This window comes from Rousettus aegyptiacus, unplaced genomic scaffold (genome assembly GCF_014176215.1).
Source record: "Rousettus aegyptiacus isolate mRouAeg1 unplaced genomic scaffold, mRouAeg1.p scaffold_m13_p_15, whole genome shotgun sequence".
In the NCBI taxonomy this organism is placed as follows: domain Eukaryota; kingdom Metazoa; phylum Chordata; class Mammalia; order Chiroptera; family Pteropodidae; genus Rousettus; species Rousettus aegyptiacus.
The window spans coordinates 47,810,293-47,882,381 of NW_023416290.1; the positions used below are offsets into that span (position 1 = coordinate 47,810,293).

A 72,089-nucleotide genomic window follows, 5' to 3' on the forward strand; every position below is an offset into this window, starting at 1 on the left:
GTGGTGAGAGGAGTAAGATTCAGAACTGAGGAAGCACAGGAAATGTGTCACAGCTAGTAGAGGTGCCCACGTGACTGTGGAGTGGCCACCGTGCATCCCACACATATAGATGAGGCACTGAGTTTATGTAGATGTCAGGGAAATTACACCTGTGGGTTATACTTGATCGGCTAGGTCATACTGTCTTGATATCAGCCCTGTCAGCCTACAAGGCATGCATTAGTAAAAGAGACCTCTAGGAAGTTATTGACATCATGCCCTTCCAATAGCTTCTGTTTCATGGTTGTAATTAAAAAATGGTTGTAATTAAAAAATGGTAGTAAGAGTCCTTTCCCACAGACCCACCATTCCTGTTGATATCATTCTATCTGCCTTTTACCTCAAAGAACCATAAGGAAATTAAGAGAATCTCCTTAGATGAAAAACTGGAAACCATGATCCATATCTGAAGTTCAGTCAAATGTTGGGCTATCTACCATCAATAGTACTACCATTACATGAGTTATAGCCCCTTTGCAAAGACCCATCCAAATCACTCCTGCCAGATGGCCTTACAGCACTCCTTCTCCTATAGGCCTCTAAGTACTGTAAGGATTTCTGGCCACCAAGCTTACCCTTATTATAACAATAATAATAGATTTGAAAGAAGCAGGAAAATCTAGTTTGCTCTCCCAATGATTATAAGAATCCTTTCTCCAATAACCCCAATGGGATTGTTATCCATTCTCTTAAACACACCTAATAACAGACATTTCAAAAGGAAATTATTTCTGTTTTTGTATAACATAGACCATTAGAAAACATTTTCTCACATCAAGCCTAAGCGATACTTCTGGTCCTAGCTTAGATCAGGCATCTGGAATAGCATAGGTGGTCTTCTTCCTCCATCTGTTTGTTCTTCAATTATTTGATGACAACTCTCATGTCACTACTTAAGTCATACTAAATGTACTCATTTTTAAGTATAATTTCCAGATGTTTTTCCACATAAGTAACCACTTCCGGGCACATTCCGTTTGCCACTATTCCTCACAGATGTGTGGTGCGCAGAAGGGAACCCCATGCTCCATATGTGTTCTTAACTGAACAAATTTCAGTAGTACTTTTATGTACTTCTTCCACACATGGGCTCTTTAACAAAGCAAACAAGATTACTAGCTTTTCAGGACATTATATCAAACTCAAATGCTGAGGTTGCCATTCCTTGTTATTCAAACTGATTTTTTTTTTCTGATATCTTGTTGACTATATACATTTTTTACTTATCTGAAAAGTTTAACATGATTCACTGGATATTATGTCTCATTTGATAATGTTATGGGCACCAGACCTATGTCCTAATATGCAGAAGAGTCAAATATTATGTAGTTAGTAGAATTTTGCGAATTTTATGCAGTATTATTTTTAGACTCATGGCTTTAACCATTTTATGAAGGTCACAGGGCTCAAGCTCAACTCAGAGAAATTTTAACACAGATTTTATTTGTCTTGTTAGTATAATATATTGCTGATTCTATGTTCAATTTCCCCCTCTTGTTGAACATGATTATTCACTTTTTTAAAAAGGGGCAGAAAAATAGGAACCTAGCACTATCTTATCCAGGAATTTGTTCTTTCCTTAGAGATTGTTAGTCTAATACTCTGAGTATGATAGTATATTTGGAAGAGCCCAAGTTTACTAAATTTTCTGTATGAGGAGAGTTATTTATCAGAGAGTCATTAGGAAGAAAAAGCTATAGTATCATTAAGAAAATAATTAGGAAAAATAGAAACCACTCTTATCCAAAATGTTGAAACATGGACTAGGAAATAGTATTAGACAGTGGGAGAAGAGAGAAAAATGAGCTTCTCTGAGTTTTCTTCTAATGCTGCTTTCATTGTAAACCTCTTTATAAACACTGATACCAGAACCCTGAGTCACTAGGCTTCTTTCCATACCATTATGCTTCTTATAATATCTCAAACAAGCCCCACCTCTCTGTTGTAGACGTCAGGATAACTTCTACAGTATCTCTTCCAAGTAATCATCGAAATTCTGCTGAAATAACCCCATGGTAGGAAACACAGATTTGAAGTCAGCACAGCCCGTTACTGAAAAGCTCATACCTCGCACTCTTAGAAAGCTATTGGTTTATTGTTGAATTTAGAAAGTAAAATATAGATTTGTGGCTGGTCCTTGTAACACTAAGAGCAGTGGAAACATATGGGAAATGATTTTCAAGAATTCTGTTTAGAATCAATGATGTTGATTATGGAGAAGGAAAAAAATGGTATCCTTTATATTAAACCAAAACTCTATCTCACTGCATTTCCAGCGCCTAAAACTCTACTTAGCACATAATACTCAGTAAATATTTTGTGGAGCGAATGAATGTAAGATCTTCCTATAAATATCATATCAGACCACTGAGATTTCACTCAACATGTGTATTTCCTCTTCCATGACATGATACTATCCTCTGATGGCATTCCTTGTCTAGGATAAGCTTTTCTAATTTCTTCAATAGTTTCTGAAATAATATATTTTATCGACCTCCTCAACCCCGTATTGATTGCCTCCCCCAGTATGTGACACTCAGAAAACAGTATTTCAGGTGAGGGCTGGCCAAGGTAGGTATTAGGGAGTCAGGGGTAGAAGGGAGGGAAATCGCCCAGAAGAGAAGCCAACTTTTCTACCATTTGTCTGACTTGCTTTCTCAGAATTTTCTGATAGTCTTTTATAATACCTTTCTTCTAGATGCATCTCCAAAATGAATTTAGCAAATCAGTCCTTTGGGAAGTCCACCCCTTTAGAATGAAATACAGTTTAAAGCTTGAGTATGTAGCTAAGAATATGGTTTAGAAAGACAAAAACTAAAAGAAAAACACTTTCAGCTAAATTTCAAACTGCAAAAGCATGGTACCCTCAGTATCTGTGGGTAAATTCTTTAATGATGGCTTTAATTAATTTGGAATTTCACCAAGACATAAATTTACTCATACCTATTTTTAAAGACAAGAATATTGATTTTGGACCAGCAATAAATTCCTGTAATATCTGTCCTCAGTAAAAAAAGCCAAGACAATTCTAGTCCATTTCTTTTTGTCTTGAAAACATTATGCCAAAACCATCATTTTGTTGGCTGCATACATTCTGATTTATATTCAATGAGAGTTGTAAAAGGCTTTTATAGGAGAGACACCCGAGTGACATTTTCTTATAAATCATGACCATTTTTACGGCCACAAAGTTCTAGGGCTGAACTTCAAATGTAACCGTGCTGTAAACTCTGTGGATGAAACCGCATTCTTGCTGAATGAGAAACATGTTTCCCCTTTTACCGTGAGCAACTGCACATTCCTATCAGTCTCTGGCAGATGAGAGCATCCCGGGAGCCCAGGGAACCACGCTCAGCTCTGATGTAGCAGCCCATGACACACAGGTCACCCAGGACACCTTTGAGCAGAGCAATACTTTCAGCTTCATGAATCACTCGGATTGGTACAGATACTGGGTATTGAGCTGAAACAAACTAGGCATTAAAGATAAGAGTGAGACAAGAGTGAGGGGTAGTGAATTTCAGCACACACCGGTGTCGTGATCAGAAATACGACCCTATAGAAAGGAATCATATTCCATTCAGTGTGAATCCTCATGAGAACTTTTGGTTATGGAAATGTCATCTCTGTGTGGAACTTTTCTAAACCCTCCAGGGATCACTCCTGTTAAAGTTCGAGGTAACTCACTTTTGTAACGAAGCAGTAGAGAGCAGAGGAAAGAAAAGGGTACCAGGGATTAGAATCTCCAAATTTTCTTTCAACCTGTCTTAGTCATAAGAACTCGGGTCGAGAAGGCAGAAAGATGGCTTGATTTTGAAAAAGATATTAAGCCGTTTCATGCCTAGATTTCTTATCTATATGCAACATATATCCTAGTTAAAATTCAGGTCAAAGAAATGTCACTATATTTTTCCCTCAAGTCAAATTAAATTTGATTCAAGTATCCACTGCCTAAGATAAACTTCAGTATCATTTTTGGAAGTTTTCTACCCCAGAACCCAAACTTGCATAGTCCGGGAAAAAAATGAGACAGGAAGGAAGCCTCTGGTCTTCAGTCCAAAGTGGTAACCCCTGTGGCTGCTTCTTCCCTAAGACGGTCATCCATTCAAACACACGTGGCTTTGCCAGTGTGTCACGTTCTTCGTACCACCTGCGGATGCAGAAGTCTTTACATAGGCTCCCAAAGGCCCGCAGCTTTGTGCCTAGCCTGTCCTGGCACCAGTGTATCCCTCCGCCAAGATCTTTCTATCTTTATAGCATTATTAGGAGCAGGAACCCCCCAGACCTTTGCCCTTCGTCCACATTTGTAGTCTGGCAAAACTACCAGCCTGGATCAGACCAGGCTCTGTTTCAATTCAGGAGAACCATAGACTGCATTTTATCTGACAACACAGCCTCATCATATTGAGAGCATTTTGCATGCACAAACCCAGGCTTGCATGCGTGCTTGTGTGAGTACACGTGCATGCATGCACACGCGCACACACACACACACACATACACACACGGAATTCACTGGCCCTCAGGATAAGGAGAGCTCAGACCTGCTGACTTTTCCTGGAAGAAATGAGGATAGAGACAGGGATGTTTTCATTTTATTTTCTGGTGAGTCCCAAGCAAGGTTGTGTTTGTTAGGGACAAAGGAGGGGCAATGACAACATTTCTTTCATCATGTGAAGAACGGGGAAAACCTCAACCACTCATTTGGTATCCGTCACCAATTAAATGCCCACTGATTCTAAAGCTGGGCCTCCAGTGTCTTTCTCTCCCATGAGCTCCGGATTTGTATGTTAAACCCTTTCCCAAGCTCCTCTTAGCAGCATATCACGAGCCAAGTCCATTATCTCTGTTCCACTCCACCCACCTGCCCTTTCTTCTGTGTCACATACACCTGTGAATGGCACCGCCATCATCCAGCCAGAAACACAGGTGTCATCTTGGAGCCTTTCCCCTTTCTCAGTCCACATGTAACCAACCACAGGTCCTATTGATTGTACAATCTTAAAGTAGCTTAATTCTGTTCATTTCTCTTTCTACCATTCCAAGGCGGTCTGTCATTTATTTTCTGAGTTACCACTACAGCTTTTTAATTGATTCTCCTTCTCTGGATGTTACTCTAGGCTCACTCCTATCCAAACCACATTATAGCCAGAATGCCCTCTGTACAACGTAAATTGTTGCAGTGTGTCTCTCCTAATTCTATAATAAGGCTTTCTTTCGGATTTTAATATGGCTATTCTGTGTTTTCCTGCTATGACTTTTTCCATTTATACTTTTTAGAATTAGCTAAGATACTATAGTGAATATTAAATGGACCGAAATACAATAATTCAGTACAATACACGCTCTTCATTCCCTTCCTTCTGTAACAGTCCCGAGTTGGTATCAGTTCTCTGGAGATGATTCTGCTCTGAACTGTTATTCAGGGACCCAGTCGCATCCACCTGTGGCTCTGCCATTTCTTAGGGTCTACTCCAGATCTGCATCCAGCCAGGTAGAGGAAAAGGCATGGTGGAGGGCATGGTGGGATTAGTGGGCCAAGTCTGGAAATGACATACGGCTTCCACTCATATTATACATGGCCGTGCCCAGCTGTGAATGAGGCAAGCTAAGTGGACTTTTGCAGTTGGCCAGATAAATTCTTTAAGTTAACAAAGAAAGAAAAGAATTCTTCATCACTTTTACTATTTGTTAGAAAAGATTGCCTAAGAGCAATCTTGGGTATCTGAGTGGCAGAAGGGTGATAGTATAATTAAGAACATGGGATTCTAAGACATACAAGTTTAAATCTTGGCTCCAGTACTTCCTAGTTGGGTGATTTGAAATAAGTGAATTGACATCTGTGAGATTCAGTTTGCTCATCTATAAAATGGGAATAATAATAAGACGAGGACTTTTGTAAGGATTAGAAAGATATTAGAATCAAATGAATTCTACTCTGTGACATTTGGCAAATTATGTAATATACTCTAGACCTTTCTTTTCTCATTAATAAAATGATTATAACTCCTTATACCTCACAGAATAATGTAGGAATTAAAGCACATAAAATATTTTACATCATGTTGTGCATGTAATAATCCCTTATACATGACAATTATGATTAAAGAAGTAAACTTAGTATATTAGGAAGAAGTTATTTACATGGTAAAAATATTTTTCCCCTTCCAGAGGGAATAACTGATTATTTCAAACTTTCCTCTCTTTCTTTCAACAACTATTAAGATTTAAAATTTTTTCAGACCACAAAACTCAAAAATGCAAAAAATGTAAGTATTTTTCCTAGTTTCTGTCCAAAACTCCTATGGCACCTAAAGCAGAAATTGGATTTTGTGATTTCAAGGTAAATTCGGTCATTGAAGGGTTTTCTCAGTCGATTGAATGAAAACTCAACATATGATTCAACACCAGCCCCACTTTGCGGTGGTCTCCAAGAATCAAGACGCCCTCCGAGGCAGTTAAGACCCAGAATGAGACGCCTGGTTCTCAGGCATTGGCTGCCCATGCTGGCCTCCACTGAGGTGTACGAAGCCCCATTTGACCCAAGGTTTTCCTTAAACTTTCTTGGTTGTCCTTTGTCCTCGCTGCTGTCATTTATGTCTGGTCCTTGTCTTCCATCCACTGCTTCAATCCACTTCTGTGCTTCCATCCACTGCTACTGTTATGATGGCTGCAACAGCCTCATGGCACAGCGGGATTTTCTATCACAATACGTCATAGCTACAGAAAACTCAGGGGAACTGCCTCCCCTCGCTCTTCCCTGCTCTCCACGCAGTCATCTCTCTCTCCTCTACTGTTGCTATGTCATAATCACTCAGTAAAACATCTGCAAGTCTGTGGGCTCCCAGGGCTCAAAGGGGAAATCGAGGTATTGTTCTCTTTATTTGAAGATGCCCCAAGTCACGTGGGAAGTCTATCTTCCTCCTCTTGACTAATCCCAAGAGAAGGCAAAGGGCAGAGCCCCTCTGAGAACCATCAGCATCAAACAAATTTGCTTCCTCTCAAAGTGTCTCTTTTCTTCTCCAGCTCATAATACCATTTCAAGTTTAAAGATAAGAGTACATAATTTACTTGAAACTTGAAAGTCATGAATTTTATACCTTGATTTCTGTTTCATTGTGATATTTCTTTCATGAAGAAAAGAGAGCTTAGGTCAAACTTCCAGGGTCACCTCCTTGTCACTGAGAAAACGGAGGTATCGAAAAAAAAAAAACCCTCTCTTATAAAGGTCACCAATCATCTCTTTGTTTCCAAATCTAATGATACTTTTTTGGCTGTATTTAATGACTTCTCAGCAGTTTCACACAGCTAACTACTCCCTCCTTGAAAGATTCTCTTCTTGCTTAGTGACATTTAGTTCATCTACTTCATTGGTCGTTCCTTCTCAGCCTTTGCAGCTGACTCCTCCACTTATGCCACAATTCTACCTTATTTTCATTCTGTCCCCAAGGATCCTCATAGCCTTAGCTATAATCTGTACTCTGACAATTCCAAAAATGTGTGCCTCTTCTGCCCAGACTATTCCTCTGATCTCCAGATTCACGTAACCAATTATCTACTTGGTATGTTTGTCCCCACACATGACTAATGGGCAGCTCAAAGTTGACAAAGATACTGATTTCTGTCTCCACCTGAATCCCATTTTTCCTCCACCCTTCCCCAGTAAATGGCACCAATATCTACTTAGATACTCAAATCATCTTTGACCTTGATTTTTCTTTTCCCCTCACCTACCACATGTTAATAATCGATAATTCCTGTCAATTCAACCTCTAAAATATTTCTTAAATCTACTCTTTTCATTTCCACTGTGTAACTCTCATCCAAACCACCACTTCGCTTAACTGCATTACAGAATTTACCTCTTCCCAGTCTCACTTCTGCTCCCCTGCCCTTCTACATTCTCTTTACACAGAATTGAAATATTTTTTGATACATAAATTAAATCATGTCACACATGTGCTTTAAAGCCTCCTATGGCTTCCCATCGCCCACGAGCTAAAACCCAAACTGCCTCCCACCATCTGCAAAATCTTGCAGGACCTTTTCTGTTCTCATTTCAGGCTCCCTTTCTCCTTGATCGCTATCCCCAGCCATAGTCACCTCTGGCCGGTCCTCAATTATAGAAAGCTCTTTCTGACCTCAGGGCCTTGATGTGTGGCCTTCTCTGTTAGGGGCATTCTTCTTATGGCTATTTAAAAGTTTGTCTTCAGGCTAGAGGCCTTCCATGGACCCAACCCTAAGGAGCCTTCCACCCCTGACATTTGCTCACTAACCTAGCTTAGATCCTATTACTCGTATATTAGATCCTATTACTCATCTGCTGGTTATAGATAAAACTTAGTTATCTGCTTATTTTTTCGTTTGCTTCTTCTCCCTTTGGGTTCCATGAGGTCAGGGATCATATCTGTCTTGTTCCCCATGGTATGCACGACACCTTACACAATATCCAATAACACAATGCGCAGTCAGTAAATGAACATGTGTGCTTATTTTTTTTAAAAAAAAAACAAGGCAAGTCTTAGAATGCTACGTTCAACAAAGACTGTTAGACTTAATCTAATCCCCTCATTTTACAGAGATAAATAAACTAAACCCGGAGTGCCGCTGGTTAATTGAATAAAGTCATCGCTTCAACGGTATTAGAATCCAGCTCTTTCATTTCCAGCCCAGGGTGTTGGCTCTGCCTCGCAGTGGGCAAGGCCAGGAGATCATGGGAGTAACCTTTGTTCTATGTTTCACTTATTTTCCTTTATTATGGGTAATGTTTCAACCTTTAAATAAATTCCTAGAGGATGGGGACAGCCCTTTTAATTTGCCTAATGCAGCAAAAAGGAAGATAACTGCAAAATTTTTCCAGACATTTTGTTTATAGCCCTAACGTTTATGTCCAATAAAACTTAAATTGAATTTAACCTACTTTTAATATTTTAAACCTTAGTTGGTTCATGTTTTCCATATAAAATCTGCAGTTCCATCTTGGCATGTTGCATTTCCATCCTCTTTTTCCACCACCGAGTGGTCTGGCTCTCCCCTGAGTGTGGCAGCCAGATGACAAATGCTCTTCCAAATAACCCCAGGAGTGGCTTCTCCTTCTGCACCGGTTTGGCAGCCAGCTCAGAGAGTGGAAAGAGCAGGGGTTAGAAACCGGGCACCCCACTTTACAACCCTGGCTCTGCCACTCACTCCCTGTGTCACTCTGGACAATTTGCTTAAACACCCTGGCCACAGTCTCCTGATTTGTAAAGAATTCAGAATCCAATCTTTCCAAAGTTTCCAGCTGGCTCTAACTCTCCATGGTTCTAATTTCTACACATAAAATAAAATGTTGCTCCATAAGATTAATTCCTCTCATCTTCCCCTTTTTCTTTCCCATTTCATATCTTGTTTTCTTCCTTTATGATGTGACCTCCCTAAGGAATCTTAAGATTTTTAAAAATCTTAGGAACCCTTAGAATCTTAGCATCCTTAAAATGCTAAGATTCTAATCTTAAAGAATCTCTTCTCAAAATCCAAATCATTCCTAAAAATATTCCATTCCTTTTCACTGATTTTGCTCCAGCCTCTTCAAGGTAATGCCTTAAACAAAACAAAAATGCTTGCTAGCCTGAGAATCGATGACCCAATCGGCAGACTCAGCACATGCTCTGAGTACCGCTGAGGTCAGGAATTGCAATTTCTGAATATTTCTGGAAAATGCCTAAGAAACTTTCTGGAGCCCTGAAGTCTGTTCTTCTGCTGCCAGAGGTAGTCAGATATACAGTCAAATATCCAAGAAGAATGGATGCTTTTTCCTAAAGTATGCCCCTCCCTGCTTAAATTGAAGGCACTAAAATTATGTAATAATTTTATTGACGGGCTGTCACAAAGTGAAGTCATTCATACTTTTGTTCATTTACATATTTAACAAATGTTTTTTCAGAAGTCAGTATGTGTCAGGCATTGTGTTATATGCTGGAGATCTAGAATGAATAAAGCACTAATCAATGCCTTCAGAAAACTTGGTCTCCTCGCACTGCTAGATTAAGTAAACACATAACTAAGTTTAAAGTAATAACTGCTACAATTTCCTTTTGCAGATTTCATGGCTATTTTGAATGATGTATTGGGGGTCAGTGAGTCTGGATAGCATCACGGTATTTTCAGTACTCAGAGCCTATACGAGACTTAACCCGGCCATGTGCTTTGTGAAAATTGCAAGAAGAGTCCAAGGTGGGAAGGCGGGAGAGTGGTGATTCCCCTTTTATGGTACTAGGGAGTCTGAAGAAGCTAGCTACATTTGGATGGAGTCAAAAACCCCATGATCTCTTTTTAAAGTCCCAGGCAAATGATGCAAATTCTGTACAGGTTTTGTAAGGGCTGTACACGAGAGCTATGCTGAAAAGCTCATGCCTGCTCTTCTCATCCCAACTCTTGATGTGGAAATAAATTCCCTACAAATCCAGAGGAGTTGCTTGGCGTGGGGGTCCAGCTCCCAGCAGGAGCAGAGAGACAGGAAGCCACGCCAGGGTTTCCTTCCCACCAGCTTGACACAGTGCCACATGCCACCATCGAGCGCTTGTGTGAAATTATTATCTCTGTAGGTAATTTAGAAAAGAAGGTTGTTTTTGCCTTGGTAGTGTAGGATTTGTATTCAGTTTATAACGCTTTGTAGTTGCCTTCATTCTTTAACTATGGTACAAAGCCAGAGGAATGCTAAACCTTAGAATAACAATAATTGTAACTTAACTGAGCCTTTACCAGGTGTAAAATATGGTTTTTCAATCTTTAAGCGCCTCTTCTCCTTGAATTCTCCCAACACCCTCAGGAGGTAAGTACTAATATAATCATCCTCACTTTACAAATAAGGAAACTGAAGTGTAAAAAGATGTTAAATAATTTTTCCTATGCTACACAAATAATAAGAGATCAGTTAAACTGGAAGTTCATCTGGTCATACCCTGTGTGTTTACCTGCTAAGCTAGATTGCCTCAAATTCTAAAGATATATTTAAAATATATGTGTATACACACACACACACACACACACACATATTTCTATAGTATGAATTACTGTGGAGGTTAAGTAATTTGAAACATTATGGTTAACTTAAAAATAGATTCTTTTTTAAATGAATAGAGCCAAAAGTTCAGATAAAGAAAAAGTTCTAATGATAAAATAAGAGATTTCAAATGTGTTGTAGTTTTTCCAATTTCAACCTCTACAGCCCACTCCTCTGGGTATAAATCGACTCTTCCTTGCTGTTAGGAGAAAAAGTTTAGATGAGACAGAGTAAATGAATCAAGTTTAAGAGTCTCGTTCAGTTATTTCGCCTCGGATTTCATCTCTTGCTCTGTTCCGATGAGCCGGCTACTCTTTCAGGCAGTTCTGGGGAACTCACGATCTCAGCTCCAGGTCGGTCCTCGCACCTCCCAGCCACCTAGAGTACCCTCCGCAGAGTGCATGACTATGTGAATTATGACTGGCAGTTCCCTTAGTGGCCACAACGTCTTCTCTAAACCAGTAATGTGAGGGTGGCTTAATTTGCATGTGATACATCTAGACAGCTAGAAGGGTGGAGTTATCAGCAACAACACGTACACTAATCCTATCAACACATTAGGTTTAGCGAGCTGGCATGAAACCTTTTAGGGGAGCAGTGAATAGCAACAACCCTAGGACAACCAATCACAGAAACGGAGTTTCCAGTGATAAAAATAAGAACTCGAAGCTCTCACGATCAGTGGCACCAGCTGCCACTACAATTGGTCCATGCTCTTCTTACCCTCTCCTAACGCTTGAAGGTTTAACCTCTGGCTAAAAGCTCTGACCCACGAAGCAACTATGTCTCTTATTCTTGGTTCTATCCAGAATGTCAGTCTAGCCAGTCTTTGAAGAGAGAAGCAGAGTGTATCACACCACAGGACTATTAATGAACCATCACAGTTATCCATCTCGAGCTTTAGACATTGAAGCCTTTGACTCCTACCCAAAATGAATGTGTATGTGCGTGTTTAATATGTTTATTATTAGAAAAGTTTGGCTTAGATAGACTGAAGTAATTTTATATTGAGTACTTCTGTCCATACGAATATAAAGATTATGTAAATAACTTGAAAGGCTCCCTGTGGTTGGTCTCTACTTATTGTATCGAAGACGGCAGAGTCAATACAAACTAATTCACTGAAGGTCTTAGACTCCATCCTTCCATTTTCTTTCTGCCAATTTATTTCTACTACTTTTTCCAAGCCCATTCTTCGGCATTTATGTTTACAGTTTGTTCCATTTCCAAGGTTTTATGCACTGTCTAAATTTTATAATTATGATGTATAGGAATTTCTAGTCTGTCCTTTTTGGAGCACAAAACAGACATTTCACTGACAATTTATTGGAGGAATCGATACTTGCTAGATATTCAGTGAGTTGACTGAGAGATAAATCAAATGCTGAGGATGAAGAGAATATGACTACAAAGCTTTGACATGTGTATGTAAAACTGAACTTCCAACCCCCGGCACGCACAAAACAAAGACGTGAATGTAACCCCATGTTCTAAAGCCCCATCACCCTGCACATTCTAAATTTTAAAAATAAACAGTAAAATAAGGGGAAATAGAGCTCCCTGCAATTTGTAGATGGGAAACATGAGGCAGGATTCAGTAGTGATTCGACTGAGCTCTTTCCACTTAATTTTATTGCCTCTTAAAAATGACTGAGACATCCACGGAACAACTTTATGCTGATTCACTGAAAAACTCAGAGTCAAGCCATTGTGATTTCTCATTTCTGTTTTGCGGCAAAGTATTTTTTTGTGTCTGCAAGTGAAGAAGAAGTGTAAAATCGATTAAGAAGGATGGAGACTGCTGTGAGTCTGGATCGGAGAGAATTTTTCACCCTGACTGCAAGGCAAACTCATTACTCCTTAATGAAGTGTTTTCCTTTGTTTCAACCTTCAAATTTAATACTTACAAAAAAGAGATGATGGTTTTGGATATAAAATCATATTCAACACACCATAAAGCTGAGAGATGAGAGAAGAGGAGGCAAGAAAAATTAATATTTATGGTTACTTAAAAGATGTTTTTAAAAATTCAGAATCAATATTTTGAAAGACTGACTTCTGTTTAAGTTACAGAAAATAAATGGAAAATCTTGGGGTAGGGTGGCCATGCCCAAGCTACTCAAATGCTAGGCAAACTGACATAGCAACTTGCTGTCTAGTATGCTTTTTGACTGCTCTGGAGACTGGTGTTCTCAGCCAGAGCAGAGGAGTATGAGAAATCTATATAATAGCCCATGATTTTTAACCTATTATGGTACACTTAGTAATAGCCCCCAGAAGGTGTCTACACTGTAATCCCCAGAACCTGTGATCATTTTACTTTATATGACAACAGGGACTTTGAAGGTGTTTTTAAGTTAAGGATCTTGAGATGGGGAGATTATTTTGGATTATTCCACAGGCCCAATATAGTCAAAATGGTCCTTATAAGAAGGAGGCAGAAGGATTAAAGGTAGACAGTGATATGATAATAGAAACAGAGATTGCAGTGATGTGACCATGAGTCAAGGAACACTGGCCGCCCCGGAAGCTGGAAGAGGAAAGGAATGGATTCTCTCTTAAAGTCCTCAAAGCGAAGCAACCCAGCTGACACCTTAATTTAACAATCTTAGACTCCTTTCACATTCCTGGCCTCTAGAACTGTGAGAGAATAAATATGTATTGTTTTAAACCACTGAGTTTGTGGTGACTTGTTACAGCAGCAATAGGAAACTAGTACCCATAATAGGTAAAGAAAGCTTTACTGAAAGTCAAAACACATATCTTCTAGTTCTAACTTTGTCACCAATTAGTTATGCAACCTTAGATAAACCATCTAATCTCTCTGTGTTTGGGTTTTCTCAGAAATATAATGGGTGGGGGTATGGGACGGAGAGATTAAAGCAGGTGGTCTACCATTTGAATTTAGCTGGTTAGGTGTGTTTTATTGCAAAGCGTTTAAAAGTATGGACTCCTCAAATTATTTCTTTAATCAAGATATTTCATATTTTAAAAAAAACAACAGCGTCATTTGGAAATGCGAAGGAGCTGGCAAAAACGAGCCTTATCTTCTCATGGCAATGATGCTAGTGCTAAATCCTGACGCTGCCGCTCAGATGGGGTGTGTTCTTTCCAGTTTTCTGTAGTCCCCACCTTCCCAGCCTGTTCTGACCCTACGACTCCAGACAGCAGGATTCTGTGTTTACCACCTCCACACAGGATGATTAGTATCAACGGTAAGAGATCGCAAAGCCATGTAGCTCATGTGAGATGCTACATTGTAGTGGGCAGAATTCCAAAAGGGCCCCTAGGATTTCCCACCGCAGTCCCAAGCTCGTGAAGGTGATGAGGTAGTAGGCCTATGATTATGTGGCAAAAGGATTTTCAGATGTATTTAGAGGTCACCAGTCAGCTGACTTTGAAGTGGTCAAAAGAGACATTATACCAGTGGGTCTAGTCTAAATGCATGAGTCTTTTCAAACCAGAGAGTTTTTCTCTGGGTGTTAGCAGAAGGGAAAGTGAAAAGGTTTGGAGCAGGAAAAAAGACTTTGATGTGCTGTAGTTGGCTTTGAAGATGGAAAGGAGCGTACGCAAGGACCAGAGAGCAGCCTTGTGAAGCCGCGAGTGGCCCCAGCTGAGAGTTGGTGAAGTACAGGCACCTCGGTCCTACAGCTGGAAAGAGCTGGATTCTGCCAACAACCTGAATGGCCTTCCATCCTTCCCCACAGCCTCCAAGTAAGAACTCAAACCAGTCAACACTTTGATTTCTAAGTGGAATGTATTAACCTGAAGAATTTGCCATATTCCAGCATCCGAATTCTTAAATGTGTAGGCTCAGAAACATATTTTCCTTCAAATACTCTAATAGATTTTAAGGAAGACTCACAGTAACCAAGCTCATGATGCTGATGTATAAAACCAAATATCATGTAATGATTCAAAGTGACCTATGTAACACCCAAGAAAACTAAAATCCAAAAGTCAGCAAGGACACTGACAGTCATTTGGGAGATAGAATTGTAATTCTGCTTACAAACAACACTTTGATAAATGTTTTTACAGTTAAAGCTTTGGGTACAATATCATAATTTCCTCAATTAAAGTTCCTGGGACAAAGCATAAGTACATATTTAAGGGTTCTAATGCATACTGCAGAACTGCTTTCCAGAAAGATGGTACCCATGCACAACTCCACTTGCCGTGTATAGAAGTGCTTCCTTCCCCAAACTTTATCAACACTAATGATTAATTTTGACCATTTGCCAACTTGAAGAGTAAATAATTATATTTCTTTGTTTTCATTGGCAATTTTTAAACTACTGAGAGTGACTAATTTTTTTTTATATTTTCATTGGCAATTTGTCTTTCTTTTTTGTACTGGCTGTTCATGTTCTTTGTTCAACTTTCTATTAACTTCTTTATATTTTTCCTACTGATTTATTGGAGTTTCTCACATCTTAAGAATATTAAGAGTCATATATTTTCCAAATACTATTATAATTTTTTCTTTTCCTTTTTCGTTAAGATTTTTAAATAGAGATTTTTTTCTTATTAACTCTTTTGTCAAATATTTTCTTTGGTGACGTGCTTAGAAAATATTGCTCCGACATCATATATTCATCCCTACCTATTTTCCCTCAAAATTTGATGGCTTTACTTTTTCAATTTAAATGTTTAATCCATCTGGAATTCATTTGGCTGTATGGTGTTAAGTAGAGATATAGTTCTATTTTTTCCAAATTGTTAGCCAGTCATACCAACATCATTTACAGAATAAGTCAAGAACATGTTGACATCTAATATCAGAATTCATGCAAACAGTATGATGACATTAGAGTATTTTTTCCCCTACTGGTGGTGTCCCCTTTATTCTCATGTGCTCAGTATCTTCATATATTCTACTTCTTCCTTCTAAAAACTGGTCCCAAGAAAGAGTTTCATATACTCATTTTCAAAACAGCCTTCAAGTACTGAACACCCTCTATAGGTCAGGCTCTAAGCTAGATGTCTGCGGATACAGGACTGAATCAGCCACAGATCCTATCTTCAAGAAGCATTAAGAAATTTTAGGGATAATAATAATATGAATATTTACAACTGTTTATTGAGCACTTACTATATGCCTCTTCACTGAACTATTTTGGAATTATTCCATTTCACCCTCAGGACAATGAAGGCACTATGTTGATTCTTACTTTTCATCACCTACTCTTTATTTATAAGTGACTAAACAAACAATTGTTTCAAATGTTGAGACTGACGGGCAAGATGCCATTTGAGCCCAAGCCAGCAGTCCTATAGAGAGTATAAAAACTGAGTCACACAGAGAAATTGGTTGGAGGAGGGATGAGAGAAGAGATCTGTAGGTCATCTCTGTTGACAAGCACCAGTTCTGGATGACCTACAGAGGTTACATGCTGGGACCTAAACAACTACCCAGATAGAGCTCAGTGGGATGGCCATTTTGCTCCAAAGGTTAATATGGATGTCAGAAGCCAGTACAGCTCGTACGCGTAATGCCATGAGGCAGAGACTGATGTATGTGTTCTGGTTGGTACCCATTCTGCCTTAGCTCCTTGGTTGCCAGTCCTACTAACCTATAAGCCTTGAGGCCCAGATGCAGAGACCATAGGCATTCACTTCTTCAATAGCACCTAAAATCACATAAAATCGAATCCCTTATTCCACAACACTTACAGGGGTTGTGTTTCTCTGCTAAAACACTAATTGATACAATATTTTGAAATGCTAAATAATGAATATAGGTTTGTGGTAGTCTCTGGGGAGAAAGAAAGAAGAATGGATTGGCTATTAGTTCACCGAGGTCTTTAGTGCTATTTATATAATGAATTATAAATTTTTTCATAATTTATTTGTTATAGTAAATTTACAGTAAACATAAAATTTTATAGGTTTTGTAAAATTGTATGTTGCAATAGATTTGTCAGTTAATTAAGCTGGTTGCTGAGTAAACACGATTGGATGAACAAATGTGTGCTACTGGGCAAGTTACTCAGCCTCTCTTCTTTTTCATTTCTTCATCTGTAAAATAATAGGATTAAATTATATTTATGAGCCTGTTAAATCTGAAAATTCTTGAGCTCCATCAGTACAATCTATTGATATCTAACTTATTAGGAAATAAAATACCTGTTTTCAAAATATTTGAGAGTCCCCATGGAAGATTGTGATCTCTTCTAACCATGCTGGTTTTGAGAGCATGGGTTATATTCAATATGACGAATAATCTCCTAGCAATTAAAATTGTCCACCAAAAGAAGAAGATGACTTTATGAGTACTGTGTTCTTTCTTCCTGGAATAATCAAGGCAAATGACAGATGATTATTTATCATTAGGGGTTACCAAAGCACTTATCATCTTGGGAAAATGATCAAGCTAGATGACTTTCCACATCTCCCTGAACTTGAATTTGCTATGTTTTTTTATATAAATATTTTCCATTTATACTATTAACTTAGATGGTTAAAAAATAATAGTCTAGGTCCAATTTTTTTTTCAATTATAACAGATACAGCATTACAGTTTATAATAGTAAATCAAGGCATAAGCAGTCTCTTGCTTGTTAATTTGAACATGTAGCCAGGAATAAATAGCACACAGTATGTGTAATGCAATCTTAAAAGTGTTTTATTGGAACAATTCTTAGACCCCTTACATGGAAATGAAAAAGTAAGAAATGTAAATGAGTGTGATGTCAGACTGATGAAGCAAGTCTCTAGAGATCCTTGGAAGTTAGAATGGATATTAAAATTCATTATGAGTGAATTATAAAATAAATGAAAACCAGCAGGGTTAAATATGAGGTTGATGAGTGCAAGAAAGGAAAGTTCTTTGGATATCCATGACAGGGAGCAAGCAAGTTCAGGTTCACCTCTAAGGCAAGAAGGAGTTTTCTTCTAGGTTCCTCTCTTTCAGTGTTTACTCTGTACCAGGCACTGTGCTGGTCACCAGAAATGCAAAGGCTTACACTTTTAAGGGAAGGGCAGACATATACAACTGAGTGCAAATAATAATAATAATAATAATAGTAATAATAATAATAATGCAGTAATAATGCAGTAATAGCTAAAACTAATTGAGTACTGACCTTGTTCCAGATACTTCTTAAGCACTATATATATATATTAACTACTTAATTCTCATGCCAACCCCATGAGGTAGGTACTATTATAATACCTATTTTATAAGCATAGATGGATTAAGTAGCTTACCCAGGTCACGCAGCTTGTACGTGGCAGAGCCAGGATTCAAACCCAAGAAGCCCTAGATCCAGGCTTTATGCTCCTGACAGTACACCTTATTGCCCCCTCGACATGATGATGTTTCGGCTCTTAGAAATCTAGAGATTGCATGGAGTATAGGATGCAGAAAGGGAAGTGGCAAGGAATGTGACTATAACGGGAAAATGGAGCTGGCTTGTAAAAGACCAGGGATGGCAGGCAAAGAATATTGAACTTTGTGCTAGAGGCCATTGGAAGCCAGGAGAAGAAGGGGCTTAATTCGGTTTCTAGGTAGATAACTGTGCTGCAACATGGAGGAAAAGTTGAACTGGAGAAAAAATGTTAGCAGTAGAAAGTCAAGTCAGAAGGTTATTGAAATAGTCTAGACCATAGATGATAATGTCTAGAATTATGAAATACAAATCAACAACCTTTATTTAAAACCATAAATGTTCAGTAGAGTGCCAAAAAGCCAATATTAACTACATTTCTCAAGAAAATAAATGGTAAGCTTTGAACTAATCTGTGGGCAGTCTAAATCAAGGTGAATATTCTGGGATGGGAGGGCAGGAAAATTTTTGAGGTTCCTAGAGTGAAATAATGGCCATTTATGGGTGTCACTCACCAAGAGAGGCAAAACAGAAAGGAGAACAGTTTGGGAGTAAGAAGATAGGTTTAGCTCTGTATTTGTGCCTGCCAAATTTTTAGTACACAATTGACAAATACTTTTGAAATCAAATTGAATGACATGGCTGTTCACTAGAGCAGATAATCCCTCAGTAGTCTTCAAATGCCACTATCACTTCTGAATTATTACCTGACCTTTAGGATGATGCATTTTGGTGATGGCAGCTCAAAATTTCATCTTTTTGCAAAATTGCTCAGACAGTCAAATGCCAACTTGCCACGCGTTTTCCCCACTTTACATTAAAGATTCTACTTATCTAGGTTTCTTTTTCTCTGAGAAGTCAATGTTCTTTAGTTACTCTTACAGTTTTTCCTTGCCTTACAACATTGGGGTTGTAATAAGGTAAGCAAACAATCAAAAAATAAATAAAATAAAATAACACTAATTGTAGAACTATACACATAAAGAAAAGAATAAAGTAATTTGAAAGGTGGATTTAATGGGCCTTGGGAGTCAATGGGAAATATTGGGAAAAGTGGGAGAAACAGTCTAGTGTGGTTTCAAGATTCCTTTTGTTTATTAAAAATTATTGGGTGATATTGGTTAATAAAGTCAAATAAGTTTCAAACGTACAATTTAAAAAGTATGTCTTCTATATATTGCATTGTGCATTCACTACCTAACGTTAGATTTCCTTCCACCACTGAATATTTGACCCCTTTTATTCCTACCTACCTCTCCTGCACCCCTTCCCTCTGGCAGCCACTAATCCACAGTTTATGTCCATGAGTCTCCACTTGTTTGTCATGTTTGTTTATTGCTTTTAGTTTTATATCCCACATATGAGTGAAATCATATGGTTTTCAGCTTTTCCTGACTTCTTTCACTTAACATGATTATCTCAAGATCCATCCGTGTTGTCACAAATGGCTTCTAACTTAGCTGAGCACATTGATGATAGAGTCATTCATCTAAGTGAAGATTAATGTGGAAAGGAAAATACTGTTTTAGTTGAGGTCAAGTGACCCTGAGATAGTTTTGAGGCGCCATGGTGTCTAGGAGACAGAAATATAAACAACTGAGACATAAACTGGAACAACTTAGGTGATACCCAAAATTATTGTCTTGGATCAAAACAAGCAAAGACTATCCTAACAGTGAGATGTCTGATATACAATCCAAAGGCATACAATAATTAATAAAATTGTTGCAAAAAGATATATCTGAGAAGATGAAGAAGTGCATAGAAACCTAGGGGGTAAAAATAGGAATAAGAAAGCCAAAGAGGAGAAGTTTCAGAGAGAAAGGGAAAGCAAACACTGCCTGATGCTAGGAAGCATCCATCAGTAAAAACTAAAAGGATCTGTTGGGTTTTAGCAGTTCCAGGTTTTCTAGTTGCTTCTACAAGAACAGCTGCAGAGGAGCAGCGAAATGAGGTTATGTTGGGCCCAGGAGAAAACTTCTGGTAAGAAATTATAATCTCAAGTAGAGACAATTCTTTCAAGAATTTTGGTTAAGAGAGGAAGTAAGGAGAGAACAGGAGTAGCTAGGGAGGGACAGGATTCAATTTACAGGAGAATAACGGAAGTAGTGCTTGGAAGTCAAAATGCTTTTGTCCCATTAGTCCTTTAGGCTCTGTTTGTAAAGTGCTTTTTTTCTGTGCTTATAGAGAAATTTATGAAGTAAAGATTTCTATAAAATTTACATGAGGCTCAATAAGTGCATTTATTTTATTTACCTTTATCTCTCTTCCCAAGAATCCATGAGGTAGGTCCTGGGTTTTATCTCCATTGGAGGAAGCCTGCTTCTCAACATCACGTGCTTAGTAAGTGTCAGATCTGGGTTCAAACCCAGGCAGCACCAGAGCCCATGCTTCTTTCTAACTATTGTGCCATTTTGCTTCTACATCAAAAATGGTACCTACTATTACATATAAAGAGACATCTCTGTCAATAGTGTCTTGTTATCTGAACTCTATCTTCACTATCAGGAGCTTATTTCTTCCTCTTGAATTCAACTTAAACACTAAAAAAAAAAAAAAAAAAAAAAAAAGGATAGCTAAGTCGTTTATGTAATTATACCAGTATCCAGACAAAGTCAAACTTGGATATGTTTATCCCTCTGTTTAAGGAAGTTCCTTAGCTACTTCAGCTCACTCTCCAGCTGGGAACTAAGGAAGGATCCAACTGGCATGAAAAGATTATGGTCGTCAAGCCACTGGGCAGGGTGTGTAATTGGGAGATTTTAAATGGTTTCTGATTGTCAAAGTCAGAATGGAGATCCAGAGGGGAGCAAAATTTATTTTCACATGAAAACGACTCAAGAAATTTTTATAAAAACACCGTGAAAAACAAAACTCTTCCTTCAAACTTGGGATCCAAATGTCGAGAGAATAAAACAATGGGGGAGCTATTTCTCTCTCATGTTAAATGGAAGATCGCAGTTTGCAGCATGAGTACACACATATTTTTTCAATTTCATTATTCTAAGTTACACAGTTAGCAACACAGAATAATATAAAGTTGAAAAATAAATGAAGAAATGTGAAGCCCAAATTTTTCAGTGGAACTAGAACAATGTACAGAAAAATTGATGTATGGCTATTATAACAGAAGAAAGATTCAATGGCTTTCTAAGCTTCCAGTAATTCAAATGCATAGTGTGCTAAGAAATATGGGTGTTTCTATCATCATCCGTTGATATACTAGTTCAAGTAATTCTTAAACCTGACATCAAATGAGCATTCAACAAGATTTAAACAAAATATACATTAGCTCCTCACTGAGGGTTTAGAAATTAGTAAATAAAGAAAATCATTTAATATTTTTAATTCAAAGAGCAATATATCTGCTTAGCAGGCCTTCTTAGTGAACCTTTTTGGAGACAAATCTAAGTGTACTAATTAGAAAAAGGAAGTAATACTTGTTATAAGCCTTTAGGAATCTTAATATGCACTATGGAGTTATACATATGCCATCTCAGTATTCCTCATTGCGTCTTTCTCTGGAAAGTTCTATTATTACTCTCAATTTGCAAATAAACAACAAAAACGATAACTAACAAACATCCTCAGAGTTAAATACCTAGTCCAAGTTCACTCAGCTAGCAAGTAGCAGATATGAGATTGGAACCCAGTTCTGTCTGATTTCAAAATTCCTTCCACTTCAAATGTTCCCTCTGTGAGTAATAAAAACCATGATCTTTCAAAATTTGGATATAATAGAAATTAAATAATAGATATTAAATAGCAAAAAGTTTAGCTCAGTTTTATAATAAGTCGAATAATAATAGGATTACCGTAATGTTCTTGTTCTACATTAAAAAATAAAACAAGTCATATAATAAAAGCAGATTTGTAGGTAAAAACATAATTTACCCAGTAATAGCCCATGAGAATCACAGCATCATTATTAGGAGTCATGAATTTTCCAAAAAATGGCATTGTCTTAGAGTTTGGCTTACATTGAAAAAAAAAAAAGGATTTATTTACTACTTCATGGCCTAGAATCCATTGATTATTGTAGTAATAAAATTTCTAGGCAAGGCATTAAAAGAATAATTCTATTTCTGTCAACATATATTGAATATAAGGTGGAAAAATCTCACCCTCAGTGAAAATTGTGTCATAAGTTAAGATCATGTATTGCAAGTAATAAAATCTCAACTTAAACTAGGTTAAACAATACATTAAATCTGTTAGCTTTCATGATAGAAAAGATCAGAAATATAACTAGTTTCAGACAGGATGGGATCCAGGGTCTCAAAAATATCATATCACCCAGAACTTCATCCTTTCTCTCCATTCTGTTCTCTGCCTTATCCTCAGGCCTTCTTTGAAGGCCTTCCCAGCAATCTTTGCAGCAACAATAGCTTCCACAGATATAGACCTCATGACCTTGCTTCATACTATTTTGGGGGAAAGTGAGGGTCTCCTTTCATTGTTTCCACAGAGGAGAGAGAAATCCCCAAATTATTGCATATTTCACCAGTTCTGTTTGGACACCCTCATCTCCCAATGAACAAGAGGATAAAATCAATTGACTGAAGCCTCCAGGATTGCTACCCTATAACTGGAAGTGGGCATTTCTCCCAAAACACTTGGAATCAGAACTGGGAAGGGCCAGTTTCTCAAAGGAGAACTGAGGATGCAATTAACATGGAGAAGGGTGCGTGGCGTCCCCCAAATTACAAACATCCAATATAAGTTGAAAGATTTCTGAGCAAAACAATGATATGAGCACAGATAATCTCGTAAGCTAAAAGAAAATCCACAATAGCAATAAAACTTATAATTACATTAGGTAATAGGTATTAATTGACTAAGTCAAAAATTGAGCACTGTACATGTTTTACTCGACTGAAACCTCGCAGCTCCCTACAAGGTAGGCATTATTATTATGCCTACATTTTACAGATGAGGAAATCGAGATCCAACCAAAATATTTAATTACTTTTTCCAATATTAAAAAAGACAAAAGCCTGCATCACCTCTGTAAACTATGGAAGAGTGCCATCTAGAGAGCAGAAAATTGAAGGAAAATTGCTAGACAACAAAGATAAATCTAGATTTATTCAACAAATACTTATTGAGCACTTACTACAGTGTAAATATCGGGTTGGGCGCTGGAGGCACTGTGCGAGGTGCTGAGTTGAAGAAAAGCCAACTTGTGACTCCACCTGTCAAACAGTATGTCTGATCTAGACTTCCCATGATGCCTCACACCCACCAAACCTCTCCTGCCTCAGGGCCTTTATATGTGCTATTCTTTCTCCTTTCTCTCTCCCCATAAGTCCCCTCACTTCGCGTATCTCCTCATCCTTAATATGTATGATCCATCACTGTCATCATCTAATACCCAAACTCTGTGCCTTAATATCAACATAAACCCAAGGTTGTTAATCTCAGCTAGACTCTCAGTTCTACCTAAAACCACACTAAGTCTTTCTACTCAGTTTCTCTCTTTCTGAAATTACAAGTTCAAGCCTTCACCAGTCTCCTCAGGTCTCTGGCTCTATCACCTTCTCATAGTCTCAGCAATCTACCTCACCTACTGCATCATGAGAATATAAAAATCACTAGGTAGGAACTTTCTCAGGTATACCCCTAACATTAACCCTTACTCCGTCTAATATGGTGGGTCCTCGGGATCTTATTTTTTTCATTAAACTTTCCCTTGAATTATAAATACAAAACACTTACTTCATAATTGTTTCTGAAATGTTTTCTCTTCTTCCCATCTCCACTGCCAGATTCTGGTCTAAGCCATCATCATCTCTTAGCAGGACACCTGCAGTGGCCTTCTCACTCATCTCCCTACACATCCTCTTGCTCCATCCAGTCAGCTCTCGAGTTGGGTTATCTGTAGATCATATATTATTGCTACTGAAAACAGTTAATGGTTTCCCTTTGCCAAAAAAACAAAAGGCTTAACACAGATTGCATAGACCCACAATATCTAGCTTCTAACTTTATGGACAATCTCATTTTACAAGCATCTCTCCATTGCTCAGTACCCTTCAGCAGTCTCTAGAACTCATCAAGTCTACCCTGCTAGGATCCTTCATTTATTCTGCTCCCTCTGCCTGACATACTTTTCCACTCTTTCAGCTGCCAAAAGTCGACTCATTCCTCAGATTTTTCATTAAGTGACATTTACAATTACAAAAATGTTAATTCTTTGAGACTGGCTCCCCCCAAATTCATAAGTCTGTAGCCATATTTTCATTGTCATCTTTGTATTCACAGTGTTTGAAACATAGTAGAAAAATCAAAACACATTCTTTAAGTAAAGGCGTGACCAAACTACAGATTTAAGTAGGGTATGCTAACAACATACATAGGAGTCCCAAAAGACAACAAAATTGCAGAAACAATAACATAAATTAAAAGCTGAAAGAAAACTTTTCAGAAATGAACTTGAATCTGAACAGACAAAAATGTTACAAAATACAAGGCACAGAGACTAACAGTTTCATATTGCATTCAAGGAGAGAGAAGGAAAAAAGTTTACCTTCAATAAAGAAATATATGACTTGTCTCAGTAGTATCTTCTCTAAAAGACAAAATACAAAAGACAATGAATTAACATCTATAAATACCTAAGAGACAATAATCTGCAAATGACTATCTAATGGACCGTGTGGTGTAGAGATTATGAGTATAGTCTTTGAAACAAGGCTGCCTGCATTCAAATTTTGACTCCACCTATGGATTTTTTTTTTTTTTTGCCTTTTTCAAGTTACTTAAGCTTTCTGTGATTCAGTTATACCATCTTCAAAGTGGGGATTATGATAAAATCTATCTCACAGAGGAATTAAATGAGTCAATATGTGCTTAGTGCTTGTAACAGCTCTACCTGAATACATTAGCATCTAAAATGAAAATTTTGTTACCAAAGAATTCTGTGTCCAGCCAAGTCGTTCTTTAGTTGCAAAGGACTTCTTCATATGCAAAGGCTCCTCAGCAAGTATATAACTCATCTGCCCCTCTTAAAAAACTAAGAAATGAATCAAAGCGAAGAATGAAAAAAAAGGAAAGTCAAGGCATAAAAGAATTAGAAGTAATCATCGGAGTTATCTTTAAAGATTATATTATGTAAAGTTATTTTAAATATGATTATAGCTTAATGCAAGTGTCAAAATTGGCTCTTATAATAAATATGTATGTAATATAAAATTTTAATAAACAAAATTTAGGATTAGAAAAAAAGGTATATTCCCAGTCTCATTAGGATAAAATGAATAATAGTAATTTTTAGCTAAATAATTAACATAAAATACACATTTTCACTTAAAGATAATGACATAAAATTAAAAAGAGTTATTTACTCTCTAGATCATTTGGGAAATGGATGAGGTTAAGAACTACCAAATAAAACAAAGAAAGAAAGAAAGAAACAGAAAACCTCATTTAGAGAAAATGAAAACAAGGAAAAGAAGAATAAAGTAAGATATCACAAATATTAGCATAAAACAAGAGAGGCAAGAAAAATCGTGCCAGTTTTGACAATAAACATAAATGTATAAATCTCACCTATTAAAACACCGAAACTATGGATAAGTCAATGAAAATAAACTATGATACTATTACTGTGTGCTGTTTTAAATATAGAAATATATATATAAAGCAAAATGACATGGGAAGTTTAAAAATCAATGAATCATCAAGGATACATCAGAGAAACAAAAAGAAAAATAAAATGGAAGTTGAAAAATTTATGTCAGAGAAAATAGAATCCAAGGGAAAATTATTTAAGGATACAATAGGAAATATTTTATATTAAAAGAAATTTATAATTTATTATAAAGAAAATGTACTCTATACATTTAATGTTTTAAAAAGTTCATAAATACACAAAAATACAAATAAATTTCATTGGAAACATCAGCATAATCTTTTGTCATAAATTTAAAAAGTGTGAAGAATTATCGATCTAGTAGTTTAATTATATAATAATATTGATTAAATATATACATACATAATATTATCATCATAGAAAATAAATTTTTTCAAATTCCGTGAAACATTTACAAAAATTACGGTGACATTTTCCAAACTCTAGAGAAACAAATGATCCCCAGGGAAAATAAATTCTTCCAATACAAGTGAAAGAAGGTGAGTTTTCAAATTTATTTTTACAAGCTAACATTAAAATCTATCAGAGACTACAAAAAAACTATAAAATCATTTCATTTATGAATATGAACACACAAATCCTAAATAAAAACTAGTAAATCAACTTAGCAATAAATACCATAATCAATATGTCCTTTTCTGAAACACAAGGGTGATTTAATATCATGAAGTCTATTCATATAAAATACAATATAAATAATTCAGTGAAAAAATCTACAAAATATCTACATATCTATACAATAGAGTGACAAAATGTGTTCCGTGAAACTCAATAAAAGTACTGATTTTAAAAGTTTTCTTTAAAGCAATAGTTATTAGTACCCTTATTGATAAAATGCTAGAATTATCATAGAAGTCAAGAAGACAAAGATATCTGCTATTATCTCAATAATTAACATTATTTTGGAGTTGGTAGCAGTGCAATAAAATGAGAGAAATGATAAATAAAACATCTAAAAAATATCATACAAATTATTAGCATTTGTAGCTAGTATGATTGTCTTACTAAAACTGCAAGATAATTAAATGTATGAATGAAATTGGACTGATGATAACTTGCAGTAAAATCATCATGTCCAATATATAACAAATAACATTTTGGACAATATTGTCAAAGCAGTAGCCTCAACAAAATACTTTAGAACAAATTTAATAATCTAAAACAGTATTTATATAAGGAAAATATTAACTGTATAATCAGGCTATTAAAAAATTAAATAATATTGTGTTCTTGGTTAGAGAAAAACAACTACAATAAAAGTAGTTAACATTTCTTAAGTGCATCCCAAAAGCCAGAGTCTCCTAAATACTTATAAATATTACCTTATTTAATCCTCATAAAAATTCCTGAGGCAGTTCAATAATTATTTCCATTTTGAAAATGAGTAAATATTTCTTTTCCAAGTGCACACAAAACATTCACCAAGATAGATCACATTTTGAGCCATAAAAAAACACCAATTTCAAAAGAATTGAAATATACAGAGTATATTCTGTGAGGATAACAGAATTAACCAACAAATAAATAACAGAGTTGTCCCCAAACATTTCAAAATTAAATAGCATACTTCTAAATAACACATAGGTCAAAGCAGGAGTCACAAGAAAAATTAGAAGATATTTTGAATTGAATAAAAATGATATTGCAACCTATCAAAATGTGTAGGATTTAGGTAAACCAGTGCATACAGAAAAATACATAACATTAAATGTTTATGTTAGAAACAAGAAAGTTCTTAAATAAAAAATGTAAGTTTTCTTAAGAAACTAGGAATTAATTGCAAATTAAACCCAAAGCAAGCAGACAGAATAATGAAGAGCAGAAATCAAAGAAATTGAAAAAAATAAATAGAGAAAAATCAATGAATCCAAAAGCTAATTCTTTGAAATCACCAGTAAAATTGATAAACTTCTAGCCATAATAATTAATAAATAAATAGAAATGGAAGAAACTACCTATATCAGAAATGAAAGAGGAAGCATCACTACAGATCCTAGAGTCATTAAAAGGCTAGTAAGGGAATATCATAAACTTTGTGCCCATAAATATAACAACTTACTTGAATTGGACAAATTTCTTGAACTACGCAAACTACCAAAACTCACTGAAGAAAAAATGAATAACTTAAGTCTTCTTATATCTAATTTTAAAAATTAAATTTGTAGTTTAAAAGCTTCCACAAAGAAAACTTCAAGTCCAGAAAGCTTTACTGGTGAATTCCATCAAACACTTAAAGAAGATATAATAAGAATTCTACACAAACTCATTCAGAAAACAGAGAAGGAAGAAACACCTCTCAAAACATTTTCTAAAATAAGATTATCATGATATCAAAACCACAAAAAATAAGTAAACTGGAAATAAGAAAAATAAGACCAATATTTCTTGTGAATACAGTTGTGAAAATCCTTGACAAATACTGGCAAATTAAATATGGTGAAATATAATATAACATAACGAGATGAGGTTTATCTCAAAATTCAAGGCTGATTCAACACTGGAAAATCACTATAACTCACCATATCAACAAGAAGAAAAATTATATAATCACTTTAATAAGTGCAGAAACAAACAATAAAGCCAACATATCTCTCTCATTGAGTACAGCTAAAAATGTTGTACAAAATACAAAACGCAGCTACCTGAAGATTTTGAAAAGTATAACATTTACATGATATTCAGGAAAAGGAAAAACTATAGGAACACAAAACAGATGAGAGATTGTAACATCAGTCTGATTTTCAGAAGCTAGGAGTAGAAGAGGGAGGCTTACTATAAAGGAGCATGATGGAATAAGTCTATATCTTCATTACAGTAATGATTATATAACTTTTGTCACAGGGTACAGATTTATGCCCTAAAAGGGGTAACTTTTACTACATATAAATTATATCCTAATAGACCTGACTTTTAAAAATATTCTATAAAAGATTTGTAATATGAAACCATGGTACAGACTTCTAAAAATGTAAAAAAAATACTACAATGAAAAATAAGCTTATAAGTACTTAACAATTAGATCATTAATCTAAGAGATCTCATGTTTAGCTTAAAAGTTTTCAAGGAACAAAAAAACAGGGAAGATGAAAGAAATGAAATTATTATCAAGTAATACAAGAAAATATCCCTAAGTTGAAGGTATACCAATTTGCCCAAAGTACAGCAAACATAACAAGGTAGATAATAGATAGATGATAGATGATAGGTAGATAAATAGATGATATATATATAGATGATAGATTAGATATATAGATAGATGATAGATAGATAGATAGATAGATAGATAGATAGATAGATAGATAGATAGAAAGAAAGAAATATAGACAGACAGATAGATAGATGATAGATGTTAGAAAGATAGAGCAAGCAAAGAAACCATCGCCTCATAAAATGTTAGAAATTGAAGGCCTAAGACAAGTTTCCAAAAGCTTTCGGAAAGGAAAGATAACACATACAGAAGACTGAGAATCAAAATGTCACTGAATTTCTCAAGAGCAACACTAGAACCTGGAAGATGACAGAGAAATATCTTCAAAATGTAGATATAGCGTCTTATGCCCAGAAAATTACCAGTCAAGAATAAAAGTAAAATAGTGACATTTTAAGATGCATAGTCACATAAAGTTTACTTCATATGCACTCTTTATAAGAAATATTCTGCAGGAGATATTCTGGGGAAAGAAACACTATACAGAGCTTTAGCAAAGGAGAGAACTAAGAAAAAGTAATACCTGGGATTTACAAAATAGAAGATCCAGTATAACAATATCGTAAAGAAAAGTCTGGGTGTAGGGAGGTCTCAGTACAACTAATAAGCAGATTTGGAAAGTATCATTCCAATTTGTAATAACAGTTTTCTGTGCTCCAGGTAAGAGGTAATCTAGAGGAAAGAAAAGGAAATTGGTAGTTTATCTGAAGTTCTTGGATGTGTTTTCAGGAATTTTATAATTTGATCATAAAATTTGAAGCTTAAGTAACAATGAACAAAAAGAAAAACAAACAAATTTTAAAAGATGAAGCAATTAATAACTCCAGGAAAAACAATGTTTTATCAGAAAAGACATGCAGTTGAGTACATTGTCAACTGTAACTCATATTAACATAGTAAAATAGTGTAAAAAGTATTTACTTGAACAGAAATTCTGATGGAAATGTAGAAAATTGAGAAAGAGAAAGTCTGTGGGTGAGAAGGAAGCATAGGAATATGTGTGAGTATGATTTTAAAAAGCTAATTTCTCATCTTTCAAAGAAGAAAGTCAATGGATAAAACACAAAATTGAAAAAGCAAAAAATAAAGGTATAAACTACACAAAGGGTATAGTATTGAAAGGTATACTGGCAAATAAGATTTTTAAATTTTTGAATATAAAGAATCAAAAACAATGTTAAGAATGAGAAAGGCAGAAGACTATGTTTCCTTACAATTATATAGCACTTAACATTTTTAGACTAAGTACAATTTACTTCATAATTAAATTCAAAAAATCATAACATTTTCCATTGAGGGATTTACATTTTCCAAAAAAAAAAAAAAAATTAAAATAACAGCCCGAATGAAAAGACACAAAATGAATAGTTACGAATTTGTTGACATTTTAAAAATATCCTATACATCAAAAATTGTCAAAATTAAATTTAAAGGTAAATGACAAACTAAAAAATTATTCATCATATATAGATAAGAAGTATTTGTCTATTTCAATATTAAACCTTCCTATGTAACTGACAGGAATGTCCCTACTTTGTGTAGTATTGAAGGGTTAGCAGAGGATGAAGGGGGCAACCTCTTAACAGAGCTAAAAAATCACACCTCTATTAGCTGCAAGACTGATAATCAAGACAAAACTCATTTTTTTTTCAGTGGAGAAATATCAGAGCCTTATGAGTATCCTGGAGATATGGAAAGGGCTGAATGCTCATAAGTGGGATTGGAAATAGGAAGACCTGGGAGCTTAGGGTCTATACACCCCTCTGAGAATACCTTAGCAACTAAAGGCATGTCTCTTCCTTGTCTAATAAAGGTATTTTCTCTCTTACTTAAAGGCATGCTTCCTCTTTCATCTCCAATTCTTACCTTGCCTAGGGTGCCTAATTCTCTTCCTGCCCCAACCCCTCTTCTTCTGAGTCTGACCCCACCATATTTGGGGTGAGAAGTCAAATCCAGAAGAAAGAGGCATAAATTTACAATTAGTAAAATAATTGCCAAGCTTTGGGCAAAAATATGGGACCTTATTTATGAGGATGAATGCTGACGGTGTCGAATTAAGGAGGAAGGAAGCATCATTTTACATCAGGCTTAATTATTGGTTGTGGTTGAACTTACCAGAGACTCTGAACTCAGTGTTCTAGCTTAGGCAGCTGGGAGAGAGTAATGAATGCCTGGAGTCAGGGCTGGGCTGCACCAAACTAGTTCGACTTCTTGATATAAAACAAAAAAGGGAAGAAATTCTAAGATGGAGAACACAGGAATGCAGGAACGAAAATATCATGTGCTAGCATTCACTGACTCTTAACCAAAGAGACACTCGTCTATCACTAAGTTAAAACATATTTAGGGAGTCATGACAAACCTTTTTAAAATGAAAGAGAATGCAACGCAAATATCTAAACACAAGGCATATAGTAAAGACACGTTTGTTTTGTGAACGTTATATGTGTGTGATATGTATTTATATACGTGAGGGCTCTGGTATGTGTATATGTAAACATGCATTTAAATATCAAAAAAAATTTGATATTTCTTACTGAGCATCATGATCAAAAACATTTGAGAACCACTGTTCTAATCTAGTTGGTCTGCAGCTGGCCTGGTGCGTACAGGCTAGCACCAGCAAGAAGGGAATTCTTCTGAAAGTTTAGCTCCACACTGGAGAGTCCTAAAAGACAATGGAAAAGAGGAGTTTGATTAGTCATGTCTTGTGATCCATTTAAGCTGGGGGAAAGATGACTTGAAGGGAGGAACTATACCAATCCAGGGTTAGTGACCTGAAGAGGATAACATAGCCAGAACTGGGTAACAAGAAAAAAAAAATGGGTCCCAGTGTTGCTCAAGTTATTGATCCCACTCAACAAGAAGAAGAGAGGTCTGCTACTGGGGCAAGAAGAAAAAGAAAGTGGGAAGAGAAAAATATGAATGACTCCTCCTCATATGAACATTCAACAGTAAAACCTCATGAAGGGAACCAGGTAAGTATAATCATTAAAGGCCTAGAAGGTTTGGGTCACCCTTTCACTAATCACCCCAACTTATCAAAGGTATGGGCTTTCTGCAAATTGCCCAACCTTTATCATACACTGCTGGCAAAAGAGTAAATTCATATACACTTCTGAAAAGCAAATTGGAAATTTGTATCCACACTCATAAATTACACAGAGCTTTGCTTTTATAATTCTAATCCTAATCTAAAAGAAAGAATCAAAATTATTTAAAGGATATTGTAAAGGGGGAAAGAAAGCCTGACTACTGATACCTGTTCCCACCAGCGAGGTTGTGAGTTTCCTCTGCTGTGAATTTCACAGAATATCAATATCTGATGAGGACTATCCATGACAAGACCACTTTATAATCATCCGTGACAGAAATAAAAATAAAAACACTGTGTAACCACAAAAATGATCAAGCTCCCCCGCAGCCCATTTTACATGAGCAACTATCATTTATTCTCTGAAAACAATTTTATCTGTGCTTTTTTCATCTCACCTCTACAGTAAAGATTATTAAGATACCCATTGATGGAATTCCATCTGCTTTCTGTTGGCACCCAATCCAGAACAGAACCCTACTTCCTTAGAGTGTTTCAAAATCACCTAACCCAAGCCCAAATCTTATAACAAATCTCTTCTAACTTCTTTTTGAGATGCCCCGTGGCTCCTCGTGGTGTGTGTTACATGCTAGTGCCATTCGAGATACAAAAAAAAGAAGTTAATTCATTGAAATGAATGCCTCAGGGGGTTAGGGCTTAAGTCTCTCAGGATCCCGTTGAGAAGGGATGCAGAGAAAGCCATGCATCATCTTATTTGTCATAACAACCATCCTAGAAAGGAAGGACATATTATTATTCCTATCTTACACACAGAGAAAGAAACTGAGGTACAGGCTGGTCAGGTAAATATTCTACGATCTAAGGATTTGAACACAGGCAGTCTGTTGGCAGAGGTGTTTCACCGCAAAAGCTATCTAGCCTCCCCAAGGATGGGGAGCGCGGCACAGGGAATGCAGTTAGCATTAACATGATGATTAAGTGGAAGGTCAGGGCAGGGAGGGAGCAATTGGGGGAATCGTTTTATGAACAATATAGATGTCTAACCAATGTACTGTATACACTTGAAACTAATTGAAATAAATAAATTTATTTTTTAAAAATTCTATTACAAGCTACTTAGTTATCTAGTATCAAATCAAGCATAAATTCTTGAAGAATAATGTTCCTAAATATAATCCTGATCATGCAATTCCATGCTGATAGGTAGGTAGGTAGGTAGATAGAGACAGATGGATAGATAGATACATTAGATAGAGAAATAGATAGATGATAGATGATAGATAGATAGATAGATAGATAGATAGATAGATAGATAGATAATAGACAGATAGATAGATGATAGACAGATGATGGGTAGAGAGATAATAGACAGATGATGGATAGAGAGATAACAGAGAGATAATTAGAACCAAAATGTTACAGTTTGGCATTCAGAATCTTCCGAGAGTTGGTAGTTGCACCCCCCTTTTCCAACCTCATTTTCCACTACCTTATTTTGATAAATTAAACTACTTGAATAAGTCTTGAATTTTCCCACTCTTGTTCCACTGTCTCCATTCAACCCACATCTCCAGGTTTCAAAATCCTGTTCATGCTTTATCCAACTCAATGTTGTTTAGTCTTAAGGCAACATGGTTCTGTGAAAAGACAAACAATGAACATGGAATTATAGTTCTCCCAACACTCCCTCCCCAGCAAAGAAATTAATGGCGCCCTCTCTTATGCACCCATGTTACCTTGCCTATGTTTATTTATAGTAATTATCCCATTCTGCCTTACGCTATGGTTATTTTTTACTTCATTTTCCTACTAGGCTATCAAATCCTTGAGGACAGAAAACATCTTTTTTTTTTTTTTTTTGATTCATGCCATGAAGTGCAAAATAGTTATCAATAAATGACTTGGACATCGTGAATATTTACATTGTCAAAGGCGATGCAGTTCTGTGGTTATGCCTCTCCTAAAAGTCTAAGTTATTTGTTGTTGAGAATTCAGAAACTGGGTGGGAAAAGCTTTTTTTAGGCTCTGAGGTGTCTCATTTGGAAATAGAGATGCTCGAAAAGAATCCCAAATTTTTCTTTCTCCAGGAACAATCCTTTGAAGTTACTCGGGACCTCGTTTGTATTTAAGTGACACCACTTCCCTTGTCTCTGTTTCACTAGCACGTACAGCCATGAATGAGTTGGGTCCCCCATCATCCAATATGGAGCACTCCTGAGAAGCTATTGGCTAACCCAATGTCCAGTCCACATGCAGGTAGGTACCTTTGTCTCTGACATCAATTCCTGCTCTAAAGGATTCTGGTCGGTGAAGCTAGACTGGTTTTACTGCACTCAGCTGTTACGAGCCATAGAGAATTCACAAAGGAAGAACTCCTCAGGGCCACTTTCTTCAGGTGGATGTTGGGATAGATAGTGCTGGTGCCCGATGGCTGGGAATGTGGAATGTATATAAGCTTGATAGATGCTATTCCAATTCAAAAAACATTTTTAAAAAGCTATTTGATTTCCAAAGAGCCCATTTTCCTGTAAGAAAGTCATTTAGCAAAGGGGAAATTAACTTATTTCTTACATCTTTACCTAATTTATAGCTCAAATTTCCTTTTTACTTAATCTCCTAGATTTTTGTTTTCTTAAAAAATGTACCAAAAATTAATTTTTAAAAGGCAGGCAATAGGAAGATGTTTCCAACCCGGATAACACTAAACATTATATATTTAAAGTTTTAGCCCCTGTTACTGCTTCTGCTCTGCCCTTCACTGTTTCTGAAAAAGCAAGAAGTCAAAGGATCTGTCAGAAAAGCAAGAAGGTGTAATTGAAATTAGCCATGTAACTGGACACCGTGTAAGGCTGGCTCTCCTACCATATAATGGGAATTACCTTGTCTTCGACCAATTCCCTGGGGCCCCAGAAAAGAGATATATGATGGACATTCAGAAAAAGGTAACAAAACTATTATGGAACTGTGAGGCTGATTTATGAGGCACATTATGAGAGCCAAGTACATGTGCCCTGGCTAAACAATAACCAAAGATGCAGTGAATGTCTAAGAGTTTACAGAGAATGTAATCATGGAGGGGAGGAGAGGGATGGAGTTGTCTTACAGGTGATAACATCGTAGTCTCTGCTTCTTATTTGTTTCATTTTTAATACAGGTCTCTGTGTTTTATATTTCTCTTGCTTGCTACAGAAGTAAGCGCCAATATATTTTTTAAATCTTTTCTATAATGAAAAAAGATAAAACAACACTTGGAAACCTATACAAAAGTTCACTTTTATAAAATGTAGGAATTTCTCTAAATGTATTCTGGGTAGGAATATTGACTGAGAAGTATAAGAATATAAGTCAATTAACAGCCTATCTGAGACGCAGAGGGAGAAAGGAGACTCTGGTACCACATCCGGGGTGAGGAAGAAATGAAAGGGAAAGGTGAACCAATCAAAGTACTTGCACTTCACAACCCTGCGAAGCTGCCATCTTGGGTAGCAACCAAGCCCAGTCATTCATGAGTAGTCTGTGATAGCATGTCCTCTGACTTCCCAGAGACCTCAACCGACACACAGTTTTTACAAACAGAAGAAGATCACAAGCCTGTATGCTCTCTTTAGACTCTTTGTACCAGGAAAGACAGAGGGAAGGTGCATGTCAGAGACAGCTGGGTGCGGGCTAATAGGACCAATTTAGCCTCTACTGCTGCTGAGGAATAAACAGCCTCCCATTCTTTCTTACCTCACCTTATGTAGAGCAGTGACAAGTGACAAAACTTAACGTGAGGTTAAGTTTTGCAGTACTTCAGAAGGTCCAAGAACAACTGCCCGTCTGTCCATCTCTGAAGCAGGTGCTGGGAGTGTCATGGGGAGTGTGACATGCTCCCTGTCCTCCAGCGCTTTACGCCAGAGAGAGAGACAGACACAGAAATAAACATCATTATTCAATGAGCCAAGAGATTGAAGACAAAAGCAAGGGGCGCCTGGCCTCCAGAGAGAACAAAATCTATCCCAGCAAGAGAGGATATCCTGGAGATATCAAGGCATGACCCACCAACAGAGCTACCATTAGATGGCTTCGCTTTCCATTTCCAACTGTTTTATCTTAGAAATCGTTACCCAAGAGCATTGAGAGCAGATGGAAGAATGTATAAGTACTGTTTTGCCCCATCAAGTTGCTTTCTTTTTCAAGAATAATTCCTTCTTTACCGGGGAACTATACTTCCTCCCCACCCCAACTACGTGGTGTAGCTAATTCCTGTACCTCACTTGTCTTGACTCCTCCCACAAGACTCCTTTCTTGTAATTTTCCAAATTGAGCCTAAGGGAAAGGGGTATGCTTTCTGTGGGAATAAGGCCATACTCGAAGAGGTTGCGGAGGATTTAAGAATGATACTTCCTTTATCTAGAAGAAGCCGGTGTGTGATGGGACACGTTGCAGCTGATCCCCAGAGAAGCACTGAAGACGGAAAGACAGAGTCCCGACACCGCCAAGCCCCTGACCCTGCTTGCCTCTGAGGCCTAGCAGCACCATTTCCAGTCTGTTATTATGTGAAACATCGCAGCATCTTTCCAGGAAAGTCCTTGCTGACACTAGTTCTGGTTTGGTTTCTCCACTGGCAATCAAGAAGCTCACATTAACAGTGACTTGGGACACTTTTATCCTTATCTTGAAGTAACATTTCCCCTTTCCTGGCAGAGTCAGCCCAGCCTCAGGGCTACTAATCTCTCCTTATTCTGTCTATTCATACTTTAAACACTTGGCCGATATTCTTGCCTCCCCATTAGCTGTGAATTTAGTCGTTCCTGATCTAGGTTTCCCAAAGCCGGTTCCCATTTCAAAGTACATTAAAATGCTGTCTACCAAGAGCCCTCACCAGAGAATCCAACTGATCGGCTCAAGGGCGGGACCTAGGAATCTATATTTTTAAAAAACACACTGTGGTTGATTCTGATGGGCAGCCAGGTAAAAGCATCACTAGGCCAGACAACCCATGAAGCCCACCAACTTGAAGAATATACGAGCATCCTGGACATGGCACAAATGAACCGTTCAATCTCTTGTCAAGCTTTGAGCACGATCAGTCTGGCTTACTGGATGCCTGGAAGCATGCAATAGCAGTTCCAAGCTGCTCAGAGAACTATCCTGAAGGCGCTCGAGGTGACTTGAGGTGACTTCATCGCCGAGGGGGCAGGCATTGCAGGGGCAGGCCTGGCCCCTTACACAAGCTGCTTTCAATTTAACTTCATACTGGAGAGGGATGATGTCGAGGCAATTTGTTTCTTTTTAAGGTCTAGCGTTACATCACAAGCCTGTATAATTTTTCCTGTAAAATGCCTTTTCAATGCGGGTATCACCAAAGGAGCTGGCATAGTTACCCCAGAGGTAGCAACGAAGTTGAAGTACAGGGCAGAAGGATTTTTTTTGTTTGTTTTTTTGTTTGTTTTTGTTTTTGTTTGTTTTAATCCAACAAGCCACGTCACCTTCGGAGCAGTAAACCTGCTCTCCTTATGTGAGATGACAAGTGTTCGTAGCAGCCATTTTTTGAAAGTTAATGCCAGGTGGAAGAGGGTTTGGTCTGCCAAGGAAAGCAAATACCTTCCTCATTCCTCCCCTGATTCACTGAGGTTTTGACAGTGGCTGAGCGGAACCTACTTTATAAACCCTCGAAACCTCTTGTATTTTGAGATGTGCTGCTTTACATCAGCCACAATACAACAGGTGTTTCAAGGTTTTTGTCTACCAGAAAGAAAGTTTTTTTACTTCTGCCTCTGATATTTTTATTTTATTATGTTTTACTTTCGTTTGCACGAAACCTGCAGAATTGGGAGTTTAAGAATCATTGGGGCTTGGGATGATTAGAGTCAAAAGAACTTTTTCATTTGGCCAATGGCATCCCCCACCCTAACATTCAATTCTTTTATTTTCTGGGTTAATCTGCCCCCCCCTTTCTCTTTCTTCTTTTTTTCTTTCTTTCTTCCCTCCGTCCATCTCCTCTCTCAACGCATTCAAAGAGTGCCCTCAACGGTGACAAACTTGCATGTGCTTCCCTTATGACTAAATCCCTGGGCCTCTCGCCAACCCCCCACAGATGGCCCCAAACTTCAGGAGAGCCCCACGTCTGCGGCCCCGCTGGGGACCGCCAGGGCGGAGATGCGTGGTGGGGAGTGGCCGCGTCTTAGTCCTGGGGGAAGGCAAAGCAGCTTCCAGGAGGAAACGGGCGTTTTCTTCCCACACGCTCCAGCGAGCCCTGGGTCCTGGCCTGGGGACTCCACCCAGCCCCTCCCGGAGCTCTGGGACAAGCCAGTCGCCACACACAGGCACTCGCAGGCCCCGGGGCCGCGCCCTAAGGAGAGCGGCACCCACGGCCAATTACCATGGCAACCCCGGGGTTCATTCCATTCCCCACCCAGCCGATCCCCCCTCCTCCCTGCACCGCAGCCAACCGGCTTGTGCGCGTCCCTGGAGCGAGCTATAAAACCTGCGCTGGTGGCGCTGGGAAGGGGAGGCGACCGCCAGACCTGGAGGGAGGCGCGCGGAGCCAATCCGCAGCGTAGAAAGTCTCGTTCCGTGAACGCGGGAGGAAAAAGCCTGAGCATGCAGAGTGTGCAGGGGATGAGTCTCCGTTTGCCCGAGCAGTGCCTTTGCCTGGCTGTCCTGCTCCTCCGACTCTCGGGACAGGTGAGCGGCGCGCCCCTAAGGTGCCCCTGGTGGCTTCGCCTTCCTGGGCGACCCCTGCTGGATCCCCGGGTCGCCCCGCCTTCGATTGTCCCTGCTGAGGGGTTTCTCTTCCCCTCTCGGTTCGCCCGCCCCCAGGTCGCCGCGACTGAGCACTGTCCCACCGCGTGCCCGGCGCAGTGCCCCCAAACGCCGCCGACCTGCGCCCCCGGAGTGAGAGCGGTGCTGGACGACTGCTCGTGCTGCCTGGTGTGCGCCCGCCAGCGCGGCGACAGCTGCTCCGAGATGGAGCCCTGCGAGGCGGGCCGTGGCCTCTTCTGCGACCGCAGAGCGGACCCCAGCGCCCGAAGCGGCATCTGCATGGGTAATGCGGCCGCTCGGCCTCTTGACCGCTTGCTTCTCCCGCGGCTAGCGGCAGCGGCCACCTCTCGTCTCTCAGCTCTTCCTCCCCCTTCCCAAAAGGTGATGAGCAGATAACGGTAATGAGGATGCTGTAGGTGAGGTCCCTGGAGCGCTTCTCGTGCGCCTGGCACGGTCTAGGGCGGGGTGCTTGGGGCTTGGGGGAAGCGCCCGAAGCCAGAGAGGAAACCTTCCTGCGGAGGTGAGAAGCATTCATCACTTGCCTCCCTAGAGAAGAATCTAGATAGATGGGGAGCAGAGCAGAGTTAAGGGCCAGTGAAGTCATTTCCTTTGGACATTTCCAGGGGGACGCTTGGAGCTGATGGAAGCTTAGGCTCACTCACTGGCTCGCGGTTCCCCTGACTGCAGCCCAGCAGGTTTGTTTTTACACCTGTAATTGTCCTATTTGAGCCAAAGCCGCCCCTGGTCTCCTGGGACAACTATGTAACCCCCGTCTGGGCTGTGAATAACATAAAATGCAGGCAACCAGCCAGTCCAGGCTGGTGAAACTTAATTAATTGGGCATCGATTTCCCACGTGGTCCACCATTTAGTTGGAGGCTGTCCCTGCCTCCCTGGATTAGAGACTTGGAATAGCCTTTTGCTTTCTTCTCAAAACTAGTGATGACTTTTGTGCATGTGTGTGTGCTGGAATACTAAGGAATCCTAATGCTCTTCCCAATTTGACCAGTTAACCTATTTGTAGAATGCATTTTTTTTTCCTTTTCATTCTAAGCTGCTGGAGTAGGAGATTCTAAGGAGGTCCTTGCAAAGTTGACTTTATCGTTGGGAACAACAGCTCTGGGGCTTGGGGAGTGTCGCTTCTCAGTCACGCTCCTCTTTCTTCATCCATGAGTGAGTTGTCAGGACTGGATGGTCTTGAAGGCTCCTTCCTGCCCTTGGAGGCCCCGGTGACAACATCTTTCTACTGGAGATGGATAAAAAACCAGGTTGTCTCGACTAGAAAAAGAACGACTTAGGGTTTGGAACGTGTGCCACGAATCTCACGCAGCTTATCCACAGCATTATGTTCTTGTTTTTCTCTCTCCCCTTCCCTCTCTGGCCTTCTTCCCCAATATTCTAGCAATAGAAGGAGATAACTGTGTGTTCGATGGGGTCATTTATCAAAGCGGAGAGACCTTCCAGCCGAGCTGCAAATACCAGTGCACCTGCCAAGATGGGCAGATTGGCTGTGTGCCCCGCTGCGATGAGGACCTGCTGCTGCCACAGCCTGACTGCCCCGCTCCACGAAAAGTCGAAGTGCCTGGAGAGTGCTGTGAAAAGTGGATCTGTGACTCGAATGAGACAGAGGCGTTAGGGGACCTGCATGCCCTGCCAGGTGAGGAGCCCAGGATACCTGAAGGTGGGCACAGCACAAGATACAGGCAGGCAGGAAGTGTGTGTGCTCTTTCGGATTTGCAATGAGAAACTGGCCTCAGCTTCTGGTCATCTGACCAGAGATTCCAGATTGCCCGCTGAGATCAGACTCATCACAGGTCTGAGTCCTAGCCAAGGGACCGGAGTACCTGCACAGTTTCTCCTAAAGAGAAGTTCAGTGGTTCTTTTCAGCAATGGGAGTGATTATCTTATTGCCCGAATATTTATATTTTAGTCCATCCCACTTGACCCTTCTTAATATTATAAAGATAAAAGTTTTAAAAAAAAGATCACTCTTTCTTTGTGGATTCTGTATACCACCTGTGTGGTCTCAAGACCAGCCCCCCTAAAGAATGCTACTACTCACCACTGGGCAGGCGTCACTGAGAAATGTCATCTTTCTAGATGCTGTCGGAAGGGTCAAGTGACACGCGACGATCTGTGTCTTGCTTTCCTTTTCGTGTCACCTTGTAAAGGAAATTATTTTGGGGGGAAAAACTCAAGAACTAGTAGAGAATATTTTAGAAGCTGTGAACCAGCCAGATTATATATACTGGCACTATTCTAAGCTTTACAGATTTTCTGAGGTCAAAAGTTATTAGCCATTCCTTACAGCTCAGAAAACTGCCACGTAGCAGAGGAGATGTGCCCCAAGCCATGATACTAAGTGTTGAGACGAAACTTTTTGTGAGCAAAGTCCAGGTGCCTGTATCCCATAACCCAATCAACCAGTTCCATCTTTCTAAGGCACGGTATCGCCTTCATCACTATTTAGAATTGGTTGGTTCTCCTTACTCATCCCATCAGAATTCTATCATGATCCTTTTTTTGTAAGAAATCACATATTGAAAACACTATCATTTATGGAATGGTCGTTGATGCTATGCTATCCTACATTCTTAAAATTACTAAACTTCTTAAAGACAGGTTCTCCTAAGTTTAAGGATGAGCCAGATAGTCATTCCACAGAGATTTCTTGAAAGCCTACAATGTGCCAGGCATTGTGCATCCTGCTAGGGATTTATCAATACAGAGATCCAGTTCCATCCCTAAGAACACTTGGCTGAGACCCTCTTTCTAACGATGACAGGAAGGACCATTTGGTGATCCTCACGTTTTACTCACCATAGCTCTCTTTATTTCTATATCTCACAGCCTACAGGACAGAAGCCACCCTAGGAGTGTCAGTCTCTGACTCAAGTAGCAACTGCATCGAGCAGACCACGGAGTGGAGCGCGTGTTCCAGGAGCTGTGGCATGGGCTTTTCCACCAGAGTCACCAACAGGAATCCACAGTGCGAAATGGTGAAGCAGATGCGCCTCTGCATGGTGCGGCCCTGTGAACAAGAGCACAAGCAGCCAGCAGAAAAGGTAGGAGCCCGGAAGAAGCCTCCATCACAGAGGACGTGGCCTGGCCTCATTGGGGCCTGGGCTTTAGGAAGTTACTGTGATGCTAGGTGACTCTAGGTCAGTTCTAGCTGAGAGTTAACCATAGGTTCCTGAAATGAGTGAATTTACCTTCCTTTTTTTTTTTTTTTTTTTAATCTTCAATATATTACAATATCCCGAGCAACGCACAGCAGGTCCACAGGTAAAGAGGGGCCAGGCCATTATCAAAGTGAGAAGGGTATGGCAAATCTCACTCCATTCCCAGAGAAACAAAAACAAAAAACAAAAAAACACTGGCTACTCACTTGCCAAGCGTAGCTGATTTCAGAGAGGTCATTTCTGACCTTTATCTCCTTTACCCCTTAGGTTCAATCTGTACCAAGCAACAGAGGAGGGATTACATCTCCCTTACTCACCCTTGAGTCCCCAACATCCTCCAGGGACACAGCGAGGGCTTGCTAAAAAAAATTGTTGATGAAGAAATGAATGGGTGTCTGGGAATTATTTTCAGCATTTTAAAAAGCCAAGTAGGACTAATACATTTGCCAGGATAAGGCAATATATGCCAAACAAAATAGCACATTTCTTTCCTTTTTTGCTGGTATTTTATCAACTCAGTGTGTTAACGCTGAGTGTAAGACATGAGGATCAGAAGCTTGGCTTCGTTCCCGATGACGTCACAGGCCTTGTCACCAGAACCCTAGATAAACGCAATGCCCAAATCGAACTATTATGTGGACTCTTGTACAAACCAAGGCCAACATCAAACAGTCTCTAGCAATGAAAGATTTACATATTTCTACACTGAGGTAATATCATTAAATGCTTAAGGGTACAATCCTGGAGGCTGCCAGCCTGGCTTTGAATCTCGGCTTCCCACACGAACTAGCTGTGGGATTTGGGGCAACTTTCTTAAACTCTAAGCCCCAGTTCCTTCTCCCATATAATGGGGTCATGGACAGACAGCGCGTGCCTCAAAAGGTGTTGGGAGGTACATAGAATGAACTGGCAAAGTACTGGGTATAGATTACTCTTTTAACATCAGACATCATTATTCAAAAATTCTATTTATTGCTAAAATAAAAGAGTTTCTAGTGGTTGCATTCATGGTATGGCTGCCAGCCTATGTGACTTTTTGAGGTCCATTCTAACTTTATGTTTCTTTCACTAGTTTAGGAAGAAGATCTAGGAGCACCTTGTCCCTAAAATTATATGCACCTCTCTTCACTTAGGGGAATTCTAACATACATATAACATAGTACAGGTGCAGGCCCACCCACAAAGCATTCTCTCTCTCTCTCTCTGGCTCTCTCTCTATGTCTGTCTCTCTGCCTCTCTCTGTCTCTCTCACACACACCGACTCACATACTCACACACACACACACACAAACAGAGGGATGCTGCTGACCTTATACTTTTTTTGTGGGTTTTGGTAAGGATATACATTAAACAATAAATGCGAAAAAAGAAGAAACAAGAAGCCCTTACATACCATCGAGGACACAGTAACTTCTTAAAATAAGGCTTTTCCATGTCACGGAAATGCCATGGAAATGGCATTGTATCAGACAAGTTCAGTTAATAGAGGTTTTCTGATCACTTTAGCCCTTTGAGACTCCGTTTATTTATCTACAAAACTCGAGCAATTGTTCTTTATGTTAATAGCTGTTCCTTGTATGAGTGAACGTTGTTAGTAAGGTTAAGCGAGTTAACGTTTGAAAAGTATTTGAAATATTAGTAAAATTGCAATGATGCCGTTTATTTCCTTTCTCTTTATAATACCTAAGAATGCGTTTGGCAACAAACAACACCAAATCCTGCTGCAGTGGCTTAAAGATATAGATTTATCGTAGATAGGCTTTCACCCTCGTATGTATCGCTGCGAGATCAAAAGATGTTTGTGCATGATTAGGCAAGGTTTTCACATTCCAGGCAAGAAGGAAAATGAAGGCAGAAAACAATAAAGAAGGCCAAATGATTATCTAGAATCCCTTGGGTAATGTATCATTAGCCAGAACTTTGTCACAAGGCCATCCCAAGCTCCCAGATATTCTGGGGAAGCAAATACCTTCAGCCGACCACATTGCCCAAACAAAATTGACATTCCATTAGCGAAGAAGAGCGAGCAACGGATATTGGGTAGGCCACTAGCAAGTTATTCCACACCCCTAAAACGGTCCCTTGGAGGAATGGTAGCTATCTCGTGCATCATCCCCTTTCTTCTCTCTTAGAAAGGGAAAAAGTGTCTCCGCACCATGAAGTCACTCAAAGCCATCCACCTGCAGTTCAAGAACTGCACGAGCCTGCAGGCCTACAAGCCCAGGTACTGCGGGGTCTGCAGCGATGGCCGATGCTGCACCCCACACAACACCAAAACCATCCAGGTGGAGTTCCAGTGCTCCCCAGGGCAGGTCATCAAGAAACCAGTGATGGTCATCGGGACCTGCACCTGTCACAACAACTGTCCTCATAACAACGAGGCCTTCCTCCAAGAGTTAAAGCCAAACACCGGCAGAGGGAAAATATAACCTGGGTCCCCAGAGAAGCACACCTACAGAGGCAAACTGTAGCTGCTGCATGGCCCACCATCGAAAGAATATATGAGAAACTACGAGAATTATTATTTCACCCCTGAGTCCTATGTATTTTCTGTGGTCTCATATGAGGTCGGTTATATCTGTCTTTTTTTTTTTTTTTTTTTAATGAAAGATATGATTAACTGTAAACTTGGAATCAAGGTAAGCTCAGGATAGTGCTTAGGGATGACTTACTATTCTATAGTGTTTACTATAAATGAAAATTTCTATAAATTTAAGAAATCAAATATAAGTTTTGCTGTGTAGATTATCACATTACACTCATCTTATTTTGTTATACGCTAGTACCATTTCAAGAAAATGTCACTGTAATGAATGACACAGTGAAGTCCAGAATCATACTGACCATATCATCATACAAATCGTTCACCCTATATTGAGGTTTGACTTCTGGGGTTTCTGTTGAGCTTTTTTTGAGCAGCTCAAGCTCTGATCTTCCAAGTCTAAGGTCTGTGGAAACATAGCTCTTCAACTTGAAACCTAGAAACTGTTAGTTCTTTATTTAGTTGTACACTAAGAAACAAGCTGTATCTACAGTAATGAAATGTTTGTTAATTAAGTGGGCTGGTGTCGTAAACTTGCTCCATTTCAGACAAACTGACTCCTTTCCAGTAGAAAGAAGCCAAACAGAAAACTCCCCCTAATACAGAGATGGTGATGACCAGGCCCCGCCAGCCCTCATACGTTTGTCTGTGCTGGAGGCCGCTGAGGCTCGCTAGTTTTTTCTTTTCTTTTTCTTTTTTTTTAATTCAGAAGAAGCAGAGCATGTTAGCGGAGATTCTCTCATCTCACTGATGAGTAAACTGTGCCCCAACGCACCTGATTACAACCCTTGATGACTTTCAGATTTACTTGTAGCGAAATTTTGAAAAAGAAGGATGAGACCAACATAGTGTGATAGCATACTAACATAGATTTTATGGGGGGGGTTACAATTTATTAATAGACCTGCTCATAGCTAATCCTTGGGCCCTAATTATGCACATTCACAAACGAGATATGTGTGTATACACGTGTGCATGTAATTTGTCGGGCCATGAGGTAGGATGCAAATGTAAATGTATACATTCTGCTAATGTCACCATATGTGTTCAACCTTTCTCCCTTAAAGTATTTATATAAATGTAAATTATACATTTTTTAAAAATCTTTTTACTTTCTCTACTTGTCAGACATCACTAAATAAACATGATCTTATCCATGTTTGACTCTACCATTACTTTGTGCTCACTAGTAGTTTGCTGAAAATATATATATATAATTACAAGTTACAAATTAAATCAGACACCAAGAACAGCACTCATTCAAAGCAAAGTGGATAGTTACAACTAATTAGAATAGAAACAAAAGACAGTTCTTCCTAAGTCAGGTAGGCGATCTCTACTGCCAAGGCCTCAGATATTCTCCACAATGTTTATCCAATCCAACCTCTCGAGCTCTGATATTTTTTCTGGACAATCTAGTAGACACTTCTATATATTAAAAATTGAACTTCCTCTTGGACCAAGCAAAGCGTGCCTCGCAGGCTGCCTTATCCAGTTAAAGGCTCTCCAGGCTCCCAATTACCCAGCATAAACCACCAGCATCATTTTGATCAGCCTGCTCCTGCTACATGCTCAGAACGGGATATTTCCAGTGGCGATACAGAGCAGAGCCCTGAGCACGGCTGCTGCCCGAGCAGTGTGACAGTCAGGGTTAATATAAGCTTTGTGGGAACATTCAAAAGTCCAACCACATAGATTGGCTAGAGGAATCCTAGCACCATCTATCATGATGAAGAGCAAAGCAACATTTAAAATGAAAATGTAAGAAAACATTTACACCCAGAAAGGTATAGAACTATGAAAAGAGTGATTTGGTTTCGTTCAAAACTATCTGTAAACATGAATGAAAAGAGAACTAGGAGAGAACTTGCAACAAAATATTATAAGTGATTGCGTCAAGTTGGCCTTATTTTTTCCCATTTTTGCAATTTCTTTACTAACTTTATTTTGACTGAGAATATATTACCTTTATAACCAGAAGGGGGAAAAAAGGCTGAATTCAGATATCCCTTCAACACAGTTCCCCGTATACGTTTACTGATTCATGCTCACCTGGCTGCTCCTTTCAGCATCCAAAAGTTCTTAGCTCACTCATTTCATTCATTCAAAAAACGCACAATGACTGCTCCTGTGTGCCTAGCACTGTGTTAGGTCCTGGAAATACAGCTATGAAAATGATAAACCATAAAATAAACAAGTTAGCATTTCTTCCTGGAATTAACTCTCTGTTGGCAAAGGCAGGCAAAAAGCAGTAAACAAACAATCAAAAAGGATAAATATCAAATAGTAATAAATAAACTCTAAGAAGATCATTAAAGCAGAGCGATCTAATAGAAAATTTCTAGGTGGCTGATTGAGCTGAAGGTGGTCAAGGAAGTTCCTTCTGAAGAGGTAACATTTCATCTTAAAGCTAAAGAACTCAGGTTAGGAAAAAGAATCTTCCAGGCAAAGGCAACTGTGCAAAAACAAACAAACAAAAATGAGTGTCAGGAATAATCTTGGAACTTCATTAAAGATTTGTGTGGCTGGAGCCATCCTTGAAGGAAGGTGGGAGGTAGTGCAATTTCAAGGGCTCAAACACGTAGGGCTTGGCTCTATATCATAGTTCTCACACTATTTTACAACTGATTTTTAAAATAACATTACACTAAGCATCTTGACACTAGAATCTTAGTCTTCCTTGTATCTGTTACCTGGCACACAGTACAGCCTCACTATATACCTGTTGAATAAATGAATGAATAAGTGAATAAATTAATGGACGCTACATTGATAAAGGATAAAATGTTCTTTGAAACAAATGTTAGCCTTTTAAACTATTCATTTTCATCATCGCTATCACTATGATTTGCATTATCACTTGCAGAGCAACCTCCACTCTGAAACAAACACGAACATACACACAGATGCACACATTCCTGAAATTATAATGGAAGACAGTTGAAAAAATATGACCCGATCTACAAACATTTGCTAAGTCCAGAACATTCTAGTAAGATAGCAAGGAAAGCAACATTTACCGAGCAGGACTTTAGGGCTGCAGAAAGAGTGCAGGCTTGGGAGTTGTTCTAGCCTGGTTTTGAATACTGGGCTTCTTCTTCCCCAGCTCTGGGCTATCAGACATTTTGCACACATCCTATGAGCCTCAGTTTCCACTCCTGTAAGATGATATGATAATATTGATAGAGCAACCAACTGCCTTTGTTTGTCCTGGACTGAGAAGGTCCCTGAGACTCAGAAATTTCAGTTGTAAAATCAAAACAGTCCCAGGCAAACCAGGATGAAATGGTCACCCTAAGTATCAACCACATGTAGTTGTAAGACAATATGTGTTCATTCATAAGCAGTTGACTGTGCCAGGCACACAGTAGGTCCGCAAATAACAGCTAGTAATATAGTAAGAAGCCCATCGAGCCAAGCACTGCTCCTTCTTCTGTGCATGTCATGGTCAGAGGTGGACACGATTGACCTCATATTTACAGGAAAAGGCAAAGAGGCTCAAAAACTCTAATGACCTATTAAGGACACAGTAAATGAAGGAGCTGGGATTCAAACTCAGGGTCTGCCTGAGCTCAGAGCCAAAGCTCTTTCCTTTTTACAGTGCTGCAGCTGTTGAGGCCAAGTATATTTTCAGCAACCAAAACAATTCCAACAGTTTTCATTTTTGTGCTATTTTCCCAAAGTATAAATGTTCTCTTTTAGAAACAGCATTGCAAAGTCGTGAGATTGTTGAGATCATTCTGTGAATGTGAAATTTTGAAAGCACTTACTTAATTGCGGCTTAGGGATAAGGCATACTTCATTGAAAATTATTTGGGAATTTTTCTTTTCTTTCACCAGACAAGGTTTCAATTCAACAATGTGGCAAAGACCTCTTTATGCAAGGAAATAATTCACCACATACTTATCTGTGCTTGGTGAGATTCTCAATAAAGCTTTTGATGGAGATTTCTGGTCAGTATTAGATTTCTTTCCCAGCATTTCCTTGTAGGTACACATTGTCATACTTTTGAACGGGTTTCACTCCAAAACACTCAATATCATAAGTCAAATCATCAAAAGAGTAAGTTCTTTGGGTTGCGTGCTCTTAGGCTTAGTCCGAAGATTCATAATTGTTGGAAGTATATTCATGTTAACCACCTGCATGGTCCTCACCTACAGTGCGATGCTGTCTGGACCACAGAGGGATCACCAAGTTCAATTTCCACCTGGATAACACTGCTGGCACTTGCTGAACTCTGAACAATGAAGAATTCTCTGCAGCCATCCAACTGAGGACTGTGAATTACTGTTACATTAAGCCATCTGTTCTGGAGTTGGAAAGGGTAAGGATGGCAATGCTGTATCATTCTTCCTAAGAATATGCATCTATTTTTCTCCTTAGGACAAGAAAATGAAGGTCTGAATTTCAACCAAGGGAGCGCAACAAGAAAATATATAGTTCCATTCAAATGGCAGAGTTTCACAAAATAAACAGCCCATCAGTTCTATTGGAAGGAGCCTTGAAATAAATGTTTTATAATCCAAGAAGAGGATGTTGCTTGGACTTATATTTTATTAGTAAAATATGAGAAGCTAGCTTTGCTTGTAGGATAGATTCTGAGTCTGGAAGAGGCTACAAAGTTCTTAGTGTGGGTTAGATGAGGGTCAAAGGCTCCAAGCTGACCTAGATTTGTCCTGCTGAAGCAAGGCCACCCACAGGATCCTTTGAGGACCTTGGCAGAGAAGAGCCCAGGAAACCTGAGTTCTATTTCCTCTGAAAGTTCAGCATTGAGAATATTCCCTGTTACTCTGAAGAGTATCTTGGTCCCCAGATAGGATTCTATCGAGTGTGCCCTGCCATCTCCCCAAACTCCATGTCCTTATCCAAGAATCTGCTTTCAGTCCACCTTCTCTAAGACGACTTCTTGACTGGCACCATTTTCACTCCCAACAGAACTGGCTTCTCCCCACCTTGTGCCCAACTGCTCCTTGTCACATTTACTATCATAGCCACTAAAACACTCAGCTTTTACTTCTCCTGTCTGTCTCTCCCACTAGACTCTGAGCTCTACAAGGGCAAGGACCTTGTCTGATTTTCTCACCACTGCATTTCTTGAGCTTTTCTATCATATTTCTCCAAATAGCTGAGCACATACAGCAGAAATTCAGCATTTCGGGCCAAAGTTTCCATGGCATGCTACACTTTTCTCTCAAAATTTCAGGTAAATCTTGACTTCTCTTTAATATATCCATTTTTTTAAAATAAAAAAGCAAAATCTAACATTTCTAATTGGCTATAAGGACTACAGTCAATAATACAGTATTAACTATGATTAGTGCCAGGTTGGGGCTAGACTAATCAGGGGGATCACCTCATAAATTATAATAAATAAATAAATAAATAAATAAATAAATAAATAAATAATGTCATTTTTTTCCCACCCAAATTTCAAGTAGAATCAATGTTCCAGAATGAGGTACAACATTTACACCAAAGCCTCCTGTCTCTCCCTACGTTCTTCACACAGTCAAATTGGCAGTAATAAGAACAATAATTCCGAATTTTATCTCGTTTTAGGTGCCATCGGTTGTCAGAAAGCAAAGCCGTGTCCTAGTTGCTTGGCTTCTGGATTTCCGTGTCCACCAAATGAGGATGTTGAATTCAGCAACTTGATGGTGACACTTACAGGACACTACCATGTGCCGTGCACCTATAGATATCGTCTCGATATCATCTTATTTCCCCTCACAACGACCTCGTGAGATGAGCATCGCTGCCCTGTCTTACAGAGGAGACCGTGAAGGATTCGAAGCCGGGGGTGGCCGGCTGTCGAGGCGGGACTCCTCGCAGCGTCACTTACCACCAGCCCCCGAGAGCTTCCCGTGCTCTTCCTCCTCCTCTTCTGTCATAATGAGCATTCTAAAGGCTGAACTCGCTTCAGTGGAAGCACTTCTGTGTTTTGGATTAGAAAATAACCACTGTTGCTTTCAGATTGATTCTGGTCTCTCTAGGCACCGAGATGATGAAATGATCAGGGCAGGTGTTAATTAAAACTCTGTGTACACAACATCGTCTATACTGGCAGAGACGTGAAAAGGTCAACCAAGAGACCAGCTATTAAAACTATATCCCAGCAATCGATAAATCTGACTCTTTGTTGTTGTTGTCGTTGTTTTGTTTCGTTTGAGACCACTTGCTTTGTCAGGCTGCTCAAATGAGATATAAGGTGGATCCATAAAAACAAAGCTTTAGACAGATCCATTGAATTGCTTGAATTATTTTTTTGAAGCAGGTCATCTCACTGAAGCAACCTGTTTATAACCCGAGTTACTAACTAGTTAATGCTCACTCGATACATTTAGAATAACTCATCCATTTGGCAGGGCCTCACTGACATTTTTAAATCAACCTGTACTCTATATCCAAGAAAAAAGTATTAATGAGTTAATACTTTCACTCAGTCGAAGTTTGAGATCGTCAAAGGTCTGTCTGCACCCCTCTTATCATATTAGGTGGGCCATCACAGATGAATTTTTACAACGTTGAACAGAGATTCTTTAAAAGAGTTGAACTTCATACCACACGAGGAGGGTTAATGGAATACAGATTGTTCAACTTAGAACAAAAGTAAAGTCTAAGTATTATTTTCTATGATGTTCCTTAACAACACAAAACACTGTCTTTCTCCCCAAAACTTTGTCTTGATTTACAAATTACTTAAATTCTATATAAGTTAACGGTGGATTTACGAAACTCTCAAATCTCGTAAGTTTCACCCTTTAGTTTTTTGTTGTTCCTTTCTTTGATGAATAGCTTGAAATATCCAGAGAAGGTATTTTATTGTATTCTGGAGTGAGGGTGGGAGGGTGGGGAATAGCATTATTTGCCTTGGGTGTTCCCGGAGCCTTACAGTCTCGCTCTGAAAAATACAGCAACAGCCAAGACCCCCTGATTTTTGTGACGAGCTCTCATCCCCACCCTGGCTGGCTAGCTAGGTGTATATAGCATTTTCTACATGGGCAATAAGCCCAGAGGCAAATGTGCTATTGTTGGTTATCTAGAGCTTTTACAGGCACTTGACCAAATTTTAAGTTACTCAAGATTTGTGTCTTCTACAGAGTAAAAGGCTATTTACATGTCCTTGGCTATTTCAGATTCCCCTGCTGGTTACATGATTTGGTTTCAAAGGGTAGTTGATATATCACAATGCACGAGGAACCACTTAGAGGAATATTAAAAGAGCATTGCTTTGTTTCCAGGCTTTCATGTTTGCTTTCCTCTCTTCTCTCTTTCTAAATTCTCAATTTTTTGCTTTCTTTTCTTCCCAAGATTTTTGGAAAGTGCAGTCACTTTCCACTTCATTGGTCCACTGGGATGACGTTAAGTTGTAACACTTGCTCTGTGTGCCCACTGACGGCCTCTTTTCTAGACTAAACGATCCAACTCCCCTTATCAAGTTCAGGAAACTATCTTTGGCATCACCCCTAAACTTAGGAGGTAGAAAGCAAACACATGAGAAATCTCAGGGTAAGCACAAGAGCCTTATCCATCAATAATAGAGTTCACCAAGCAGCCTCATGCTCAATTTGAAATTATTATAGCTATTATTACAGGTCATAGATAACATCTTATGGGCTGTGTTTAACTCCCCTCACTCCAAAAAACATCAAACAATAATTCTGCACAAAATAAGTACTCAGTAAATATTGGCTAAAAAAAAATAGAAGGATAAATTGATGAAAGAATAAAAGGATCATTAGATGGAGAGATTAGATGGGCAGATAAAAGTATTAATTGATGAGTGGATAAACAAACAAATAAGAATGGGCAGTTTATGACTATCATTCCCTGACCCTTGAAATAAAACAATTTTACCCTTGAAAAATGGACGCTAGCATTCTGGAAATTTCCATCAACGATTATCTCAGAAATTTGCCCACAGCTCACACCTGTATACTCCTACTGCTCCGTGATTTTCCCTGGTTCTCAGCATCCCTCCTTTCGGTTTTGTGCCTCAGTTTGCATTGTTTCTATGGATTCTTGTCCTTAGCTTGAACCTGGCCCAATTTCTGATGTATGCCCTCCAACCACGCTACCTGTAAATTTGCCCTTTCCATCTTTTTGAGCCTGGCCAGCTAGGTTGGCCCTCTGTCTCCCAACCTATCCATCAAAATACGGGAATTAGTTTACTTGAGCTGTTAGAATTAAAACCAGCACATTCTTAATTGATATTTTTCATTCCCTTTGCCCTCGCCTGAATAACAAAGGATTCTAATCCCGCTATGGATTAAAGGTCCTTCTTTGCCACTAGGTCCCTGATTAAGGCGGCAGTGGTTTAAGGAAAGTAGCTCTCCCTTCAACTCTAGGGGGAAACATGTGTAAAAGTAATTTTCAAATTCTAAATTTCCATTTGGAATGAGTTACCATTAGGGGTCATTAGCTGTCGACACAATTCCAAGACATTTGAATATAAATTCAAATTTTTCATCATCCAGATGCTTGATATTTGAAAAAGCCTATTTGGCATTCCAGTCCCAACCCTCTGATTGATTAATGGAGCAATAAACAGGAAAACCAATGTTTGTCATCTTACAGACATTTTTCCTATAAAGCTTAACTACCTTCACTGTGCTGCAGACAGAGAAGGAAATATTATAGCTAAGTTTTTAAATTTTTGACCATATGCAAAAATGCTCAAGCGATGGGAATCACTTATCTAAAAGAATAAATGACCACTGGCAGACAAGACAATTATTTTGGTTTTGGATATGTTTTAGGTGCTTTGTAAAAATCGTATCAAATGTTTGAGAATGTAACTCCTGTTACAAGCATTCCCTATTGCCATAGAAGGTGAAGTGTTCCGTGGACACTGCATTTCTCTACCCCGATTCAATGTAACCAGACAATATTTACTAAGCAATCAGTGTGTATAAGGTTATTCTCATGAAAGTGATGTGAAAAACACCCCATTATTTTGATGTTTTGAATGTCCAAACTTAATTCCATGAAGACATGGTATTACTATTAAGTGAGAATTAATAAACCTGACATTTACTGAGCACGTAATGAAACTCAGATATAGCAAGATTCTCCTTTTCTTTTGCAGAAGATATTTGTTGCTACCCTGTGGAGGGTGTACTCAAAGAATTCAATTCTATTTTATCTCCAACCTGGAAAGAACTTCTTTGCTGTGATTACCAAATTCTGGGGCTCTGACCTGTGCCATCATCCCAATATTTGTAACAGCTTCACTTGGTAATCTACAGTGCAGTGAAGGATAAGATAGTGGATATTTGCTGTCTTAATTTTATTACTACAAGTGTTCACAGGAAGCCTGGGAGACTAACAGTGTCTCTTTCCTGAGAACTACTTTACTTTCCTTCCTCATGCCAAATCTCTACTGGACTATGATGGGAACATATAAAGGGATAGGTAAGGTAAATCTCAAAACAGCAGTACAGGGTAATAGGAGGAGAGGTTAATGTAGTCAAATTTTTGACCATATGCAAAAACGTTCAAGCAATGTGAGTCACTTTGTCCCAAAAATGAAGGAAATTTATGAAGAAATGAATTCTCTACATTTTCCTAATATTTCTTTTTTTTTTTTTCCACACAACCTTCTTTCAAGTTTGCCACTACAATGTCTAAACCAGTGTCTCAGATAACTCTACCCCTTCCCAATAAAGTCCCTACATCTTTACTTAACTTTTACAATCTCAAGTGCCTGAGGCATTAGCCTGAGGTTCATGGAGGTTCTACTCAACACAGTCCAGGATGACTTGTGAGGACTGGGCTGGATCAGAGTCCTGTGGATGAGGCAGAGAATGAATGTTCTGAATTTCATCTTCTGTCATCAAGAGATTCGGATGATACCCTCATGAGTTTACCTAAGAAGGGTGGGTACCTCAGTGCAAGGACTGATTTTTCCACAAAAACAAAACAAACCAAAACCAAAAACCACAGTCTATTTTGATATCATGAAAAATAATATGTTCTCCTTTCAGCTTGACTTTGACCTCACCCTTTGTAGAAACAATGATCCTAGAATCATTGAGGGAGAAGCCTTTGACTCTTCCTTAGATCTGGTTTATTCTCTGCCATACTAAATGGGCATCTCCAGCTCTAATTAGGTTAATTTCCATAACAAATATCCTCATACGCATTATCTCATTCAATGCTAATAACTACCCACTGAGGTGCTGACTCTCCTGCCCTTTTAACTATTCAGATCTCTTAGAGGTCCAGCACTCTCACATTTCAGTTAATTAGTCTGGCATTCGAGAGAAAAACATACAACCTATATGCTCAAAAGAATAAGTCATAATAAGTTTATCTGAACTGTCAGTCATGTTTCCCACAAACTACTTAAACATTTAATTGCCTAACTTTTCCAAAGAATGGTAAAGCATCTTGCCGTTTTACGACCTTCGGCCTTGTACGTAGGAAGTTCTTAAGCAGTACCCATTTAGAGAGCTTGAAGAAGACAATTTTCAATAAATGGACATCACCCCATCATCATAGACTAGGAGTATGGCTATATCTCTGTATTACAAAGCATAGCAACATATGTTATACAACAAACTTTTATAGACTTTCTAAATCATGACCCATTTTTCAGGTGACCAACCTATTCAGGAAAAATGAGGAAATGAGGGTGAGATTTTTGTTCTTTCTGAGTCGTGCTTCGTTCCAAGTTATCCTCTATATCGGAGAAGGATAACTGATGCTATTTGGATGAGCTCATTTAAGCACGTCAAACTCTTTCATTAAGATTAATTAGAGCATGTCAGGTATGCTGGTGGCAATGCCATTTTGTTCTAAACCTTCAAGAAGTAATATACCCAGTGAGAGGACAACTGCTTGATCTTTCGCATGACATGCATAAAATCAATATTTCAAGCTCCTTTGGGAGTTAAAGCCCAGCTTGTTGCTTATGACTCTCATGATGACCTCAGGCAGCCCCTCCTGTCCAGTGGGGAAAATGGGATTACTCAGCCTTCAAGAGGGAGCTCAAAGACGAGGCAGTTCACAAGGACTGTGGACAGGCTGATGGTTTTCTAGAAGACAAACGTCAGATGGAGAAGTTTCCTAGATGCCATGCCATAATCAATCCCAGCTGCTCTAAATTCAGCGAGCCAAACTCAGTCATTGGAAAGGCATCGTGAAGAGCTCAGCAGCGGCATGTCCGGAGACCATGCGGACTTGTTACCCAAGAGGTCACAACAGCAGGACTCTTAAACATGCCATACAGAAAGGACCTCAAACTTTCCTTTGATCCGACAGGATCTTATCTTGTATCTCATTAGACGAAAGCTGTTCCTGTTGGCTGATCTTTCTGAACTTATCGATGTTTTAATTTCCGGATTCCTTAACTTCGTGAAAAATTGAGGTTTTACTTTGCGATTTGGGCAATCTAAGATTTCCACCATTTCTCCTATGGGTGGTTTTTGAAATTCCAGCACTATTCAAACATTCTTTAAGAATAATCTGAGGAAGATATGGTTTATGGTTTACTTAGCACAGTGTTTTCAGCTGGGGATAATTTTTCTCCCCATGGAACATTTGATAAGATGTGAAGACATTTTTGATTCTAACAAATGTGGGGGCTGCTACTGACATCTAGTGGGTAGAGGCCAGAGATGCTGCTAAATGTCCTAAAAGGCACAGGACAACCTCCACAACGAGGAATCGTGAGGCCCAAAAGTCAATAATGTCACTGTTAAGAAGTTTTGCACTAACATAATGGCAAAAGCCTAGGCTTAATCAGTGGCAAAAGCTCAAGTTTAACCACAGATTAAAAATTCCCTCATATCATGATGCAGGAGGCAAAGAAAAAAGCAGGCTAATTATTTCGATGTTGACTAATAAGAAATCTCTGGAAAGAAGTGTTGAAGGAACCACTTCTGTGACAAGATTAGGCAAGCCAAAAAATACATGTGGCCTTACAGTTGGCCATTAACATAATTTGGAACAGCAAATTCCAGGGATAACTCGGGAAAAAAATTAATACTCAGATTTTCCCCTTGTGACATATTTTAGCTGATTTAAGGACCACCCCCCCCCAAGTCCCCGACATGTTACTTTCCAGAAAAACTGAAAGAGTTAAGATAAACATCAGCTGTGAGTTGCTCTTATGCCATAGTTGAAGGGAGATCTTGAAACATATTTTTCATTCATTTTCTCTCTGTCTCTCTCCTATGTGGGAAACATGGCATGCACAATTGGCGCCTATATTATCCTTTGGCCAATACTTTATCCCAGTTGCCTTAGCAACTGTCAATATTTGTCTGGTACACCACAGCCCCAATTGGCTGATGTCTGGTTCAGCATCTACTGGTAAAGTTTAGGGAAGAGAGACACCTAGTGGCCTAAATTAACTGAGCGTTGAAAACCATCTGCTTCATTTTATTTTCACTTGAAAAACATTTATTAATCTTAAATCTTATCCCCTTTTAAAAATCAACAGTCCTGAAAATTACAGTTATAAAAGCAGAGAAGAACAGGGATTGGAACACTCGCTTCACTTTTCTGCGAAGTAAGCCAACGTTCTGTAAATTTATCAAACGGTAAATGTTTTAGGCTTGGTGGGCCATATGGTCTCTGTTGCAACTACTCAACTCTGCCATTATAGCATGAAAGCAGCATTAGGCTATGTATAAACAAGTGAGTATAGCTGTATTACAAGAAACTTTTATTTACAGATGCTGGCAGCAGAGCAGATTTGGCCCACAGTTTGCCAACCCCTGCAAAAGAAAATAGAACCTATATGCTCTTTCAATCTATTCATGTAACTGTCCCCTCCATTCCACCAAATTTCAGGAGGCTTCAAAGAATCAGTGCAAAAAAAAAAAGAAACAACATCAACATTTGGTCAATAACATTTGTACAACTAATTTCTGCCTATGTACTATGTTCCAGGCACTGTTCTAAATACCAGAGTAACAGCAAGGTACAAGACAAGTAAAAATCTCTGTCATTGTAGAGCTTGTATTTACAGTAAGAAATATAATATATAAATAAAATATTCTATTAGCCAAATGATAGCAAGTATTATGCAAAAATTTCAACGGAAGAATCAGGACAGGAAATACTGAATTGAAGAAGTGTTGTAGGTTGAATTGTTGAAAGATATGTTGAAGTCCTAACCTTTAGGATCTGTGAATGTGAGCTTATTTGGAGATAATCTTTGCCGATGTAACCAAGTTAAGATGAGCCCATCAAGGTGGGCTCTAATCCAATATGACCAGTATCTGAAATGCCATGTGAAGACAGAGACACACTGGGAGAAGCCCAAGTTATGACAGAAAAATAGATTGAGGTGATACAGCTGCAAGCTAAGGAATGCTAAGGATTGCTGGTCACCACCAGTACTAGGACCCAAGGTCTCACAGGAAGCACGACCCTGATGACAAGTTGGTTTAGACATCTCGCTACTCACAGGGCTAACTGTGTGGAAGTAATCCCAGAAAAAGAAACAGCAAGTGGTAAGGCCCTGAGGCGGAGGAGGTCACGGGAGTGCCCATGTGCCTGGGGCGGAGTCGCAAGGGGCAGAAAAGGAGGTGACAACATCAGAGAGGGAGAAGGAACAGGAAGATAACGGGCCTGTGGGTCGCCGCATGGAATCTGCTTTGTATACTGAGTGAGACAGGATGTTAAAGGATTTTCAACAGAAGAGTGACTTATAATATGGCTTATCTGTGAAAAAGGGTTGCTCTGGCTACTCAATTGAGAATCTAGCCTGTGGAAGTAGGAAGGCTTATTATGAGGGTACCGTAGTAATCCCAGTGACAGATACATGTAGAACCAGTGGAGGTGGTGAGAAGTACAGGATTTGCTGTTAGAACAAACAAGATCTGACGACAGAGAGAGAAAGCAAAGGTCAAAGGTGATTTCAAGGTTTTTGCAAATTGTAGTCCATACGAATGATGGGAAAAAACTGGAGTAAGAGCAAATTTTTTGTTGTGGGGAGTATGCTAAGAGTTCACTTTCGAATTATGATTGCTATTAGATAAATAGATAGATGATGAGTCTAGAGTTGAGGGGGAAATTCTAGGGTAAAGATTTAAATGTAGATGAAATTAATACATAAATGGTGTTTAAAGCCTTGAGACCAGATGAGATTAACAAGACAAAGAGTATAGATGGGTAGAGGAGAAGAGAGTTCAAGTGATTGAACCCTAGTGCACTTCAACCCTCACTAACTGGGGAGATGAGGATGAACTAGTTAAGGAGACTGAGAAGAAGCTGCGAGAAGGAGAAGTACCAACAGATGAGATCCTGGAAAAGAAGTGAAAACGACGGATGTGAGAAGATGTGTCAGATACCAGTAGCTTCAGTATGATGAGCACAGAGAACTGCTGGATTTAGTGGGATTCATCAGTGTGGAGATCGCAAATAGGGCAAGTATATGATTTATCATCCAAATCGAGACATTTATAGAGTAAAAATGTTGCTCCTGGAGAACAGGCAGAGGCCAGGACTCCGTCTGTACAAACTGGACGCGTAGTCACCTGAGTCAGGGACGTGTTGACGACAGAGTGTGATGGCTGTGATGGGGTAACCCCCTTGATGGACTGAGTTCAACAGAGAATGCGTGCAGGTTAAATTAGAGACAGTGGTTCCAGACCACATCTCAAGGCATTTGTCATAAAAGGAAGGAAACAGAATTACATAGGGTAAAAAAGGTGGGTTTTTTAAAAACTTCAATACAAAGGACACTGTAAAACTTTGGTGTGCTGATGAAAATGAACTAAGCAGAGGGGAAAGAATGCCTGAAACAGGGACTGGAAGGAAGAGAATTGCTGGAGCCATGGGCTTTAAGGCACAAACAGGAGATTGCTCTTAGGAATACACATATAGACGTTTTATCCATAACAACAAAAGGCAAGGCAAAGAAATATGACTAGGTTCAGGTAGATGGATATATAGTGTGGTGGGAACTTGTAGAACTTGTCCTATTGTTGCTTAAAATTTTTGACCCTGATAAGAGTGAGGAGGAAGAAAGGAGGAAGAGGAGCTGGACTTGTAGTTGATGGACTAGGGTAATACGACAGGACTTGTGGGCAGCACTGACACTGGTGGGGTTGGACGGGGCACAATCTATTGGCATTGGAGGTATGGTCAACCCAACTGAAGGCAACCCATCAACTATATGTGAAAAAGCATTGATTTCCCAAGGAACACCTGAAATTGAAGTAATATTAAATAAAAGCAGACTGCATGTTGAGAGAAGCCCAATAGGCCACAGGTTCTAGTCCTGGCTCTTCCATTTATTATCCAGTGTGACTTTGAATGAATTCATTAACTTCTTTGAGGCTCTGTACCCTCACACTCGAAAATGTGTAGACCATAATACCTACCTCATCGATGAATGAGATAGTATATGTACAAACATCAACACTGTTTGCAATAACATCTTTTGAATTTGAAATATTTTGAATTCTATAGAATTAGGTGAACTTTCAAATTCAAAAGACTTTATTGAAAACTATCTGCTGTTACGATAATAACATCAAATTATGATTAATTCGTAGTCGAATTATAAAATCATGTTATGATAATAGTTATGATCATAGTCATTATTATTATGCTTCAAAAACATTAGGCCACTCTCTATAGGCTGAGTCTTTGACCTCAAATTTATTAATGTCAGAGAAATGTGTGAGAAACATTTATAAAACATTTGCATTCTGTGAGAAAGCTGAATTTTAAGTAAACATAGAATATAAGTTTTTTATTAATCCGAGGCCAGTGTGAGAGAAATGACTGCCATTTCTACTAAGAGAAGTGTTCACATTTAAGACAGAGGGCTAAAGTATATGACCTCCAAGAGTCTTTCCAACTCTAAGCTTCTATATTCAAGTCTACTCAGGTTTATTCAGATCAATGGCTTATCAGTTCTACGCAAATTACTCTGGATCCAGCCCAGCTGTAACTCAAAGTCACCAGATCCTTCTTGTCTCTGCAGATACAATAAAGTGACCGTTATGTCTACAATCAGAATTTTTGTTCTTGACCTCTAGCTACTTCTGTGGAACCCCACAACAAGCCCTGCCTATCACTTCCTCGAGCATTTTGAGAATGCTCCGAAATAAACATTCAATCTGTTAGCTACTGATATCATTTGAAAGTCCTCTATATTCTTTTTTTCTGGCCCTGATTTCCGAAGTCAGTAATCATCCATAAAATTGTTTAAGATAAGTTTCCCGTCATCGTTGTCAACAACCCATGCTGAGAATCCCAATATCCAAGAGAGCTGTCTCAGAAGCTTCCAACACTGACCAAGTTTGAAGTGTCAGATAGGTGCTGGGCCCTGAGCAGAGGTGGGGAGAAATGCCAAAATTGAAATCCCTTCATTTATTCATTCATTCATTTAAAATTAATTGAGCACCTGCTGCATACAGCCTTGGGGTTTAGTGCTTAAGAGTAAGGACTTTTGGTGTCTGACAGCTGGGTTCAAATCCTATTCTTCCACTTACAAGCTATGGGATTTTCATCAAGTCCCTTATCCTCTCTGAGCCTTAGTTTACTTTCCTGTAGAATGAGGGACCTGTCTCATAGAGTTTCTATGAGAATTATATGAGATAACATGTGTAATGTAGAAACCTGGAGAAAATATAGCAGTTTTCATCCTTACCCGGGGTTCCAGACTTTAGTGTGGCTCTGGAGACACAGATTTGCATCACATCTGCTGCATTTGGTTGCTTTAAACACAGCCAGCATGCCGTCCAAGGACCAGAATGAAAACAATCACAGGTGTCTATTGCAGATTTGAGAGTTACTGTGGGGCGGTGTCCTTTCCATTCACTTCAAACCATTTCACACACTGGCTTCAGAAAGTCTGTGTGTTGTTTGGCTATACTCGGGCCTCTTTTCCTAGACATATTTTTGGGAATGGTGAAACGTTTAACTTTTTCTTTAGTCCTTTACCAGTTCCAAAATATAGCTTGAGTGGTCACTTACCTGTCTCTCCATTGCCTCCACCCTGGTTCATGGCCCAAGCAACTCTTGCCTAGACAACTTTAAAAGCTTTCTAATTCATCTTCCCATTTCCTCTCTAACCCCACTCTATTGTTTTCATAACAAAGCATGTGAATAGTGCATTCAGCAGCTTATCATTGTATTTTTTGAAAATCCAAATTCATTACCCTAGAGTGGAGAAGATAAATAATTTCTTTATCTACTGAAATCTGTTCTCTTCTTCTATGGTAATAGAATTATAGCAGAGAAGCAGTTAACTAGTCTTGCACCTGCTTATAGTCTTGTTAGTTATCTATTGCAGCATAACAAATTATCCCCAAACCTAGTGGCTTAAAGCAAAATATATTCCTTATTGCACTATTTCTGTGCATCAGAAATTAAGGGGCAGCTCAACAGGGGGTTCTGTCTAAGGGTCCTTCATGAGTTTACAGTCAAAATGTTGGACAGAGTTGCAGTCACCTCAAGGTTTGATTAGGGCTAAAAAAATTCTCTTCTATTCTCACTAACATAGCTGTTGGCAGACCTCAGTTTCTTGCTGCCTGATGGCCAAGGGATTTATTTCTTTGCCAAATGGATCTCTTTATAGGTGAGTGTCCTCATGACAATGGCAACCAGCTTCACCCAGAATGAATAATCTAAAAGAGAAAGTAAGCAGGAATCTGCAGTACCTTTTATGACCTAGTCTTTGAAGCCACAAACTAACTTCCATTCTTTTTATTCATTAGACATGAATCACTAAATCAACCGCATTCAAAGAATGGGAAGTTCCTCCACATACACAGAACCACTATAGATCTCAATCTCTCCTGAGCTCATATTTCCAAATGCCTAGTAAAATCTCTCTCAACCTGTGTCGTAGATGTTTCGCATTGAACTTACATGCGAACAGATTTGCTATCTTTATTATCATCGACCCCTACCCCAGTCTGCTCCTCCCCTTATGTTTTTTTTCTCTTGGTTAACAGTGTTTCATCCAGGCAAATAGGTAAATATTTTTCAACCTCTCATTCTTCTCATTTCCTACATCCAGTTGATCATCCAGTTTGTTTAAGTGTATCACAAAGTCTCTGGAGTTTTTCCTGCTCTTTATTTCTATTGCAACATTCTGGATAGGCACCTCACAATTTTTCTCCTGGGCAGCTTTCTTTATTATAATAGTCTTTACTATTAATTATAATAGTCTTTATTATAATAGTCTTGTGCTACTAACGCCCCCTCCAGTCCTTCTGCCACTAATACCAGAGATCTCTTATTAAACCAAAATCTAATTACTATCCAGATTAGAATATTTCTCTGATCACCCATTTCCAACACACGAACCCAAATTCCTTATATTACACCCACGTCTTTGCATTGTCTGAATCTTATACTCATGTCCTTCCAATTTTTTTCTGCCAAAGCCCCACATGTAGCCTGTGCTCAAGCTGCTACCAGAAAGTGCCTGAGCAGGCCAGGTGTCTTTCACTCCTCCAAGCTTTGGGACCATTTCCTTCACCCATCTGGAATGCCCCTCCCCTACCATCTTACCTAACCATTGCATAGTCACCCTACACAGTATAAATCGAAGACTACTTCCTCTTTACTCCATCCTTGACTTATTCTCTCTCCTCCCTTTAGATTTTGTGCAAAGCCATATCCTGAATTTATCCTTGTGAGTAATATTTTTTTGTTGTTTATATGTCTGTACCCACAGAATATTCTGAGCTCTTTGGGAGCAAAGATCATGAGTAAGTCAATTTTATGCCTGTCAGACAGTGATGTCAATATCTTGGCAGGAAAATAAAAGATTTTAGTATGTAGAAATGTTTTTTTAAAGGGAATGTTTCTTTTTTTTCTTCAGCCAATATTATATTCTTTTATGAGGGATTTTGGAATGTTTCATGAGGAAAGGGAAACTTTCTTGGATTTCTGCATGGGCAATTTTCACTTAAAAAAAATCGCAGTCTCTGTATTTCGGAATACCCAGCACACTCATTTGTTGAATACCAACCACCTCCATTCTGTTCTTTGCTCTGGTGGAAAATGACCACTAGGGGGCATCAGAGTTAAATATACTTTGTACAATTTCAAGAGATTTGCTTTAAGGCAAAAGTAAGTTTTGAAAGGAAAATGCTCTCTTAGGTCTCATATTTGTTTAGCTATTTAGGATCCTTCAAAGAAAATTATGGCATAAACTTCCTAGCCCTTATCTCCAGTCTTCATATCATTCAGAAACCCTTCCATAAATAGTTACATTTGAAATATTTGCAAAGAAGAAACCTTAACTTTTCATTTCCCTCTAACTTTAGCCAATTCTTCATTAAACAAGCATTATCTCCAAATCGTTAACTATGTGTAAACCGGTTTGATAAAAAATATGGAAGACAGACAATTTTCAACCAACATTTGTTAGAAGTTGGGCATTGTATTGATGTGTAATGATATAGGAAAAGGAAGAGCTGGTATATATCTACCTTTAGTCTGTCTATAACTTAAGGTAGTAAAAGATAGGTAACTTCTTACATTTTAAATAGGTAATATAACAAAAAATATATACACGAAAAAAACAGCAAAAAAAGAAATTTAGAAATGACTGAGTTGAATTCATTAGCTGGGCTTACGGGAAGAAAAAGCCAATTCAGGAGGAGCATATACAAAGAAATTTAAAAGAACATAGAATGAATTTCCACTACTGAAAAAAAAATCTTGCATAAAAATGGAAGAAGAATGGGAAATCTCCAAATTCTCCTTTGAAAAAAATTTTTAAACAGAAATGAGAAATAACCTCACGTGGTCGAGGTACAAGCAAGCAAAGGTAAAAGTACAGGTTGCCTTAAGGATATACCTTCAAAGTAAATCAGACCCTGGGAAGTCCCACAAATTAAATAAACCACTGTGAGCTCATAATCAAAGGTCACCAAATACACGAGATAAGCCACCGTGAATGAAAGTCACTGGAAACAACAAATAATTTAGATCACCTAAGACCAGATCTCAGAACTGTCAGACCCAGAATATAAAACAGTAGATATAAACCATTTGAATAAATTAAAGCTGGGATAAAAATTAAGCAAGGAAAAAAATAGTAAACAGATATATTAAGGTTCATTCATTGAGAAAAATAATACTTCACAATGCATGTGCCCTTAGTGTTAAAGCTTCAAGTGCTCATGAAACAAAAACTGAAAAAATTAAACTGAGAAACAGAGAGATTTACAATTACAGTTGGAGAGTTTAACATACCTTTCTCAATATTTAAAATGAATATCTGAAAAAAAATCAATGAAGATATAGAAGATTTGAACAATTTGCTAACTTAATCTTATTTTCATTTACAGAGGAACACACCAAATAGCTGTAGAATCCACATTCTTTCCAGGGTACGTGGGGCATTAAGCAGGATTTCCTATGCGGTAGGTCATGAAAAAAGTCTTGATAAATATCAAAGAATTGTCATCTCATAGAGTGTATTTTATGACTAGATCACTCTTTGAACTCAAATCAGCAACTACAAATAACTAGGAAATTCCAATATATTTGAAAATTTAGCACAGTGCCTCTACATAACCCATACAATAAATCACAAAGGAAATTAGAAAAACTGCAAACCTGATAATAAAAACACAGCATATTAAAATTGTGGGATACAGCTAAAGTATTTCTTAAAGGGAAATGCATAGAATTACTTGAAAAGTAGTGTGGCACCCACACTTCAAACATTCATGCCTCCCAGTAGTTATGTTTCTTTTTTATGTAATCCTCTGTAACCCCGAATTAGAGCTGACTCTGTGTGACCAACTGCAAACAACAGAAGTGACAATGAGTGACTTCCCAAGATAGATAGGTAATAAAAGGTATGTAGCTTCCAGTTTGGCCACTTGGATTATTTACTCTTGGGGAAACCAGTCCCATGGTCTTGGGGACACTCCAATAGTCACTTGGAAAGGCACACATGTAGAGAACCCAGAGCCAGTTGCCAGCAGGTAGCACTAACATGCCAGCCATGTAAGTAGCAAGTTGGAAGTGAATCTTTCTGCCCTGGTCAGGCCTTCTACAGCTCAGCCGATGTCTTACTGCAACCACATAAGAAACTCCGATTTAGAGCTTCCTTGCTGAGCCCTTCCTAAATTCCTTACCCATAGACTCCATGAGCATAATAAATGGTTGTTTTATTCCATTAAGTTTCGAAGGTAGACTATTTTTTATATAGACTTACCAAACTCTGATATTCAGTGAAACTTTTTTTGAAAATGAAGGCAAAATAAAAATAGTCCCAGATGAACAAAAACTAAAAAATTTCATTACTAGTCAACTGACAAGAAATATTAATGGCAGTTTTTCGGACCAAAAACAAATGACCCCAGACAATAATTCAAATTCATATGAAAAACAGATTGCTAATAAGAGTAATTGTGTAATTACCAAAGATAGTATGAGTGCGCATTTCTTCTCTTAACTGGTTTATATAACAATTGTATAAAACCATATGTATATAATTGTTTTGTTGGGCCTATAATATGTAGAAATGTAAAATATTTGACAATAACAGGACAAAGGAGGCAGGTGGGATCAAAACTGTATTGGAGAAAGAAAACAATACTAGATGAAAATACAAAATCATGGGAACAAGTGAAAAGAATAGAAAATGGTAAATAAGAAGGTTAATATAACAAACTATTTGAACATTTAATTACTTTTTCTTTCCTATTTCTTTAACAGACACAAATTATAAAGTAATCATTATAACAATGCATTTGGGTTTGTAACATATAGATGTAATATCTATAACACTAACAGGAAGAAGAAGAAGAAGAAGAAGAAGAAGAAGAAGAAGAAGAAGAAGAAGAAGAAGAAGAAGAGGAGGAGGAGGAGGAGGAGGAGGAGGAGGAGGAGGAGGAGGAGGAGGAGGAGGAGGAGGAGGAGAAGAAGAAGAAGGAGAAGGAGAAGGAGAAGGAGAAGGAGAAGGAGAAGGAGAAGAAGAAGGAGAAGAGGAGGAGGAGGAGGAAATAGAACTATAGAGGAGTGACAATTTTACATCTCATTGGAATTAAATCAGTATAAAACTAAAGTAGCTTCTGACAGGTTGAGACATATACAGTAAGTCTTAGAGCAACAACAAAGACAACTCAAAAAATACATAGTAAAAAAAAAGTGTTTGACTACATACTGTAAAGCTAAAGATAAAAACTATACATAAACACAGTATTCCAGTTGGAAAATTTGTTTTTTACAGGGATATAGATAACGATTCTCTAGCTACTTTGCGTGTTCACCGTATTGGACAATTTAGTACCGAAACTGCAGATAATGAGAGCCAGGTTTCTCACTGTCAGAGAAAGAAGCTCCAAATGAGCAGAGGGAAGTTGCTGGAATGAAGCCTGTGGTGCTGCTGGACTGGAGTCAGAGTCATCAGTGTGACCTCATGTTTGTTCTAATGTGTGTGTTTATATTAGAATTTGTTTGTATAACTATATTTATTCACATACAGACAGATAGATACAGAACTAAATACAGATATATGTGTGTATACATAGGTTGGTAAAAATACATGTACTCCCTAGATATTAATATAAGGAAAAGCTGAGTGTAGGGTTTATTATAACTCTCTATAATATTTTGCCACTTTTCTGTGAGTCTAAATTATTTTGAAATAAAAAATCTAAAAGAATAAATTATGTAAACTTACAATAAGTTACATTAAAAATAGGAAAAGAATGAACCACCGACAGATGCAAAAACATGATGAATCTTTAAAAATACATATATGCTGAACAAAAGAAGCTAGATCTAACTATATACTGTATATGTACTGTATAATACTGTATAATTCTATGTATTCGAACTTTGAGAACAGATGAAAATAATGGTGACAGAAATCTTATCAGTGAGTGCTCCGGATAGGAAGAAAATGACTGCCGAAGGCTATGATGGGACTTTTTGAGTTCATGAAAATATCCCACATCTAAACAAGGGGAGTGGGGGACGGTTACATGGCCCCTTACTTTTGTAAAATCTCATCGAACTGCACTTTAAAAGGCATATTTATTGTATGTGAATTATATCTTAATAAAGTTGCTTTAAAGAGAAAGATAAGTGAATAGAAACATGAATAGAAAAGTATTTGTAAAATATAAGGGGGAATAAATAAAATTACACTAACTTGGTCAAGGAAAAGATCGAAGAACAAGCTCAGGTCTGTTTCAAGCTTTGAAACTATTCTTAACCCCCAGGCTGACCCTAAACTTCTGAGCACTGAAACTGGGAAATAGTCTAAATTTCCAGGAAACAAGGGTGAAAGCAGGCTGTTCCTACACCCCCAGCCAGTCCTGGACTCCACGTGGATTGAGATGAATTAACAACTATTAAAGAGCTAATAAATGGTCGGTACTCATGGCACCAGCAACATGCAAAGCTCACTTTGAAGTTCGTGCCATTTCCTTCCTTTGCTTGGAAGCAACTGGGGCCAAATACTGCTGTGTTGTCCAAAGAGCCTGTTAAGCTGACCTGCAATGGGACTGGGCAGCACATCCAGAGTTAATCCAAGCACAGCCTGGCGTCACCATCACCCACACCTCCAGCCCCAAACAAGCATCCCCGGGGGAGCGGCCTGGTCCCGGAAGTCTCTGACAGGGAAAATCTAGCTGTGAAAACAAAACAAAACAAAACAAAATGGAGAGAAGATATGGAAAAAAATTGACTCTGAGACCTTTTTCCTGGGGCCATTAGTATTGCAGGAGTAGAATGGGGAAGAGGTGAATCTGGAAAGGAGAAAGAAGCCCGGGTTTAGATGTTCGGAGGGGCCTGAAATCTGGAAAATGCATTCTTGGGAAGCTTATTTAAACCGTCTGGGATTTATTTTCCTCATTATAAGATGAACTCACACCATATTAGTAGTCCTGTCTGGAGGTCTCAGGGTATAATGAAGCAAAAGGCTAGATTTTCCCTGGCTCCTAATCCAGAGGTTGGATTTAATCGAGTTTGATCTATGCATCTATCTTTGATTGATAACTTCATTTTGTTGCATTATTGATACCGTTGTTTCTCAAAGCATTCCAAAGTATCAAACTTTCCCAGGAACTTATTAAAATAGACAATTCTTAGAATCCCCCACAGACTCCCTAAAGAATCTCAGGGGGGAGGGGGTGACACAGAGAAATGTTTCTTTTAAAAATATACTGTTTTAACAACAAGATGCCACTACACACTCACTAGAACGGCCACAATCCAGGACACCGAAAACTCCAAATGCTGGCGAGTATACGGAGTAACCACAATTCCCATTCACTGTAGGTAAGAATGCAAAATGGTACAGCCACTTTGGAAGCCAGTTTGGGGATTGTTTTTGCAAAACTAAAAATATTCTTGTCATAGCTTACCATAGGATCTGGCAATCATAGTCACTGGTATTTACCTAAAGAAGTTAGAAATTTATATCCACACAAAAACCTGCATATGGATGTTTATAGCAGTTTTATCAGTAATTGCCCAACTGTGGAAGCAACCAAGACGTCCTTCAGTAGGTGAATGGATCAGATGTGGTACAGCCAGACAATGGAACACGATTGGCATATTATTCAGCACAAACATAGAATAAAATTAATTAAGTTAAATTAATGGGCTATCAAGCCACGAAAAGACATGGAGGAAACTTAAATGTGTGATACTAATTGAAAGAGGCCAGTCTGAAAAGGCTGAATACTATATGACTCCAAGTGTATGACATTCTGGAAAATGCAAAACTATGGAGACAGTAAAAAGATCTTTGGTTGCCAGGGGTCAAAAGAGGGAAAGAGGTGAATAGGCAGAGCATAGAGGATGTTTAGGGCAGCGACAATACTGTGTATGATACCGTAATGATGGATACATTTTATTATACTTTTGTCCAAATCCATAGAATGTACAACGCCAAGAATGAACCCTAATGTAAACTACCAATGTCAAGTGATTATGACATGTTGACATAGGTTCATCTATTGTAACAAAGGTACCACTCTGGTGGGGGATGTTGATAACGGAAGAAATTGTGTGTATGTATAAATTTCTGTACTTTTCCCTCAATTTAAATGGCTCTAAAAATTGTTAATAAATATATCCATTGTGTCTTTATTTTGGAATGATCACAAGCTTATAGAAAAGTAGCAAATATAGCACAAAGACCTTTTTAATGAGCCATATAAGACTCAGTTGCAAATATGACGCTACAATCTCCTAGTGTGTACGTCTACAAACACAAATATCTCCCACGTAACCGCAACGCAACCATCAAAATCAGAAAGTTAACACAGACACGTTTCTACCATCCGTCTTCAGGTCTCATTTAACTTTCGCAGTTATCCCAGTCACATCCTCTGCACGGAATTGAATCGCATATTGCATTCAGTTATCAAGCCTCTCAGGAGCCCTTCTTAACCATTTCTCTGCTTTTCTCTTGGCTTTCATGACCTCAATTCTTTGGAGGATTACAGGTAAGTTATTTTGTATAATACCCCTCAATTTAGGTCTGTCCAATAAGGTATCCTCACGATGTTATCCACCTTGGGCAAGGATATCAAAGACATGATGCTGATATTTTTTTCACTGCATCTAGTGTATGATTTCAATTCACCCCATACTGATCATATTCTCTTTATCACTTATTTGTGATAGTGTCTCCTAGGCTTCTCTACTGTTAAATAATTCTTGTTCCTTTGAAATTAATAAATGTTTGGGGGAAAGGGGCTTGAAACTATGTAAATATCCCATTCCTCATCGAACTTTCAGTTTCTTCATATATTTATTTATATCTAGTTTTTTTTTAATCCAAATTTATATGTTATCACCTATTTATACAAATGTATACATTGCATCCCCATTTCTCAGTAAGAAGCACTTCAAACTGGCTGCTTTGTCTCTTTGACAAGACTCCATCCTTGATTAAGTATTTTTTTGCTGCCTGGCAGAGAATGTTCTAGGTTCATGTTCCATTTTCCCTGCACCAAACTTGGAATCAGTCAATTTTTGAGGATCCCTGGTTCTGTTTAGTGCAGGACAATATTTAGAAACCAAGATCTGGGTGCTAGGCAGACTTCCTGCTCGAGGAATCTCTCTGTTTCCAGGAACTTCGCGGTGGACCGAGATGGGAGTATTTGTGCATTTACAACCATATCACAAAGTTATTTCTGCAAACCTATACATTGAAAACCAGGAGATCATAGTTATACTTCCAATTCCAGTTCAACACCATCACATTTATTTGGATATTTTTCTTTTCTGTATTAATAAGTTCCTCTTCTGACAGAGAGAAATTTTGTTCCCATTATCTTTAATATATTTACTAATGTGGTCAACCCCAGTTTATGTAATAAATCTCCTGTCTTCTCAGCCACCCTCTCCCCTATAAAGATGTCCTCCTATCCACTTAGGCATAGACATTAACCCGAGGCCACAGACTCATTCAGACACCTTCTTCACCTCATTTGAGTTCTGATTTCCATATTAGGCTGTCCTCATCCAAGTGGGTTCGCCACTCACCCTGAGTTCCCATAGGTCACCCAACCTTGGGATGACCTCCATTCTCTGCCCCATGTGTGGACACCCTCCTTAACTCACTCAGCCTTCAATACTCTACCTCTCTGCACAGATGATGTCCCTTTATCTTGCTTAGCCTCTGGGAACCACATTTTGATAAAAACTTCATTAAGATTTCAGTTTCCAGCCTCAGTTAGGCAAGGGCCAGGATGGGGTAGAAGTAAGAAGGGTTTTGGAATTTGCAGCAGTCGAAACTTTTTAGCATAAAATCAACCCAAACAAAGCTCTAGGTTATGCGAATTCCAGCTATAAAAAATCATGATGGAGGCTCATGAATCAGCTCTCGATCCCTGACCAAGTCCCGAGTTTCCCCACTTTCTTCTTTCTTTAGACAACCCTGGTCACTTAGAAAAATGGGATGCAAAATTTCATTTCAATTTTCAATTTAACTGAAATGATCCTGGTAGCCAAGGGTACGTTTACTGCTGCTCTTCTCAGGTTGTCAGTGGCTTGGGCCCAAGCTTCCCTCTGCATTCGTTGACTTTATGCCTTTGAGAAAAAAAGAAAATTCTTGGTATTCTTGTAATTAACTTTACATAAGTCCTGTTTGTTCTTGGTTCATAAGTAGCTATCCTGTGTGCGGAAATGTTAGAGTGGAGTCCGCCCGCCTCTGGTCCTCATAAGCCACCCCTGGCCGGTACCGCAACCAGAGACATTGCCTAATGATGCCAGTAAATACGTCATAAGAACCAAAGAGGGCACGAAGCAGGAGCTGAGAGAAAAGCAAAAGCAAGATGACTAGAACACTAGAAGGACGATAGACTGTGGACAGGACACGTCTC

At 38.6% G+C, this 72,089-nt stretch overlaps 1 protein-coding gene and 1 long non-coding RNA gene across 2 annotated transcripts; one reads left to right on the forward strand and one right to left on the reverse strand.

The window, feature by feature from the left end:
- Nucleotides 1–24,135: 24,135 nt before the first annotated feature.
- On the reverse strand, nucleotides 24,136–25,428 carry LOC107516987. The gene is made up of 3 exons (XR_001598412.2): nucleotides 25,323–25,428; nucleotides 24,941–24,982; nucleotides 24,136–24,289 (listed from the first exon to the last, which is right to left on the reverse strand). It is a non-coding gene; the product is annotated as an uncharacterized LOC107516987 (long non-coding RNA).
- A 13,307-nt stretch (nucleotides 25,429–38,735) lies between these two features.
- CCN3 (cellular communication network factor 3) lies at nucleotides 38,736–45,948 on the forward strand. Its single transcript, XM_016156804.2, has 5 exons — nucleotides 38,736–38,997; nucleotides 39,133–39,358; nucleotides 40,477–40,731; nucleotides 41,925–42,139; nucleotides 44,389–45,948. The coding sequence occupies exons 1-5, from the start codon at nucleotides 38,914–38,916 to the stop codon at nucleotides 44,683–44,685; spliced, it is 1,077 nt and encodes a 358-aa protein (XP_016012290.2). The 5' UTR covers nucleotides 38,736–38,913; the 3' UTR covers nucleotides 44,686–45,948.
- Nucleotides 45,949–72,089: the final 26,141 nt, after the last annotated feature.

What these genes read in the sequence shown, in the direction of transcription:
- CCN3 (XM_016156804.2), top strand. Translation starts at nt 38,914, where the DNA reads ATGCAGAGTGTGCAGGGGATGAGTCTCCGTTTGCCCGAGCAGTGCCTT. An exon ending in TCCTCCGACTCTCGGGACAG is followed by an intron (nt 38,998 to 39,132) that starts GTGAGCGGCGCG and finishes GCCCGCCCCCAG; the next exon opens with GTCGCCGCGACTGAGCACTG. An exon ending in CCGAAGCGGCATCTGCATGG is followed by an intron (nt 39,359 to 40,476) that starts GTAATGCGGCCG and finishes CCAATATTCTAG; the next exon opens with CAATAGAAGGAGATAACTGT.